This window comes from Calliphora vicina, chromosome 2, assembly GCF_958450345.1.
Source record: "Calliphora vicina chromosome 2, idCalVici1.1, whole genome shotgun sequence".
Taxonomy (NCBI): Eukaryota; Metazoa; Arthropoda; class Insecta; order Diptera; family Calliphoridae; genus Calliphora; species Calliphora vicina.
In genome coordinates, this window is record NC_088781.1 from 72,262,077 (window position 1) to 72,334,165 (window position 72,089).

Below are 72,089 nucleotides of genomic sequence, written 5' to 3' on the forward strand. Positions count from 1 at the left end.
TCCGTTGTAAATTTCCTCGCTCAGTTGCAAATTTCTCTGGAGATTTGACAAAACGGCTTCCAAGGCGAATTCATATAAGGTGTCCTCATTAGCCCAGCTCAAAGTAAATTAATAAAGTAGCGACAGTACTACAACATTTACAAAAACCACAAGCAATTTTGTTTTTGGTTTAAGGTCTGAGCTGTCAAAGTTGCCTGTTGTTGTTTTTGCTTTTGGGCTTGTTGTATTTTTCGCCACAACAACCACAAGTGAATTGACAGTTCAGACCAAAGTAAAAAAAATAGTCAGCTGTTCTACTGAGTCTACTTTATTAATTTACTTTGCCAGTACCCTCTTTTTTATTTTAATTCGCCACTGCTGGCACCTTGTTAAATACGTCTTGCTCCACACAGAGCTGAATTATACTTTGTGTCTGAATGACGAATGATAAAGTCAACTTGATATGTACCAGGGAACAATTAAAATCTGATATGTATAGTACAAGGCAAGGTGCATTTAATAAGGTGCCATCGGCAGCACAGCTGATTATAGAAATAGCACGCACAAATGTCAAACTACATATATATCAAATATTCGCCCGTACGTCCGTATGTCAAACTCTATATATAAAAAATAAGTGAATTCGCCTGTATTTATTTGAATTCGCTACTGCTGTCACCTTGTTAAATACGCCTTGGTCAATCTACATATAAAAAAATACCCGTGAAAATAACAAACTTTTTGAAAAACTTTTTTGTTTTCACTAATTTTGAAGAGAGTAAATAAAAAATACTCTCTGAGAATAATTTGAAGCAGAGAATTCAGTGGTTTCTGCCAAGGCGTATTTAACTAGGTGACAGCAGTGGCGAATTGAAATAAATACAGGCGAATTCACTTATTTTTTATATATAGAGTTTGACATACGGACGTACGGGCTAATATTTTTTATGTATGTAGTTTGACATTATCGCGAGCTATTTCTATAATCAGCTGTGCTCCCGATGACACCCTTTTAATTACATCTTGATACATATTGTGTGGGCATGAGAATTTTTGACAACTAGAAAACGCTTCCCGATTTTATTTAGGTATGCCTAAATAAAAGCAGCTATCAAAATGCTTGATGTCACTTTCGTGTTCGTGTAATGCTTTAACCTAGCGTAAGCTCACGTGGGTCCAAGCTAGGTCCCTTTGTGTTACCTGAAAGTAGAAAGTCAGAAAAAGAGGGACAGATAGAAATGAAAAAAAGAAGAGATTTTTAAAATTGCGTACCAATGAGTTGGCGGTTATTAGGTCACTCTAAAGATATCCCCATGTCTCGTGTTTTTAACCAATTACTACTCCTTATAAAGGCATTAATGCCATCTAGCTTCATATTTGAGAGCTCTGAAAGACTATTTATGGAACGATGTCCCAGAAACCTTAAGCGTAGATCTCCTAATGCCGGATAGTGATAAAGAAGACGAAAAATCCTCCTCGTTTTCATAACTTCTGCAGAAGTCGATGTAGGGCAAGCCAAGCCTCCTCGCGTGGTTGCCAAAAGTGCAGTGTCCAGTTATGACCGCCACAACACAACTCAATTCGGAGCGTGGCAAGCCAAGAAGATATGTTGTTCGTCCCCGATTCAGCGAGCTCATAGTAGAAGTTACTAATTTGTTGCTTGCATTTGGATAACGGAATCCCAAATAGGAAATCTGTGTCTCCGTTAGGTAACATGGCCCCTTTTTTCGCCAAATCATCAGCAACGCAGTTGCCCATAGTATCTCCGTGTCCTCGTACCCACTTGAGTTAGACTGTTGAATGTCTCGCCATCCTGTTTAAGGATGCCCTGCATTCCTGGACCAAATTATATGTTGTGTATACACCTGTTTTATTGGAGCCTGTCTGCCAGTATATATACGAATATCCTTGCCTGACATATTGTTATAACTGAGTCATATAGCCGCCCTTTTGATGGCGGATATTTCAGCCTGAATAATGCTACATACATATGGAAGTCTAAAAGATAACCTAGTGTTTTTTTTTTTTTTTTCAGTATCTTTTTTCTTTATTGAATCTTTCTTTTTAGAAATTTACAAATAAGTATTCAAATCTTAACCTAAACTAAAACTAAAGTTGTTATTGCCGCTGCAATATCCAACATGAGTGCTCGATGATTATCTGGCCAGATCCAGTGTTTCCAATCGCCTCAGTCGTCTATGACCCTCAAATGACAGCAACTCCCTGGCGAGGGGGTTTGGATGTTCCATTAGTTTTGAAATGTATTTTAGACTGGAGAGTTTGATCTCCTCGCGTATTATGGGGACATTGAGATCCCTATGGATATTACTATTGCGAATGTACCATGGGGCACCTGTTATTGTCCTTAACAGTGCTGACTGCTTTCTTTGCAATTTTTCAACGTTAGATGAGGAGGCTGTTCCCCATAGCTGAATGCCGTATAGCCATATCGGTTTTATAATTGTTTTGTACAAAAGCACTTTGTATTCCAAGTCTAGAGCAGACCGTGGGCCAATTAACCAGTACAGTTGGACTGACTTTAATTTTATTTGCGTAACCTTGGCTTCAATATGGTGGGACCATGTTAAACGGCGATCAAGATGGATACCGAGATATCGCACATGGCTCTGTTCTGGGATTTTGATATTATTTATCTGTATGGAAGGGCAACTTTCTCGTCTTAAAGTAAATGTAACGTGAATATATTTTGTTGAATTGACCTTAATTTTCCATTTGTCCAGCCATTTTTCCAAATCGCCGATGTGAGACTGGAGTTGTTCAGAAGCTATTACGGGGTTTTCATGTGTACTTAAAAAAGCGGTATCATCCGCAAATGTAGATGTGTGAGTCAGTGCGCTCGTGGGCATATCTGCAGTATATAAAATATATAGGAACGGCCCTAGAATACTTCCCTGTGGTACACCAGCGGATATTTTTCGACGTGTTGAGATCACATCCTTTGATCTGATTTGGAAAGATCTTTCTTGTATGTAATTTTTAAGCAGTTTATGTACGTTCGCAGGTAGTAATCTAGTAATTTTGTGTATTAGTCCATCGTGCCAGACTTTATCGAAGGCTTGAGATATGTCAATAAATAATGCGGAACAATACTGCTTGCTCTCGAAGGTTTTCCGAATAAGTGTAGTTATCCGATGTACCTGTTCGATAGTACTATGTTTCCTTCTGAAACCAAATTGATGGTCAGGAATAATGCAATTTTCGTCAAGGTGCACTATAAGTCTCTCAAGTAACAACTTTTCAAAAAGTTTTGAGAATATTGACAATAGGCTAATGGGACGGTATGATGTCACTTGAGTGACATCTTTTCCCGGTTTCGGTATCATAACTATATCAGATATTTTCCATGAGGATGGGAAATATCCAATACGTAGTATTGAGTTAAATATGAACAATATAATTCTCAGTGCTGAGTTGGGCAGATTACTTATCATCGTGGTAGTAATTTTATCTATACCAGGTGATTTTCCAGCCTTAAGACCTTTGACCGTCGTTCTCACGGCAGAGAACCGGAATTTTAGTGGGGCTGGCACCACATTATTTATGACATTATCTCTAATATATGAATTTGTATCATTTGGGGTAAATACATTCTCCAAGTGATTGGCAAATGCTTCGATTTTTTCTGAAGTATTTTTTGCCCATTCTCCGTTCTGAAGGCGTATGGGCGACTCATATACAATAGGGCATTGCATATTTTTCACAGCTTTCCAGAGACTATATTCTGTGTTCTTAGTAGGGTCTAAGTTTCTAAGATAATTTCTCAGGTTAGATTCTTTATTAATCTTTAAGGCGACGTGAAGTCTTCTTTGGCACTGATTAAGTTTAGCCTTTACGTTCGGAGATCGCGATTGTTGCCATTGACGTCTGAGGGTTCTCTTTTCTTTGATAAGAGAATCGATGTTTTTAGGACATTTTGAATGTCTGTAATTCCCCAGGGTGACTGGGGGCGTGGACACTTTAACGGCGTTTGTTAAAATGTCTGTAAATATATCGACAGCGGATTGTATCTCATACTCATTTTTCAATGAGATGTTTTGTGGCAAGTGTGAGCTAACATACATTTTATACTTTAACCAGTTCGTTTTCTTGTTAGGGAAACAAGAGTAAGAGTTTTCCAATTTACTTGGAACTGCTAATAACGTTAAAACTGTAGGCGAGTGGTCTGACGAGAGGTCCAGCGAAGGGATCACTGAAATAAATTCTCTTTTTATATTCTTGATTACAGCGAAGTCAATTAGATCGGGAATCTTATTGAGGTCTGTAGGCCAATAAGTAGGTTGGCCACTAGATATGGCATCTAGTCTGTTAGACGATATTGCTTCTAACAGTTGCCTCCCTCTAGGAGTAATAAGGCGAGAGCCCCAAAATGTATGTTTTGCATTGTAATCACCAGCTGCTATAAATCTTGGACCTAGAGTCCTAAAATATTCGAGAAACTGCTCTCGATTAATATTATACCTAGGAGGACAATATATTGATGATATTGTAACTCTACCATCAGGTATATTTATAGATGTGGCCTGGATGTGATCCGTTTTATATTCTGGCATTGGGAAATGCCTAATATCCTTTCTCACTAATATAGCTGTTCCACCACAAGCTCTACCACTTGGATGTTTTGTGTCATAAGTATAGTATCCGTTAATTCTGAAACAGTTCTTTATGGTAAAGTGTGTTTCAGAAACGAGTAGTACATCAATTTCCTGAAGGTGGAGAAATTGTTGTACATCATTCTTATGTTGGCTAAGGCCGTTAGCATTCCAAAAACAAATTCTTAGAGAATTCATTTTTTATTTAGCAGGATCTGCATGAGCATGATTTGATTCTGCATCAATTGTTGAAACATATTTTGCATGTTCGTCATGAAACTGTTCATGGTTTGAATTAGATTCTCAATAGAGCTTTGAGAGTTATTGTCGGGTACTGGTACACCCTCTTTTAATGCATGTGCATATGAAAATAATGGGGAATTATTTCCATTGCTTCTTTTCATTTGGGTAACTGAACCCTCATTTGTCGTATTGGCATACGATTTGTTTTGATAATTATCATTTATGATGCCCCTATATTGAGCACTAGAAGCACCTGTGTTTGTTTTCATTTGGGTAACTGAACCCTCATTTGTCGTATGGGCATACGATTTGTTTTGATTATTGTTTTTTATGATACTTCTATATTGAGCACTAGAAGCATCAGGAAGGCTTGGAAAGTTAGAAGCCGTATATTGAGCATATAAAGGTCTTCTTGCCTTCGTTGATTCCTGTATGCGTAGGAATACTGGGCATCCACGGTAGTTTGCGGTGTGATTTTGACCACAGTTACTACATTTTCTTATATTATCTGTTTTTGAGTGGGGGCATTCTTGACTTTTATGAATATCTCCACATCTTACACATACAGAAGGTAATTTGCAGAATTTTCGGGTGTGACCGAACTCTTGGCAATTAAGGCACTGAGGTGGACCTTTGCGCTTAATTGGTTCTTCTACAATTATTTTACGATTTAGAAGATATCTTAAACCGTATATTGGATGAGTGTCACCCTTTTTCTTTAATTGAGAAGAGTTGAAAGTGATTTCAACTCTAAAAATTGGTTGAGGAATTTTACTTTTATTTATTATATTGTGAATGGACTTCACTTCAAAGCCTTCAGACTCTAGCGCCTTTTTAATATCATCAGTTGGCTCAGAACTATCTATACCTTTGATGACTACTGTCAAACCTTTTGCACTTTTCAGTTGATATGTATAATAGTTTCTTTTCTCGGAATCGAAATTATCAACAATCATTCTGAAATTTTTTTCCGAATAAGTTTGTACCTTTGTCTCTTGAATATTTCCTTTACGTAGAGAGACCACGTGGAAATTCTCCTTACCTACAAGTTGGGACAATTTGTTCACCAAAACATTTGTAGTAGGTTCGCGCAAATAAAGAGGAGGTGGCTTATAGTCTTTTACAGGCTTTGCGGGTTTTTCTTTACTTTCATGATTGTCAAGAATTGCAAAACGATTTTGACTTACCGGATTTTTCTTCGCCTGTTTTGGATTTGGTTCCAATTTTGATGTCCTAGGACTGGACTTGCGTTTAGTTATAGTGATGTAACGGTCCATTCCTGTTAGGATTTTTCCCGTATTTTTCACTATACTATTTTTTGGTATGGCACCAGTATTTTTTAATGTAAAACTCGATTGATTTTGCTTATCATCACCGGTTTTTATAGAGTTAATATTTTCATTACTACTATTTGTGACATTGATCACAGTAGCATTACTTTTTTCAGCAACCATTTGAGTTGTTTGTTTTTCTATAATTTCTTTTATGTTGTCTTCTACACAATTGTTTTGTTTTGGCGCACTAGAGAGTGGAGATCTCTCGTTTGTTGTTGTTCTTACACTTAAATAATTTTTGTGATCTTTTGGATCATATGTATTATTATTGTTGTATGGAGAGCTCACAACAATGTATGCATTATTTCCATTGCTGCTGAGCCTCCTTTCACTTGTTGGAGAGTAAGAGAAACTCATACACAAACACACAAACACTACACTCTTTATTTAGGGTTTTATTTATGTTGTTGTTTTTTTTTTATTACTTTTGCTTTGTTTTTTTTCTGATTATTAATATTTGCATTAACAAACAGTTTTTTTTTAATTTTATTTTGGCTGTTTAAATCAATATTTCAATATATATTTATAAGTATTTAATAAGCGTCCATTCGCTGTTACTTATCTTTGTATATATATTTTTTTTTGTATTTATCTTCACAATTATTTTATTTATTTATTTGTGAGAGCGATGTAAAACACGTCTATCCACTGTAAACAGCAAAACGTAAAAAAAAACCTAGTGTCGAATTCCTGAATGTAGACACCTGCTCCAACTCGATCTCCCTCCATAGAATCGTCTGTAAAGGCTGAGAGACCCGTTGTGTCATGAAAAGGTCCGTCCATTGCTTCCGTATTATACGGAATTGAGAAACCGAAATTACTCGTCATGATGGGCCTAGAAATGCAGTAATCGATATTATCACACATGCAGCCACCTGCAGCTCACTGTCCAAGGCGAATGTATATACCAGGTTGTTTCGATTCTACAACATTTACAAAAATCACTTGCAATTTGTTTTTGTTTATATGGTTTAAGCTGTCAAAGTTTGCCTATTGTTTTTGTTACTTTTATGTTTGTTGTAGCATTCGCCGCAAGATACTTACATTTCGGCTGATTTGATTTCCATATTTATACATACGAAATTAAAAATGTCTATTTTTTTAAATTTAGTTTTTCTCACACCAATTTCAAATGTGGCTTGTTTTGACAGTTCTTGTGAGAAACTCTTCGCAAAATATTGTTACACAATCACTTTCTCACATCCTTCCAATAATTGCTGAAAAATTATTTAAATGACAGATAATTCTCCCAAACTCAAGATACAAAAACATTTGTGCAAGAAAAAACATATTTTGTTTCATTTTACACTGTTTTTGTTGCAATTCAATCGTTTCATGCGGAAAGTTTTTCGATTCGAGAAATACAGAAACGGGCTACTGGTATATTAATTCACCTTGAGTTGGACCAGTAGCACGTTTCTGTAGTTCTCGAATCGAAAAACTTTCCGCATGAAATGATTCAATTGCAACAGTTATAAGCGCCACACAATTTTGTTATTTATTTAAATGATGACAATCAATAAAACACAATTGTTATATTTTGGCATTTTACATTTGTCTAGCTTTTCACTGTGTTGTTTTTATTATAATTTATTTTTTCGTTGAAGTTTCTCTTTCATTTGACACTTAATTACTGAAAATATTCCAGTAAAAACAGAATCTGTGTTGTCTGTTTTCGCATTCAAATACAGAAACACTTTTTTCTCGCACTTTGAGAAACGATGGAATTTTTTTGTTTCACACTTCATGATAATAGTTAGTAGCATAGAATAATATATCCATAGAAGCGTTACTGAGAGGGAGAAAACCTAAGTCTGTTGTCAAAAACCTAAGTCGTGAGAATGTATTAGTACATAGTTTTGATATTGTATTGGTGCCTTTTTAATTTTCACCAGACACACAGAGTGGTATAAAAATGTTTAAATTTTAATTTATTTAAATTTTCTTCTATTTTCAATGCCAAAAATTGAAACTCTGTTCTATAAATTAAATTCCACCACAAATAAAATTAAGTGTCAAAAATTAATAAAAAATATTTTTTTTCGTTTGAGCAAAATTACGTGTTTCGGAAATAAAATGTGCTGTAAATTGTTAAAAAAATCATAAAATAGTGTATAGAAGTGTAATAAAGTGGTTCGGTCTGTATTTAGTCGGAAAATCAAAGGTAAAATTTCAAGTATTTTAATGTGTTAATTTCTCTCACAAGTATGTTGAATTCACATATCACAAGCAAGGCGTATTAACAAGCTGAGTGCATAAAATCAGCTGTTTCTTAATTCGCTGTGGATTTATGTACATAGTAATAACATAGTAATATTTTAATTCGCCTTGATTTTGACATTTACCGTACATTTTAACAAAAACAAATTGCCTGTTGTTTTTGCATTGTTGTATTTGTTGCCGGGACGCACTCACCTTGTTAATACGCCTTGATCACAAGTACGTGTGAAGAGAGGAATTATTGTTACTCTCAGCTTACTCTCAGTTGCGCCTCTAGTTATACCCTATGGTTAGTAGAATGCTGTAAGGCTAGGTTTACACCATGATTTTTACAACGTCGTTTTTTCTTAATTCCCATTTTAAGTTGCTTCCAAAATCATGTTACGTTTATACGATGAATTTTGGTTTCATGTCTTTTTTTGCAGCCAGGGTTGATTTTTATTGTTTAATCGGTTAATCTTCTTTATTAAACTTCAAAATCAGGAAAACAATCAGGTATGTTCTGTAATCCACATGATTTCAAATCACATACCGTTTTAAAATCACACGTGTGATTTTTGCCTGTTCTGTAAATCACACTGTTATTGTATTTTTCGGTGTGATTTTAAATTTTCGAAAGCACGAGAAAACAGCTGATTCGTTTATTTTAAATGTTTTGTTTTTCAAATAATTTTATACAAATATTAAAGTGAAAATAAAAAAAATGCCTGGAGCTTCTGTTTTATCTTTAATGGAAAAAAAGGCAGTTAAGAGATGAACATATTAAAAAGCGTTGTTTGCGAGTATTATCAGATCCAGTGGATATGAACGAAACATTGTAAGTTGATAATGATTAAGTACAAGGGTTGGTTATTGGAAATTTTATTATTAGATTCATATCATACTACCGACTGAACAAAGCTGCATTTCAAATGGTATTGGGAGAGCTAGCTCCACTATTGCCAAAGTGCTCTATTCCGGAGAGTATACAACTAGCATCTGTGCTGAGATTTTTAGCAGTTGGATCCTACCAAGGCGTTATAGCCAATGACGCAAACTTATCCATGGGACGCTCCACCTTCTGCAAAATCTTATGGAAAGTAATGCCTTTGTTAGAGGAAACATTGTGTTCAAAATGGATTAGCATTGTTTTAGATCACCAGATTTGCCAATTCCACCCACAGCTGCTCAATATACACTTTGTCGCCATGCACAAAGTTTTTTGCCAGATCAGGGTGACGCTCCATAAACGTCAGGAAAATTTCAACCTGTGTTTGGTTTTTGTGCTGTCCCCTAAAAACATATTTTTTTATATATATACTTTTAATTATTTTATATGTACTTACATTTTATAAAAAAATTTCAAAAACTATGGCGCAAGCTCAACCACTATGCTAAAAACAAAACAAAACAAAACAAAACAGCAAAGCTGCCACAGTACACAATTGTTTTTGGTTACCACTTGCTTCAACTTTGTTGCAGTTTTTTTCCAATTAGCCCAAAAATCTTAACTCATATTGATAACTTATAATATAATGTAACAAATATTATAAATTTTATGCTGAATTCTATAATTAATTTAAAGATATTGAACATATTTTAGACAACCATTAAAAAATTTTAGTCTGACAAGCTTCCATGTATTTTCGAAAATCATAAACAGCTGACAACTGAAAACAAACCTGAAATCACACAAGCAAAAAAACTTTTTACAACAGAATAGGTGTCTAGATTTTTATTAAATTTTAAGTGTTTTTTTTAATAAAACAAGTAATTCTATAAGAAAATTAATAAAGGACATATTGTTTAATATACTTAAGTAATTTATTTTAATATTTTCCATGTAGTAGCCGCAGAAATAACCAAGTGATTTGAAAACATTAGTGACTTTGCTGAACGTTTTAAAATCACAAAATTATGTGCACAGAACACCTTTTATGTGATTTCAAACCACTTTTATAAAATGTGATTTGCAGAACATACCTGAATAAAACGGAACAAGAAGAAAAGATAAAGAGAAATCTGAAAAAAGACACAAAAAACACAAATCGAGTCTATTTGTTTACCCCCCAATCTTCTCTACACCGCTCGACAACAACAAAAGCAACGTTGTAAAAATCATCATGTAAACGCAGTGTAAGAATGTTGTGTGGAAAAAAGCTTTATTTTATAAACATTTATTTATTTTTTACATATATTATCATACACTACAAAAAATGCAAGTGTACCAAATTGCAATAGTTTTAGCAAGGTGCATTTAATAAGGTGCCATCAGCAGCACAGCTGATTATAGGAATAGTACGCACAAATGTCAAACTACATATATAAAAAATATTCGCCCGTACGCCCGTATGTCAAACTCTATATATAAAAAATAAGTGAATTCGCCTGTATTTATTTCAATTCGCCACTGCTGTCACCTTGTTAAATACGCCTTGAGTTTTAGTATAATGTTGCAATTAAATATTTTTTTAACAATCTAAAAAGTAGACTTTTATCGACTATTCGACTTCTATCGACTATTTTCGACTTTTATCGACTATTCGAATTTTGAGATAACATAATCGATTGTTCGACTTTTTTCCGACCAAAAGTCGATTTGACTTTTCAACTTTTTCCAGGAAAAAGTCGATCGACTTATAAAACCCCAGTCCGAACTAATGTACACAAGGTGCATTTAATTAGGTGCCATCGGGAGCACAGCTAATTATAGTAATAGCACGCGATAATGTCAAACTAAATATATATTTATGTCAAACTCCATATAAAAAAATAGTGAATTCGCCTGTATGTATTTGCCACTGCTGTCACCTTGTTAAATACGCCTTGCAATGTTCATTAGTAAGTTGTCATCGGGAGCACAGCTGATTATAGAAATAGCACGCACAAATGTCAAACTACATATATAAAAAATATTCGCCCGTACGTCCGTATGTCAAATAGGGTTCTATAAGTCGATTGTTCGATTATTCGAACAATCGACTATTTCCTGAAAAAGTCGAAAAGTCGAAATCGACTTTTTGGTCGGAAAAAAGCCGAACAATCGATTCTGTTATCTCAAAAGTCGATAAAAGTGTAATAGTCGATAAAAGTCGAAAATAGTCTATAAAAGTCGAAAAAAGTCCAATAGTCGATAAAAGTCGACTTTTTAGATTGTTAAAAAAAATATTGCACTTGCATTTTTTGTAGTGTATGCTAATATAAGTAAATAATAAATAAATGTTTATAAAATAAAGATTTTTTCTACACAAAATTCTTACAACATTATTCTAACTATTATCGACTTGATAAATTTAATTTTTATTGCTAAATATTACAAAAGCCGCATCGAAAGTTCGAAAAGTCGACTTTTTATAAACTACCGAAAGTCGAAAGTTCGAAAAGTCGACTTTCTAAAAAACGGAAAAAGTCGAGAGGTCGAAAAGTCGACTTTTAGTTCAGCTATAGATCCCTAATGTCAAACTCTATATATAAAAAATAAGTGAATTCGCCTGTATTTATTTCAATTTGCCACTGCTGTCACCAAAGTAAATTAATAAAGTAGACTCAGTAGAACAGCTGACTATTTTTTTTACTTTGGTCTGAACTGTCAATTCACTTGTGGTTGTTGTGGCGAAAAATACAACAAGCCCAAAAGCAAAAACAACAGGCAACTTTGACAGCTCAGACCTTAAACCAAAAACAAAATTGCTTGTGGTTTTTGTAAATGTTGTATTTGTTGTAGTACTGTCGCTACTTTATTAATTTACTTTGGCTGTCACCTTGTTAAATACGCCTTGGTATAGTTTGACATTATCGCTAGCTATTTCTGTAATCCAGATGACACCAAGGCGTATTTAACAAGGTGACAGCAGTGGCGAATTGAAACAAATACAGGCGAATTCACTTATTTTTTATATATAGAGTTTGACATACGGACGTACGGGCTATTATTTTTTATATATGTAGTTTGACATTTGTGCGTGCTATTTCTATAATCAGCTGTGCTGCCGATGGCACCTTATTAAATGCACCTTGGATGACACCTTATTAAATGCACCTTGTCTACATCAACGCGTATTTAACTAGGTGTCAGCTTAACGCCAGCTGACTGTTTTTTGCTCTACTCATGTTTACCTTCTGAAATGTCAAAATTTTTTAAATTTGTTATAAGAGTAAAAAGATTATATTATATTTTAAAAAGGATGTCACCGCTTTATGTGCGTCAAATATTTTAAAGTGCCAAAAAAACAATTTCATTTTAAAAAGTTTGTTTTTGTGAATTTTTTTTTACAGTTTAGAAGGTAAAACGGAACAAATCAAGATCCGCGTAACAGTTTATATTTTCATAATTTTTTTTCTGTTAATATTCACATTTTCTGTATTGCCGGCCTTCGGCCGGGTGAAGGGACTTTTAACTCTGGAACACCGGCTTCGCTAAAATCACTTTTTCTGTATATCAAAATTTTATGAAGTACTGTCATATAAAATCAAAAAGGAATTTTTGGTTCACAATATCAATAAACTGTAACATATTATATATCATATTAAAGGTATTGTGAAGCACTATTCAATGATACCCATAACGATCAGTTTGTTTTCCAAATATATGAGAAATTTACTATTATATGTATTGACTTTAAATTCATATAACTCTTAAACTAAGAGAGAGCAGGGAAAAATATTAACGTTTTTGTGCTTCTAATTATGAGAGCTATCAACACCAAAGAAATTATAAAAATTCAAGCTGTTTCGCTGATCTTGATTTATACCAAGGCGTATTTAACAAGGTGACAGCAGAGGCGAATTGAAATAAATACAGGCGAATTCACTTATTTTTTATATATAGAGTTTGACATACGGACGTACGGGCGAATATTTTTTATATATGTAGTTTGACATTTGTGCGTGCTATTTCTATAATCAGCTGTGCTGCCGATGGCACCTTATTAAATGCACCTTGATTTATACCGACGACAGAAGAACAGCTGATTATTTTTTTTATTCAGTTGTTTAGACAAGTGAACTGTCAATTCACTTGTGTTTGTTGTGGCGAAAAATACAACAAACCCAAAAGCAAAAACAACCACAGGCAACTTTGACAGTTCACTTATCTTTTTACAAAAACAAAGTACCTGTTGTTTTTGTATATGTTGTATTTGTTGTAGTTCTGTCGTCACCTTCTATAAATTCGCCTTGGCTCAGACCTTAAACCAAAAACAAAATTGCTTGTGGTTTTTGTAAATGTTCTAGTACTGTCGCTACTTTATTAATTTACTTTGGTAGCACCCTAACTTGTATATGGTCAAAGTAAATTAATAAAGTAGACTCAGTAGAACAGCTGACTATTTTTTTTACTTTGGTCTGAACCAAGGCGTATTTAACAAGGTGACAGCAGTGGCGAATTGAAATAAATACAGGCGAATTCACTTATTTTTTATATATAGAGTTTGACATACGGGCGTACGGGCGAATATTTTTTATATATGTAGTTTGACATTTGTGCGTGCTATTTCTATAATCAGCTGTGCTGCCGATGGCACCTTATTAAATGCACCTTGGTCTGAACTGTCAATTCACTTGTGGTTGTTGTGGCGAAAAATACAACAAGCCCAAAAGCAAAAACAACAACAGGCAACTTTGACAGCTCAGACCTTAAACCAACAACAAAATTGCTTGTGGTTTTTGTAAATGTTGTATTTGTTGTAGTACTGTCGCTACTTTATTAATTTACTTTGTATATGGTTCTATAAATTGACATTTTGTTCAAAAAAGTCGAAGTCAATAAGTATATTCAATGAAATCCTTATTTTTATTTAAAATTGCAAATCGACAAATAAGTCAAAGTTTTTTTAAGAAGAGAAAGTAGGTACATGTAAATATGTAAATTGTGTAATATTAAAATTTAACAATTATTTTTAAGTGATTTTGGAAAATGCAATCCCGTATTGATAGGAAATGTTTCACAGGAGCGAGTTGTTCCAAGCAATATAAATGTGCCAGATTATTACCACCAACATATGAGTCCCGGCAGCACCTTCGGAGAACCGGAAATAAAAAATAGTTTACAAATTAAACAAATGCGAGAAAGTTGTAGATTAGCAGCCAATATACTTAAATCATGTCAGGATATAATTAAGGTATGTTTTTCAATATGCAACTGGCCTTATCTAACATTTTGCAAATTTTACAGCAGAAACAAAAAACTATTCATAATGAAAACTATAATAATTCGCTATAATTGCTTTTAAATATAAGAAAACACTGACAAACTTGTTTCTGTCCAACAATTTTTAAGAAACAAAATATCGCTAACAGAAGTTATATATACATTAGAGTGCTCCAAGATTGTATGGACGAAAAAAATTTTGTATGTACAGACCGCCCCCCCCCCCTCTAGAATGGTTTTATGTATTGTAGAAACTCGTTATGTAAAATATTAGGATGATAGGATAACGCTAACTGCTGCCGCAACGACGCACAGTGTTTTTTACGTGTCAAATAAATTAGGGAAAACGTACTCGCTGAGAATTTACCTAACATTGTTATTTACATTCATAAAAGTGTTATTATTTAGGCAACATGCTTTTTTATGAATTTCTATGTTAGGTAAATTCTCAGCGAGTTGTTACGTTTTGCCTAATTTATTTGACACGTAAAAAACATAAGGTAGACAGTAGGGTATTCAATTTATCGGGTTTCTGGTTTAATCGGTTAATCGAGCAAATAATTAATCGGGATATAGATTTAATCGGTTAATAATCGGTTAATTTTAAATTATTCGATTAACCGAATAATTTCTATTTAGATTTAAAACTATGGATTTTGTGTTCTTATTTAAGTATTTTATTAATAAAATGAACAAAAACATAGAAAACAAGTAAAAGAGCTATACTCGGCTGTGCCGAATCTTATTAATATAAAAAAATTAAAAAAACGACTTTGGAAAAAAAAATTTTGTTTACGTAAAAATATTTAAAATTTGTATTTTGAAGTAAAATTTGGTGTAGTGTATATAAGTCGTTTTTTTAATTTTTTCTAAAATTTTAGAAAAAAAATTTAGTTTTTAAATTTTTTGGTGAAAAAAAAATTCGGGTTAAAAAATATTTTTTACCGATTTTGACCCATTGTAGGTCCAACTTACTATGGTCTTATATCCGTCGTTGCAAAGGTCTTTGGGATATCTATCATTAGATATCCATATTGTCTATATTAATGACTTAGTAATCCAGATATATGTCAAAAATCGAGGTTGTCCTAATTTTTTTCTCATATCTCAGCCATTTGTGGACCGATTTTGCTGATTTTAAATAGGAAACTTCTTCAAAGCATGTCTGACAGAATTATTGAAGATTTGGATCCCGAAGATATCTGGGGTCTTCAGAAAATTAATTTCACCATTGGAGTCCTTTTTGATTTTTTTTAGATTTTAAATACTTTTACTAATTTCGATAAGTTCTGGTAAAAGACTCGTTTCAGTAGTGTTTCCAGTTTCGTCTATTATCATGTTCTCATCCGTCAAATACATGCAAATTAAATATGTCAGTTGTTATACTCACTAAACATGTTTCTTGGATGTTCGAAAAAATATGAAATTTTACTTTGACATTTGCACTTAAATTAAAACGGAAAAATAAATCAAAAAAAAATATGTTAAACTGCAAAAATAAGAAATTTCGGTTAATCGGTTAACCGACACAAATTAATCGGTTTATTTGTTATTTGAAAATCGGCATTTTTGAATTATTCGAACAGTTAACCGACAAAAATTAATCGGTTAACCGATTAACGGTTAATCGTTTTAATACCCTAGTAGACAGACATGTTATATATCAATGGATAGAGGATTTTGTCTACTTTTCAAAAATGTATGTATATAACTTTTGACAATTAAAAAATTCATGGAATACTTTTTTGAAAAACTTGACAAAAAATGCTTTTTATTGAATTTTGCATAGATACAAATTTTTCAAATTGAAATAAAATTTTTATTTATGAATATTTTTTAATGAAATTTCACAGTTATGTAGATTTTTCTATTTAAAATAAAAATAAAAACAAATTTTAAAATTTTAAAATTTGTAATCAAGTATACCGCAATTCCCAAAAAATCTTGAAAAATCCCAAAAATGGGATTTTTTCGTTTTTTGGATATAATATCCATAATAGGGGCGGGGTTATCGGAACCCTTTACAAGATAATTAAGAACTTATTGGGCCATCTAAAATGGGTTACTATATTCTGATATCGAGTATTCGATTTGAGAATTTTTGCCCTAAAGTTGAATTATACATAAAAATAGGCATTTTTTAAATGGACCTGATTCCGTCGGTATCAAAAATTATAAATATTTTTTTCATTTAAAATATTTTGCGTAAAGTTAGCTTTTCAAAAAGTACAAATTCATTATACATCCTCTTAGAAAATTCTTAGATAACTTAAAAAGAATAAAAAAATTGCGAAAAATCGCCTTTTTTAATTTTTTTATATTCAAATACATGTAACTTTGGACTCAGTCATGATTTTTAAACACTTCCTTCTTTATTTGATATATAGATATATTGTTAATCCTATAAAAGGAAAATGGATAAAATCGGAGAATATTTGGAACCGCGGTCACCAAAAAACTGGTGTAGGGTGGTTAAAAATGTTGAAAATTAAATTTTCAAATTCGAATATCTCCTAAGCTATAAGAGATAATTGATAGCTACGACGAAGTTTTATGTAGTGCTCGAGGAGATTCTGTATGTGTAATTTTTTTTAAATCGGAACACAAACGAAAAAATCGGATCATTTTAAAAATTGAACATACCCGAGGTGTCCTACTTTGGGAACCCCTGGTCCCGCTCCTGGTGGGGTCATGAGGTCCAAATTCTCGAATGCACTTCCTCTTTGCGCATGTGAAATTTCATTCAAATCGGCGTAATGGTTTAGAAGTTACAGATTTATTTCCCTCTTTTTTTATTCTCATACCACTGTGCGACGCTGAAGTTTTGCGGTGCGTTTTTGTAAAAATGTTGGCATTAAATAATTACTTTTGTAATTTAATTTAAAAGAATCGAAATGTACACGTAATTGTCGTTCTAATAAGATATAAAAGACAAATATTGGTTAAAAAATGTTAAAGTTATTAAAAAATCGCCAGACCATTAACGTGTCTCAGGCCACTAGCACAAGAAATGTAGAAACAAAATTAACATATTTTGATAAATATTATAATAAAAGTACATTTTTACTTAAAATAAATCTATATTTACTTGTATATGAGTTTTTGTCTTCGTAGTATACCGTTAAATTATTCGCAGGTATGACCAAAAAAATTTAATTTTTTTAAAGGCAGTTCAAAACTCCAATTTAAAATTTTTAAAAATTTTGTTAAACTAATTTCAAAATTTTTTGATCATCACATTGGGATTTATTGAGAACATAATAGGGGATAAAAATATAAAAAAAGTATGAAAATACCTCCTATAGTTTTTCCGTACCTGCGATTTAAATTTTGAGATTTTCGAGAAAAACTATTTTTTTGGCCATATTTTGACGAATGAGCCGAATTTCTTTACTGTTATGATTTTTAAGCAAAAGCTATTCAGAATATTATATTCCAGGTAATTTTAAATATAGTCTGAAAGTTTTTCTAAAATCGGAAAACGTTAACCCTTAAATCGTGAAGGTCAAAGGTCAAATTTTTCAATATTTGGAATTTCTCAAGGAAAAAGATAGCAAAATGTTATATATTTTTTGGCCGATTTTGATGAAACTTAAGAAAAATATAACACATACTCTAATATTTACAAAAACTGCAGAAAAATTAAAATTAACCCTTAATAGCACTTGGGGTTAAAATTAACCTGAACTTTTAAAATCACGAAAAACACAGTCCACAAACTTCGTCTGTCTGCCTTTCAATTTCTACATTGTAAAAGGGGACTAAAGAACGGCGCAAATTTTGTATTACTCAGTTCAAAACACCCGAATTTTGAGTTATGACGTTGTTGCAGCAAATAAGAGATACGTATACATATAACAAATTCCGAAAGAAATTTTCGTTTTACTTTTTTGGAGGAAGCATAATACGGATTTAATTTTACTTTCGATCGGAATGGAATTCCGTGACTGGCCTGATAATATGGTGCTGTTTATGAAAATAGTGAACCAAAAAGTCTTTTTAGAATTTATATGACAGTACTTCAGAAAATTTTGATATACAGAAAAAACGTTTTGGCATAAATCAAGAACATTGAAACAGCTTGAATTTTACAAAATTTTTTTGTGTTATAAGAGTTATAGGAATTTAAAATCAATACCTATAATTGTAAATTTCGCATATACACATCTGCTCAAAATAATAGATACACCTAATTGGAAAAAATTTAAATGGCGGTAACATTGAAAATTTCCTCGCAAGCGTTAAGAATACATCATATTATTAAAATTTCTATCTGGCAATTAATTGCTTTCATGTTGATTTTTAAAAACGAATTTATTTGAATTACAAAAAATTATTTGCTCATAAAAATAACATCAGTAATTTGTAATTTGTTTATATACAATTTTTTTTTTGTGCAATTTTTTGTTCCTATTTACGTGAAACAGTAAGTATAATTTAAATTTTAGCAACAATTTTATAAAAAATAGGACTCTTTTGAAGAAAATGGGACGAAATCATCATTGTACCGAAGATGAGAAAAAAATTGTTCAAATGATGAGAAATCAAGGAAAATCATTACGGGAAATAGCAAAGAGCATAGGAAGATCTTTACATTTTGTCCAAAATGCTTTATCTAAAAAACAAAAAAGTGAAACTCGCGGTAGACCAAAGAAAACCAGTCCAGAAACAGGCGGATCGTCCTTATGGTTAAAAAAGACCCTTTCATATCATCGAAAGCTATTTCTGCGGAGCTATGTAACGAAATCAGTCCACAAACAGTTCGTCGTCGTCTTTTACAAGCTAAATTGCCGGGAAGAATTGCCAGAAAAGTGCCACTAATGCGCCAAAAAAATATCAAGACAAGATTAGAATTTGCTAAAGAGCACTTACAATGATCCGGGTGTGAAGGCGAAAAAAAATGGAGAAATATTTTATGGAGCGACGAAACAAAAATAAATTTGTTTGGAAACGACTGCCAAAGAAATGTACGCCGACCAAAAGGAAAAGAATTCCACGTTAAATTTACAAAAAAGACGGTAAAACATGGCGGGGGAAACATAATGGTTTGGGGTTGCTTTTCATGGAATGGTGTTGGTCCGATATTCCGAATAGAAGATACCATGAATGCTAGTGGGTATAGAGACATATTGGAAAACGTAATGCTTCCATATGCATCGGAAAATATGCCATTAATATGGACATTCCAGCAGGACAACGACCCAAAACATAGTTCAAGATTAGTTAAAAACTGGTTCTTGGAGAATAACGTACCTGTTTTAAGCTGGCCCAGCCAATCCCCTGATTTAAACCCAATAGAAAACTTGTGGAGTGAATTAAAGATAAGGCTTTCGAAGGAAGTTTTCAAAAATAAAGACGATTTATGGGAGAAAACGCAAAAAATATGGTACGAGATTCCATTGGAGAAGTGTCAGAACTTGATATCCAGTATGCCCAGAAGAGTGGAGAAAGTTTTACAAAACAAAGGTGGATATACTGGATACTAGCTTTACTTTAATAATAAACTAATTTTTTTAAGATAAAATTTATTAGCTTTTGTTTAATAAGAATTTTTAAAAATGTATCTATTATTATGAGCACCAAATTTTTCGAAATTTAAGAAATTTAATTTACTTTATAATATTTATTATTAGTTATGAAATATTTTGTTTTTGTTTTTTACTCTCCTTTTAACTATAAATAAAAATCGACTGAATTTTTTTTATAATTTTACAATATACCATTATTTTTTTTCGTTTTTAAAAAATAAATTTTGGTGTATCTATTATTTTGAGCAGATGTGTATTTGGAAAATTGTCTGATCATTATGGGTATCATAGTGCTTCAAAATACCTTTAATATGATATGTACAGTAGCCCAATAAAGTCTACATACAGGAATTCAAATTAAATTTCTTTCATTGAAAGCTTTATTTGTAAGTTAAAAGTAGTGAAATATATTTGTTAAAAAAATAAATTCACACTAAAAAAAATTAAAACAACATCACTTAAGTCGGGTTAAGCAACATTTCCTATCACTTCCAAAATTTCACCGTTATTAAATTTTTTGATTCTGAGTCAAATAACGCCAAATCAGATGTTAGGGCAGTTCTCATAAAAAGAGATAGCAATATATTTTGTACTACAATATCAGTGATGTGTTAAAGCAAAACGCTATATACAACACGAATTTGGTAGACAAAGAAATGTGAACAAAACAAACAAATAAATTTGTAAGACAATTTTTTCGTAGTCTGTGGCACAAAATTTTTTAAAATGGATAATTATAAAAATGTTTGTATTGTTTACGTGTAAATTTAAATGAAACGAAATTCTTGGTTGTTTTTTACATTTGCAAAATAAAACTCCACATGTACAATGGCAATTAAAAGTGAAATATTACAAAAATAAATGATTGCATCAAACTAAATCGAAAAGAAATTGAATTATTGCGGCAGAAAATTAAGACTAAAACAAAATGAAAAGGGCAGTTACTAAAAATGAAACAAATATAGAACTATATTATTTTCTGTCTCGTGACGCCTCTGTATACTTTGTGGTTTATAGTCCCTTCGCCCCTTCGTACAGAAAATATAAATATTAACAGAAAAAAAAAATTATAAAAATATAAACTGTTACTGGGATTTGACTTGTTCCAACGATTTTAGTGAAGCTGGTGTTCGATACACCCCAGAGTTTTAAGTGAATTTTATTAGTGGACTGAATCTAAATTCGAAATTCCTTGGATTTTACAATGTGTGTGTTAAAGTTAAGCAGTGTAGAGAAACTTTCCATGATACTTGTGTAAGAGCTAAAAAGAGTATTGGAGCGAATATATTCTGGGAATGTTCGAAATTGTGTGCTAAATACATTTTAATTCGAAACGATTTCCTTTCGAATCGAATTAGGGAGTTAGCCCCTAATGTTTGTAAATATTTTGTGAGTTTCATATACGATTATATTTATTAATTTGAATAACTGAAGATGAATTTTTGTCTCAAAATACCTTTCGCAAGTTAACAGATCCATGTCGTATAAGTAGCCGAGAAAGACGTTTTCCTAGTAAACTGCTTAGTTATATACCAGGTTAAGATGCTAGTGATTCTGACAAGTAGTTGGCGATAAACCCAATACAATAGACAAAAATCAAGTCAGGCATTTTCTATCAAAGATGAAAATGGTTATTCAAATTATTAAACTCGACTGGTTGCTAAGGTTTTCAACAAAAACAGGGGTTTGATTTCTTCGAAACTTATGCTCCTGCAGCCAAATTAAGAATTAATATGGTGCTAAAGACGTCTTTCTACATTTATAAGGATTCCAGATTAAATAAATCATATATGACTTTAAACAACCACCAAGGTGTTGGACATATAACATATAACCGTATTTCATTTGCCTCTTTTTTTATTAAATCTTGACATACTTATCTATACTTTTTTTATCACGGCTGGGAAGCCCATTTGATAGTATTATAACATGAAATTTATTGAATATTTAAACCATAGAATAATATATCCATAGAAGCGTTACTGAGAGGGAAAAAACCTAAGTCTGTTGTCAAAAACCTAAGTCGTGAGAATGTATTAGTACATAGTTTTGATCAAAGAATAACAAGAAGAGAAAGCTCTCTCTTTTTCTACAACAACAACCTCTCTCTCTTCTCACATACAAGTAGTATGTGAATTCAACACACTTGAGAGAGAGATTTATCTTCAAAACTTTTTATTGAAAATTGCGATAAAATTGCAATTCTAACACATACTTTCACAAACACACACACATTTTTAATTTTTTTCTACACATTTAAACCATTAAATCAGTCATGCCCAAAGTAAATTAATAAAGTAGCGACAGTACTACAACAAATACAACATTTACAAAAACCACAAGCAATTTTGTTTTTGGTTTAAGGTCTGAGCTGTCAAAGTTGCCTGTTATTGTTTTTGCTTTTGGGCTTGTTGTATTTTTCGCCACAACAACCAGAAGTGAATTGACAGATTAGACCAAAGTAAAAAAAATAGTCAGCTGTTCTACTGAGTCTACTTTATTAATTTACTTTGGTCATGCCCAAGCCCTATACTCTTGGTACTCTTTTGTTTTTGTAATTGCTCTTAGCTATAGGCTGTGTGTTTTGTATACTCACTAGAGCACTCAGCACTAGCAATACAAAATACACAAACAACTTTGTCTTATTATAGCCTACACCACCATAGTGGGGAGCATGATAAAAATATCTATTTTTCTACTATGGTGGGGAGGGTATTATGCGGTTGTGCAGATGTTTGTAACGCCTAAAAATATTAGTCTAACACCCACCTTAAAGTATACCGATCGACTTAGAATCATTTTCTGAGTCGATTAAACGATTTCCGTCCGTCTGGTTGGCTGGCTGGCTGGCTGTCCATGTAAACCTTGTGCGCAGAGTACAGGTCGCAATTTTGAAGATATTTCGATCAAATTTGGTACATATTACTTTTTCGGCCCAAGCCTATTGAAACTGGCTGAAATCGGTCCATTATTTCACCTAGCCCCCATACAAATGTCCCCTTGAAATTGGACTTTATCGGTCATAAATGTTTAATTTATCTATGTATCTACACAAATTTCGCTCCAAATAAGTTTTATATATACAAAATTCATGTCACCAAATTTTGTTACGATTTTGTTCTTTCATAAAACAAATGAAAGAAACTGATAAAATACTGGTGCCTCCTGGAAGCTCGGTTAATGGTGGCACAGTTTGCGGTGAAAATGGTAATGGCTAATGCTCCAAATGTATTCACGTGGCATAAATTGTTATTTCCAAGATCAAAACACTAATTTTAAAAGATCTTATAAACTTTTTTTGAAGCTAAAAAGGTAAACAAAACAATTTAAGGCATAAAATAAATTTGTTTTGTAAACAATTTATGACAAGTTTGCCCCCAAGGCGAAGAAAAAAAAGTAAATCAGCTGTGCTGTTAACGCCACCTGTACAGTAAATTCGCCTTGCTATGATTCAAAGTAAATTAATAAAGTAGACTCAGTAGAACAGCTGACTATTTTTTTACTTTGGTCTGAACTGTCAATTCACTTGTGGTTGTTGTGGCGAACAATACAACAAGCCCAAAAGCAAAAACAACAACAGGCAACTTTGACAGCTCAGACCTTAAACCAAAAACAAAATTGCTTGTGGTTTTTGTAAATGTTGTATTTGTTGTAGTTCTGTCGCTACTTTATTAATTTACTTTGCTATGATTAAACCAGTGGTACGCAAAAAGAGGCATTTAATTTGTGTGCTCTTTTGGGTAAAAAATAAAATATCCACAACAACATCAAGAAACTGAATGAATTGTGTGTATTTTTACGCTCTATTACGCTCTTTTGTTCACATTCGGGTTGTTTGACGAAAATCAACCTCAACAATATGAACGCCTACCATGGATTTAAACCAGGGAAAGGCAACCTATACTATTGCATTTTACGATTGTATTAGTTATACACTCTATCCGCTCTCACCACGAATCGGTGTTACCAGTAAAGTTTCGTCTCTTTTCCCCAATTAAAAATGTAAAATCTCATATTGTTCATCATACATCTTTAAAAGTTGGGATATTTTTTTTTTCACTGGCAACGCTGATTCTTAAATTGTGCGATAAAAAATCGATACACAACATGCTTGTTTGAGTTCTCAAGCTAGACTGATTAAAAGTTGTTTATTTCTCTACAATGCGTGTGCACACGTACGTAAGAGAAGAGTAAATGAAAAACGCGGCGCCCATGTTTTGCCTTTCCCTGATTTAAACCAGTGATGTTCACGCCATACAACAATTGTTCAAAAAATTTACACACATTTGTTACGCTCTTTTAAAAACTCTTGTTCATTCATCGTTTAGCAAGCGATGTAAACACATGCGACGGACTATCGTAATTTTTTTTCAGAAATTTGTTAAGCATTGTTGTTGGTTGTTTTTGAACGAAGCTTAGCAAACACACGCGATTCAATTACAATTGAACACACAACAACAAAGTCAGAAATAAATAAAAAATTTTAGAGAATTTCGGCCGTATAATGTGTATTCGTTTATTTCCTTAAAATTTAAATTACATTAATTTAATAAATTTGTTATATCTGGCAAAAATTCTAACTCTAAACATTCTTTATTTTGTTCTTATTTTAAGTGTTTGACATTATGTTTGCTGGGTAGCTCTCTCACCAATACATCTTCATTTTTATACCCTTCACCATGAGTGGCAAGGGTATATATAAGTTTGTCATTCCGTTTGTAATTTCCACATTTTTCATTTGCGACCCCATAAAGTATATATATTCTGGATCGTTATAGATAGCGGAATCGATATAGCCATGTCCGTCTGTCCGTCTGTGTGTTGAAATCAACTTTTCGAAGCCCCCAAATAACATACATACATGATTCATATATCAATATCTCCGGAATTCTTCCGGCTCGGTTGCTATTTAAAATCGAGAAAATCGGTCCACAAATGGCTGAGATATAAGGAAAAAACCAGGACAACCTCGATTTTTTACGTATTTTTGACCTATATCTGGATTACTAAGTCATTAATATAGACAATATGGATATCTAATGATAGATATTTCAAAGACCTTTGCATCGACGTATATAAGACCATAGTAAGTTGGACCTGGGCTGAGATATAACCAAAAAAACAAAAAACAAAACACAATGTATTTTGTTATTGTTTTCCATGACGTCATGCAAATATATGTATAATAACAAACAAATCTTTATTTGTATGTATGTATGTGTTTTTTTGTCAATCTTCAGCAATGCGAATTTATATACCAGGTGGTGTCGATTCTACAACAAGTACAACATTTACAAAAACCACTTGCAATTTGTTTTTGTTTATGTGGTTTAAGCTGTCAAAGTTTGCCTGTTGTTTTTGTTACTTTTACGTTTGTTGTAGCATTCGCCGCAACAATCACAGGATAATTGACAGCTCAAACAGCATTAATCAGCTGTGCTATCAACACCACCTAGTATATAAATTCGCCTTGAGAGAGAGCTTTTTATAATGTGTTCTCAAAAGAGCAACTCTCTCACGCGTACACAGAACCAGTGTTGCTATATGTTTTTTGAAGAAAACTTTTTATTTCTAAGTACATACTAAAATTACAAAACCCAATTCGTACATATACATATGTAATCAAACTGAGATAATTTATGTGAATTTAGTGCTGGAGACACTTTCAATATATTCAAATCAATCTCCCCATTTAGTGAATGAATTTGGGGACTATCATTTTGAAATCATCGGTTCAACTTATTGATATCAATATTCCAAAAAAAAATATTTTTTTAAAAATAAAACTTTTTGCGTCTCAAAAACCTTGTTAAAAAGGGAAAACTTGACATATAGTAACACTGCACAGAACACATATTGTACAAAAACAACAACCACGTTGTTTGAGCACGTTGCTTTTGCGCTTAATTCATTTTTGTTGTTGTTTGTTGCTATTGTCAACAAATAATTGAGCAACGCAACCACTCCAAGCAAGGCGAATCTATAGAAGGTGACGACAGAACTACAACATGTACAAAAACAACAAGTACTTTGTTTTTGTTAAAAGATAGTCGAACTGTCAAAGTTGCCTGTTGTTGTTTTTGCTTTTGGGTTTGTTGTATTTTTCGCCACAACAATCACAAGTGAATTGACAGTTCACTTGTCTAAACAATTCGCCTTGACTCCCATATTGTTATTCTATTTTTTTAGCCGTTTTTAAACATGAAAGTAAATAACAAACATTTCAGAAAAAGCTTTTTGTTCGATTGTTGTGTTTAATTCTTTTAATACCCTTCATCGTAAGTGCCAAGGCTATAACATATGTATATTTAAGTTTGTCATTCCGTTTGCAATTTCTATAAAATTTTATGAAATTTCAACAGATTATGTAAACGATTCTATATTGGATTTGCTGTTACGGTTCCATATGTGTTCTCCTATTTTAAGATTTAATTTTAATCTTATATACAGGGATGGAAAATTATATTTTTGTTCCGTATTAAAATAGTATTAGAAAATTACTTTCTTCATCACCAGAGTACTTAAAATTTTAATATTACTGTAGCTTTATGTTGTAAACAGTCATCTGTTATCACAAAATTGTCTATAGAAAGTACTGTTGAATACGAGATTTTCTATAGAAAATGCTGTTATAATAGACAAGATTTTTAAAGAAAATGCTATTTTTCATACGATTTTCTATAGAAAAAATACTGTTATACACAACATGTCCAAAAAATATAGTTATAGACAAGATTTTCTATAGAAAATTATTTTATTTTCTATAGAAAAATGTTACACTCAAGATTTTCAACAGAAAATATAGTTATACTTAAGATTTTCTACAGCAAATATTGTTATACACAAGATTGTTTATAGAAAATATTGTTCTACGCAAGATTTTCTATAGAAAATATTGTTCTACGCAAGATTTTCTATAGAAAATATTGTTCTACACAAGATTTTCTATAGAAAATATTGTTCTACACAAGATTTTCTATAGAAAATATTGTTCTACACAAGATTTTCTATAGAAAATATTGTTCTACACAAGATTTTCTATAGAAAATATTGTTCTACACAAGATTTTCTGTAGAAAATATTGTTCTACAAGATTTTCTATAGAAAATATTGTTATACTAAAGATTTTCTATAGAAAATATTGTTATACTAAAGATTTTCTACAGAAATTATTCTTATACTCAAGATTTTCTACAGAAAATATTGTTCTACACAAGATTTTCTGTAGAAAATATTGTTCTACACAAGATTTTCTATAGAAAATATTGTTCTACACAAGATTTTCTATAGAAAATATTGTTCTACACAAGATTTTCTATAGAAAATATTGTTCTACACAAGATTTTCTATAGAAAATATTGTTCTACACAAGATTTTCTATAGAAAATATTGTTCTACACAAGATTTTCTGTAGAAAATATTGTTCTACACAAGATTTTCTATAGAAAATATTGTTATACTAAAGATTTTCTACAGAAATTATTCTTATACTCAAGATTTTCTACAGAAAATATTGTTCTACACAAGATTTTCTGTAGAAAATATTTTTCTACACAAGATTTTCTGTAGAAAATATTGTTCTACACAAGATTTTCTGTAGAAAATATTGTTCTACACAAGATTTTCTATAGAAAATATTGTTATAGACAAGATTTTCTATAGAAAATATTGTTATAGACAAGATTTTCTATAGAAAATATTGTTATAGACAAGATTTTCTATAGAAAATATTGTTATAGACAAGATTTTCTACAGAAAATATCGTCATACACAAGATTTTCTATAGAAAATATCGTCATACACAAGATTTTCTATAGAAAATATTGTTATACTAAAGATTTTCTATAGAAAATATTGTTATACTAAAGATTTTCTACAGGAATTATTGTTATACTCAAGATTTTCTACAGAAAATATTGTTCTACACAAGATTTTCTGTAGAAAATATTGTTCTACACAAGATTTTCTGTAGAAAATATTGTTCTACACAAGATTTTCTATAGAAAATATTGTTCTACACAAGATTTTCTGTAGAAAATATTGTTCTACACAAGATTTTCTGTAGAAAATATTGTTCTACACAAGATTTTCTGTAGAAAATATTGTTCTACACAAGATTTTCTGTAGAAAATATTGTTCTACACAAGATTTTCTGTAGAAAATATTGTTCTACACAAGATTTTCTGTAGAAAATATTGTTCTACACAAGATTTTCTGTAGAAAATATTGTTCTACACAAGATTTTCTGTAGAAAATATTGTTCTACACAAGATTCTCTATAGAAAATATTGTTATAGACAAGATTTTCTACAGAAAATATTGTTATAGACAAGATTTTCTACAGAAAATATTGTTATAGACAAGATTTTCTACAGAAAATATTGTTATAGACAAGATTTTCTACAGAAAATATTGTTATAGACAAGATTTTCTACAGAAAATATTGTTATAGACAAGATTTTCTACAGAAAATATTGTTATAGACAAGATTTTCTACAGAAAATATTGTTCTACACAAGATTTTCTGTAGAAAATATTGTTCTACACAAGATTTTCTATAGAAAATATTGTTCTACACAAGATTTTCTATAGAAAATATTGTTCTACACAAGATTTTCTGTAGAAAATATTGTTCTACTCAAGATTTTCTACAGAAAATGTTGTTCTACACAAGATTTTCTACAGAAAATATTGTTCTACACAAGATTTTCTATAGAAAATATTGTTCTACACAAGATTTTCTATAGAAAATATTGTTCTACACAAGATTTTCTATAGAAAATATTGTTCTACACAAGATTTTCTATAGAAAATATTGTTCTACACAAGATTTTCTATAGAAAATATTGTTCTACACAAGATTTTCTATAGAAAATATTGTTCTACACAAGATTTTCTATAGAAAATATTGTTCTACACAAGATTTTCTATAGAAAATATTGTTCTACACAAGATTTTCTATAGAAAATATTGTTCTACACAAGATTTTCTATAGAAAATATTGTTCTACACAAGATTTTCTGTAGAAAATATTGTTCTACACAAGATTTTCTGTAGAAAATATTGTTCTACACAAGATTTTCTGTAGAAAATATTGTTCTACACAAGATTTTCTGTAGAAAATATTGTTCTACACAAGATTTTCTGTAGAAAATATTGTTCTACACAAGATTTTCTGTAGAAAATATTGTTCTACACAAGATTTTCTGTAGAAAATATTGTTCTACACAAGATTTTCTATAGAAAATATTGTTATAGACAAGATTTTCTACAGAAAATATTGTTATAGACAAGATTTTCTACAGAAAATATTGTTCTACACAAGATTTTCTGTAGAAAATATTGTTCTACTCAAGATTTTCTACAGAAAATGTTGTTCTACAGAAGATTTTCTACAGAAAATGTTATTCTACACAAGATTTTCTACAGAAAATGTTATTCTACACAAGATTTTCTATAGAAAATATTGTTATAGACAAGATTTTCTACAGAAAATATTGTTCTACACAAGATTTTCTGTAGAAAATATTGTTCTACTCAAGATTTTCTACAGAAAATGTTGTTCTACACAAGATTTTCTACAGAAAATGTTGTTCTACACAAGATTTTGACCTATATCTGTATTATGGATATCTAATGATAGATATTTCAAAGATCTTTGCAACGACGTATATCAGACCATAGTAAGTTGGACCTACAATGGGTCAAAAATCGAAAAAATATTTTTTAACCCAAATTTTTTTTTTTCACTAAATTTAAAAAAAAAAAAAATAAACAACAATTTCGAAAAAAAAATTCCAAAAAATTGGAAAAATAAAATTGTATTTGTGTTTATCTAAAAATATTTAAAAATTTTATTTTAAAGTATAATTTGGTGAAGGGTATTTAAGATTCGGCACAGCCGAATATAGCTCTCTTACTTGTTATTTTGAACATCACTGATTTAAACCTTGTTATACCATTCACCTTCGTGAGAAGGGTATATATAAGTTTGTCATTCCGTTTGTAATTTCTACATTTTTCATTTCCGACCCTATAAAGTATATATATTCTGGATCCTTATAGATAGCGGAGTTGATTAAACCATGTCCGTCTGTCTGTTGAAATCAATTTTCTGAAGACCCCAGATATCTTCGGGATCCAATTCTTCAATAATACTTTCAGACATGCTTTCGAGAAGTTTGCTATTTAAAATCAGCAAAATCGGTCCACAAATGACTGAGATATGAGGAAAAAACAAGACAACCTCGATTTTTGACCTATATCTGGATTACTAAGACATTAATATAGACAATGATAGATATTTCAAAGACATTTGCAACGACGTATATAAGACCATAGACCATACAATGGGTCAAAATCGTAAAAAAAAATTTAAAAAAAAACTTAAAATTTAAAATATAATAAAATTAAAATAACAGTCGAAAAAAATTTTTTACCGAAAAATGAAAAAAACAACTGGAAAAAATAAATATTTAAAATTTTCTAATATATATAATGGTGAAGGGTATATAAGATTCGGCACAGCCGAAAATAGCAATCTTACTTGTTTTTATACTTAGGCAAAGAATAATAACAAGTGAAACGCTGTCAAAAAAACCTAAGTCGGTTGTCAAAAAAAACCTAACTATATGAATGTATTGGTAACATATTGTTTATAATATAAACTTTATATGTATTGGTGATTAAACCACTTTCACCACACTCCTCAAACACACAGGGTTGTAAAAAAGAGACCTTAAAAATTATAACAAAATTTTATTAAAATTAAATTTAAAAAATCGAACAATTCTCAAATTATTTATTTTATATTTGACCTGTAAAAGTTTTATAAATATATTTTTCATCTTGTTATTAAATAATTTGTGCAAAAATTAAACTTATTTGAATTTTGTATTAATTTTCAATACGAAATTTTACAAATGTGTTTTTTTCAAAATGGGAAAAAAAAAAATTTAAAAAAAAAATTAAAAATTAAAAAAAAAAAATTTTTAAATTTAAAATATAATAAAATTAAAATAACAGCCGAAAAATTTTTTTTCCCGAAAAATGAAAAAACAACTGGAAAAAAAATAAATATTTAAAATTTTCTAATATATATAATGGTGAAGGGTATATAAGATTCGGCACAGCCGAATATAGCAATCTTACTTGTTTTTATACTTAGGCAATGAATAATAACAAGAAGTGAAACGTTGTCAAAAAAAACCTAAGTCGGTTGTCAAAAAAAACCTAACTATATGAATGTATTGGTAACATATTGTTGATAATATAAACTTTATATGTATTGGTGATTAAACCACTTTCACCACACTCCTCAAACAGGGTTGTAAAAAAGAGACCTTAAATATTATAACAAAATTTTATTAAAATTAAATTTAAAAATCGAACAATTCTCAAATTATTTATTTTATATTTGACCTGTAAAAGTTTTATAAATAGATTTTTCATCTTTTTATTAAATAAATTGTGCAAAAATTAAACTTATTTGAATTTTGTATTAATTTTCAATACGAAATTTTACAAATGTGTTTTTTCAGTTTTAATTTCAACACCCAAAAATTGAATGTCAACAAAAATAAAAAATATATTTTTCATTTGTGCAAAATAAGCATGTTTCGGTTAATTTAATGGTTTAAATGTGTAGAAAAAAATTAAAAAATTGTATGTGATTGTGAAAGTGTGTGTTAGAAGTGCAATTTTATTGCAATTTTCAATAAAAAGTTTTGAAGATAAATCTCTCTCTCAAGTGTGTTGAATTCACATACTACTTGTATGTGAGAAGAGAGAGAAGTTGTTGTTAAAAATTGAGAGGCTTCCCTTCTTGTTATTCTTTGGCTACTACCATAGAATAATATATCCATAGAAGCGTTACTGAGAGGGAAAAAACCTAAGTTTGTTGTCAAAAACCTAAGTCGTGAGAATGTATTAGTACAAAGTTTTGAGATTGTGTTGGTGCCTACCATAGGGTACAACTAGAGGCACAACTGAGAGTAAGCTGAGAGCAGTGCTGCCAACTTTTTTTTGGAGAAATCGTCAATTTTTAAAAAAAAAATCGTCAAAATCGTCAAGTTAAAAAGAAAAATATCGTCAAGAAATCGTCAAGACAAAAATACGTTAAAAATACCAAAAACATTTTTTTCATTAACTTTTTAAATATTTTTATTGTATTTACATGTAAATAAAGTTATTATGGTATTATGTGACTTTAATCTGGTACATTTCTGTTTGACATTTTTTTAATAAGTCATTTTTAATTGCTATATTAAAACACTGAGAATTATTTAACTTAAGATAATCTTTTGAAAACAATATTCCTTATAATGTTGAAGAATCCAAAGCATTTCTGATTTTTGTTCTATTTAAATTTACAATATTAAAAATTCTTTCAACGTTGGCCGACGAATGTGGTAGTGCCATTAAACTCGAAAGAAATTATGTTAAAATTGGGAAGGCCATTGCATTATTGACTCTCTTTAAAATAGAAATATTTTTCCAATGTTTGGAGTTCGGGGAATTTCATATTACGTAATTCTCGAACTTACTTCATTATCAGGTTCTTTTCCATTTAATAAATTTGGAATAAGTTTGGCCAATTGGAAAATTGAATATTTTTTTTTGTTGAATGTAGTTTAATCCTTTTTGTTGAATGTAGTTTAATCCTTCTAAAAGTTTATCGCCAAAATCAAAACGTTTTAAAATTTGTGAAACCAATTCAATATAAAATTGGACGCTGTCTGCCTTTCAATTTGTACATTGCAAAAGGGGACTTACAATATTTTAATTTTAGGAAAAAAGGTTACCATATGTTTTTCTTTTAAAAAATCATCATTTTTGTTCGCGGGAAAAATTAAAAATCGTCAATTGTCATTTTAATAAATTTGACTTAAAAAATCGTCAAAGTTGGCAGCGCTGGCTGAGAGTAACAATTATTCCTCTCTTCACACGTACTTGTGATATGTGAATTCAACATACTTGTGAGAGAATTTAACACATCAAAATACTTGAAATTTTACCTTTGATTTTCCGACTAAATACAGACCGAACCACTTTATTACACTTCTATACACTATTTTATGATTTTTTTTAACAATTTACAGCACATTTTATTTCCGAAACTCGTTAATTTTGCTCAAACGAAAAAAATATTTTTTATTAATTTTTGACACTTAATTTTATTTGTGGTGGAATTTAATTTATTGAACAGAGTTTAAATTTTTGGTATTGAAAATAGAAGAAAATTTACATAAATTAAAATTTAAACATTTTTATACAACTCAGCGTGTCTGGTGAAAATTAAAAAGGCACCAACACAATCTCAAAACTTTGTACTAATACATTCTCACGACTTAGGTTTTTTACAACAAACTTAGGTTTTTTCCCTATCAGTAACGCTTCTATGGATATATTATTCTATGGATACTACCATAGCATGATAAAAATATAGAAGGTAGTTTCAATCAAATTTTTTTTTTCAAATAAGGTTTTTTGAAGTTTCCTTATTTTGCAAAAGCGTTGCCACATTCCTAAAAATGATTTTTATTTTTTTTTTTTTTTTATTTAATTATTATTTTCAACAACCTAGCTTATTGGCCATAATCGGTTATAAATTTCTACTTAATACTATTTTAGAGAAATTTTTTACAAAAAATGTGTAATTTATAATTAGTATTTAAATAAAAATGTATTAAGTATGTTGTGTTGGAAGTTAATGTATTAACTGAAATATTGCTTTTAAGGAAATGGTCGGAGCACGCCATTGGCTCTTTTAGCAAATCTTCTTCGCAAGTTTTACATACATCCAGCCTTTAAAAAAATTTACATTTGAATTTTTGCAAAAATATTTGGTATTTTCGAAGTTGGGGAAAATGCAACTCATGTTTGTTAAATCTTAAAATAATGTTCACAAATTAGCTTTGAAATATTTGAAAATGAAAATCTTACCTTTGATCCCAATTTGATAGTAAATATTTTTTATATTTTTTTTAATATTTTTCAAATTAATGAAAATTATGTATTAATTTTTTCACAAACTTCAAAGAATATATGGGAAAATTTTTAATTAATATGGTATTACTATTTTATCGAAAACGTCAAAATCCTTAAGCATGTCAGACGTAGAATTTTAAAAAATAAAGAGAGAATGAAACTACCATAGGGTACAACCATAGTAGAAAAATAGAAGGTAGTTTCATTCTCTCTTTATTTTTTAAAATTCTACGTCTGACATGCTTAAGGAATAGTAATACCATATTAATTAAAAATTTTCCCATATATTCTTTGAAGTTTGTGAAAAAATTAATACATAATTTTCATTAATTTGAAAAATTTTTACCCCAATTAATAATAGATGATGAAGAACAAATTGAGGCAAATAACTTTTGATCGTATTTTATACTTATGTATATTTATATGATTCTTTTTATAGATTACAGAATATCAATAAACTGAGCAGTTATTGGACAGTATTTATAAATTAAATGATATAGAATTTGACGGCTTGGAAAATTTTGCCGGTTACATTATTTCAAAAATGGGTCTTACCGTATTTGGATTGAGAACATCGGAAGGAATAGATGAAAATTATACATATACAAATTTATTGTCAGAGGGTGGATTATACAAACCAAACACTAGTTTTTTAAGCCTCTGGAACGTTTAAATTAAATTTTTTTTTTTTAAATTTAATGAAAATTCTTTGTCAGGTAGCCCAAATTATATGTTAAATTTTTTTAATTCAACTAATGTTAATTTGGATAAAAAAAATTTTAAAAGGTTTTATCTTGGGAGAACATATTTTGGAATTCGGTTTTTAAACCGCCATTTAAAGGATACAAAATATGTTCATAGTAATAAAAAAATGAAAAAAATTCTTACTTAATATACCTATAAAAATAGTCAACGTGTTTTAATAATAAGTAAGCGAATGTTAGGAATTGAATCATTAACTTCCAACACAACATACTTAATACATTTTTATTTAAATACTAAATTATAAATTACACATTTTTTGTAAAAAATTTCTCTAAAATAAAAATCATTTTTAGGAATGTGGCAACGCTTTTTATAATGCTCACAAAATAAGGAAACTTCAAAAAACCTTATTTGAAAAAAAAAAATTGATTGAAACTACCTTCTATATTTTTATCATGGGTACAACCATGGTAGAACCAACCAGGTACAATTATTAGGTAGAGTTTTCAATATTTACCCCTACAACGTCAAATAACACATTTACTCTCATCACTTTTTATTTTGTTTTCGGAATGTTTTGCACGTTATATTAAAACTAACACATACACATCTGCTCAAAATAATAGATACACCTAATTGGAAAAAATTTAAATGGCGGTAACATTGAAAATTTCCTCGCAAGCGTTAAGAATACATCATATTATTAAAATTTCTAAGTCAAAAATCTGGCAACTATTTGCTTTCATGTTGATTTTTAAAAACGAATTTATTTGAATTACAAAAAATTATTTGCTCATAAAAATAGATACACATCAGTAATTTGTAATTTGTTTATATACAATTTTTTTTTTGTGCAATTTTTTGTTCCTATTTACGTGAAACAGTAAGTATAATTTAAATTTTAGCAACAATTTTATAAAAAATAGGACTCTTTTGAAGAAAATGGGACGAAATCATCATTGTACCGAAGATGAGAAAAAAATTGTTCAAACGATGAGAAATCAAGGAAAATCATTACCGGAAATAGCAGAGCATAGGAAGATCTTTACATTTTGTCCAAAATGCTTTATCTAAAAAACAAAAAAGAGAAACTCGCGGTAGACCAAAGAAAACCAGTCCAGAAACAGATAGGCGGATCGTCCTTATGGTTAAAAAAGACCCTTTCATATCATCGAAAGCTATTTCTGCGGAGCTATGTAACGAAATCAGTCCACAAACAGTTCGTCGTCGTCTTTTACAAGCTAAATTGCCGGGAAGAATTGCCAGAAAAGTGCCACTAATGCGCCAAAAAAATATCAAGACAAGATTAGAATTTGCTAAAGAGCACTTACAATGGTCCGGGTGTGAAGGCGAAAAAAAATGGAGAAATATTTTATGGAGCGACGAAACAAAAATAAATTTGTTTGGAAACGACTGCCAAAGAAATGTACGCCGACCAAAAGGAAAAGAATTCCACGTTAAATTTACAAAAAAGACGGTAAAACATGGCGGGGGAAACATAATGGTTTGGGGTTGCTTTTCATGGAATGGTGTTGGTCCGATATTCCGAATAGAAGATACCATGAATGCTAGTGGGTATAGAGACATATTGGAAAACGTAATGCTTCCATATGCATCGGAAAATATGCCATTAATATGGACATTCCAGCAGGACAACGACCCAAAACATAGTTCAAGATTAGTTAAAAACTGGTTCTTGGAGAATAACGTACCTGTTTTAAGCTGGCCCAGCCAATCCCCTGATTTAAACCCAATAGAAAACTTGTGGAGTGAATTAAAGATAAGGCTTTCGAAGGAAGTTTTCAAAAATAAAGACGATTTATGGGAGAAAACGCAAAAAATATGGTACGAGATTCCATTGGAGAAGTGTCAGAACTTGATATCCAGTATGCCTAGAAGAGTGGAGAAAGTTTTACAAAACAAAGGTGGATATACTGGATACTAGCTTTACTTTAATAATAAACTAATTTTTTTAAGATAAAATTTATTAGCTTTTGTTTAATAAGAATTTTTAAAAATGTATCTATTATTATGAGCACCAAATTTTTCGAAATTTAAGAAATTTAATTTACTTTATAATATTTATTATTAATTATGAAATATTTTGTTTTTGTTTTTTACTCTCCTTTTAACTATAAATAAAAATCGACTGAATTTTTTTTATAATTTTACAATATACCATTATTTTTTTTCGTTTTTAAAAAATAAATTTTGGTGTATCTATTATTTTGAGCAGATGTGTATTTATTTGGAAAAAATTTAATTTGAATTGAATATTTCACAAAAAAAAGTAAATACACAAAAATTTTTTTAATTAATTTATTTTTGTCTTAGACTTTCGTTTTGTTTTTTTTCTAATTTTCTTTTGTTTGACGTTATAGGGAATGTATAATTGAGAACGTACTTTTTAATAATTGTACCTTGCTTGTTCTGCCATGGGTACAACTAAGGCGAATTTATACAAGGTGGTGGTAGTTCTACAAAAACAACAAATGGTCTTAACAAATGTCAAAAAACAGAAATTAAAAATTTAACAAATATGTATTAAATCTAAATATAGTGTATATAATTTAATAGTGAGGGCTTTACTTATTTATGCAAAATATAAATATTTTGTTAATTAGCTTAGAATATGTAGATATTGAAGTATAAAAACAAGCTTTGACAGATGTTAGAACCAAACAAGCGAAAAAAGAGTAATCAGCTGATTGACTGACTCCACCTTGTATAAATTCGCCTTGGGTACAACTAGAGGCGCAACTGAGAGTAAGCTGAGAGTAACAATAATTACTCTCTTCACACGTACTTGTGATATGTGAATTCAACATACTTGTGAGAGAAATTAACACATCAGAATACTTGTGATATGAGAATTCAACATACTTGTGAGAGAATTATACACATAAAAATACTTGAAATTTTAACTTCGATATTCCAATTAAATAGAGACCGAACCACTTTATTACACTTCTACACAATATTTCGCATTTTTTTTAATACATTTCAGGACACTTTTTTGCCGAAACACGTTAATTTTGCTCAAACGAAAAAAAATATTTTTTATTAATTTTTGACACTTAATTTTATTTGTGGTGGAATTTAATTTATAGAACAGTTTCAATTTTTGGCATTAGAAATAGAAGAAAATTCTCATGACTTAGGTTTTTGACAACAGACTTAGGTTTTCTCCCTCTCAGTAACGCTTCTATGGATATATTATTCTATGGCTACTACTTTCTTTATACAAATCTATGTCCAAATCACACTGATGATATTTTTGTTATAATATACGCGGTGACCTACTTATTGTCGGAACCATCTAGTGCCATGGTAGGCGTTCATATTGTTGAGGTTACGATGATTTTCGTCAAACAACCCGAATGTGAACAAAAGAGCGTAATAGAGCGTAAAAATACACACAATTCATTCAGTTTCTTGATGTTGTTGTGGATATTTTATTTTTTACCCAAAAGAGCACACAAATTAAATGCCTCTTTTTGCGTACCACTGATCTAATGTATTGAGAAACTAAAGCAAGATTTATCTATATCTTTTGAAATATAAGATTATGGAATCCTGAAATTTTTTCTTGGTATGAAAATCCAACATAGTGAAAAAAAATTTTAATATCTCAAGAAAAATAAATTTATCTCACAAAATTATATGAACTTTTAGTTTTAACACTCTTCCGTATTTGAACTAAATTAAGAAAAAAAGAATTCATACATTGTACCTATGTATTTCAAAGCCATCCGTACAAAAAACATAATTTATTAAAGTACTAGCTGTCCCGACAAACATTGTTCTGTCATAGCTCACACAAAGTTTGAAGACTCCCACTATAATAGTACTCCAGATATTCAATAATAAATGTTTATTTCGTATGGGAGGTACCACGGCCATTGTACCTAATAGGTCAATTGTGAATCTAAACCATCCAGGGACCCACTCAAACACACACACAAAATGTCATCGAAATCGGCCCAGCCGTTAAGGAGGAGTTCAGTTACCAACACACGTACAGAAGAATTATATATATAAAGATAACTCAAATAAAATTAATATTAAATAAATATGTATGTACATGTGTTTTATTTACACGTGTATCTGAATATTTTTATTCTTTTCAGGTTGGTGTCACTACCGACGAGATCGACAGATTTGTTCATGACAAAATTATTTCAGCAAAGGCATACCCGTCACCTCTTCGTTACGCCGGTTTTCCAAAATCGATATGCACATCTGTCAATAATGTTGCATGTCATGGCATACCTGATGATAGGCCGTTGCAAGATGGCGACATTATAAATGTTGATATAACAGTCTTCTTGAAGGGCTTTCACGGAGACTGCTCAAAGACTTTTATAGTGGGCAATGTGGATGAGCGAGGACACTACTTGGTTAAGAAAACTGAAGAGTGTCTTCTGAGCTGTATAAGATTATGTAAACCCAATGTGGAATTCAATAATATTGGAAACTTTGTACATACATTTTGTAAACAATCTGGTTTAAACACAATTCCCGCATTTATTGGTCATGGCATTGGAAGTTATTTTCATGGCCCCCCTGAAATATTACACTTCAGTATGTTATATCTACAAATTATTATTAAGATACTTTAGAATTTTTTTTTTTTAGAAAATAAATTGCCGGGAAAGATGCTTGCTGGTATGACATTCACTATAGAACCTATATTAACATTGGGAGGACCTGATATTGAAATTCAAGAAGATGGTTGGACAGCAATAAGTGTTGATGGAGCAAGAAGTGCTCAATTTGAACATACCATTCTTATCACGGAATCTAGTCATGAAATTTTAACACTACCCGATTAAAAGTTTAACATAATAAAAGATGTGAAAAAATTTAATTTGTTATTTTTGATATAATGTCAATATAGAAAATTAATTAGTTTTTTTTTAACTGCAAATAGCCTGGGCCGTAGTTTTTTGAACCGGTTTTTGAATTGGCAGAAACAATTTAAATTCTGGCGGTAATTCATCTTCAGAATAAAGACGATCGGAGAAATAAACTCGCCGAATGCGGCAATTTGCATGTATTTGTACTCTCAATGTTTCGACGTAATTGGTACCATACGCCCTTCTCGTAAAATCAGATAGATTGAATTGAATTTGATTCCACCCTTCATCTAATCGCATGGGCATTGTGCAAATAAATGGTTTAACACGTGTCGTTGACTGATAGTTGCTTGCTCTAAAACGTCTCCTGACGTTTTTATCATCCAATACCTATAATTGAAATATATGTCCAAGAAAATAAACGTTTAGATATGCAATTAATAAACTGCATCTGTACATTACCTGAACTTCAAATGTGAAATATTTTTTCATATTTTTTATAATCATTACCAAAAATGGCAATTTTATACCCAAAGTTTTTTTTGGATCCGCCGGGCATGTTATGAATGTCGTACTCACATTAGTTCCAACTATTTCGAGGACTAAGCTTTGTATGTCGTTGTCTGTGATACGCTTAATGTGGCCATTTCTTACTTTTTTGTCCCATATTTGCAGAGGTTTACTTCCAATGCTGTATAATATTGATAAAAATCCAGACTGGAAAGTGTTCTTAAACATAATATTTATCCAACACAATAATTTAAAAAAATTTAATATCCAAATGGCTTTTTGCGTTTACTTCAAAAAAATTAAAACAATTTCATATAAAAAAAATAGACTTTGTTTATGTCAATAATTACAATAACAATAAGCGTTACCAAGGAATTAATAAGGTATGTGCAACTCTACAACAACAAAAGCAAAAAAATATACCAGGGCACCACTGTTGCCAGATTTGCCGATTTATCGGCATTTTGGTGATTTTTGATTGTAAAAATGGTAAAGTGCGATTTGCCGATTTTAGTCCTCAAAATGACATTTTATGAAAAGTCTATATTTACATCAGGTTTTCATATATTTACAGCCGTATTTATAACCAAAATTTAGCATGGATTTAACATACAAGTTATTTATAATGTATTCCTTATCCACTCGCTAAACGCATGTTAACGAACGATCAAAGACTTGCTAAGTCTTTAATCAACAGCTGTTTTGTGTCAAAGTAAATTTGTATATAAACATATTATAAAAGTTTTGTGTGGGAAAAAAGTAAATTATTTATTATATTATTATTATTTATTAAATTATATTTATTTATACTTCTTGAAACATTTAAAAATTTGAGGGAAACAAGTTAAATATAAATGTCAAGAAATACATCAGAGTTGATTTTTTTTTCATTTTTTTTAAATAGTTGGCAATACATCACACTTTTCAGAGTTGATTTTCATATAAATTATTGACAGAAAAAAGTGCATTATAAATAAACTCTTTGCTAACTTTCTGCTAAGCTTAATCGGTCTGCTAGTTAGCAGATCGTTGTGTGCGATGTATACACAGTGGCTAATTTTTCGTTATAGATACGGCCGTTAATCATTTAATTAACAAATATAATAAATACAAACTGAACCATAATGGTTTTCGTAAGATAGAAGATATATAAAAATGTAATCGGAGTCTAATGAGCTTAAATTACTTGATTTTAATAATTTAGTGAATCAAAATGAAAAATGTTTGTTATATTTTGGAAAAAAAATTGTGAAATTTTTAATTTTTATTTTTAGCCGCGCCATTGCGGAACGAATAGTTGGCCTAGACAAATTAATAACAAAATTAAATCGTTTATACAAACAGTTACTTGAAGGATATAAACCTACTTGATTTTTTCGAAATTGACATATATGTAGTTGGTTCGAATATCGCATATGTCTTTGGAATGTCTTTGAAATCCATTTCATATGATATATGAATTGTTTATGTACATGACTTAGTATACATAGGTAAGTCAGGCTTTTTGTGGAAATATGAAAAATACAAACTGAATTATAAACTTATATATGCCTTTACCACTCACGGTGAAGATTATAAAAATATTTAATTTTTGTATGCAAATATTAAATAATTCCTATTATATAAATCTATTTTACAACATTAATTGTTTAAATATGTGAATTCTTTATTGGATTATTAGTTTTTTTTTTCTAAAAAACTGAAAAATTTCACAAAAGAGTAGCGGCCGTATCTATAACGAAAAATTAGCCACTGTGTATACATCGCACACAACGATCTGCTAACTAGCAGACCGATTAAGCTTAGCAGAAAGTTAGCAAAGAGTTTATTTATAATGCACTTTTTTTTGTCAATAATTTATATGAAAATCAACTCTGAAAAGTGTGATGTATTGCCAACTATTTAAAAAAAAATGAAAAAAAATCAACTCTGATGTATTTCTTGACATTTATATTTAACTTGTTTCCCTCAAATTTTGAATGTTTCAAGAAGTATAAATAAATATAATTTAATAAATAATAATAATATAATAAATAATTTACTTTTTTCCCACACAAAACTTTTATAATATGTTTATATACAAATTTACTTTGACACAAAACAGCTGTTGATTAAAGACTTAGCAAGTCTTTGATCGTTCGTTAACATGCGTTTAGCGAGTGGATAAGGAATACATTATAAATAACTTGTATGTTAAATCCATGCTAAATTTTGGTTATAAATACGGCTGTAGGTATTTTTATTTTTTCCGATTTTTTGACGATTTCAAATATATTTTGCCGATTTTTCAGTCCAATTTTGACGATTTTATACTAAAATTATCTGGCAACAGTGCAGGGCACACTAAGAAAGGTGACTGCAACAATACAAAAACAACAGGTACTTTGTTTTTGTTAAAAAGTAGGTAAACTGTCAAAGTTGCTTGTTGTTGTTTTTGGGTTTGTTGTATTTTTCGCCACAACAACCACAAGTGAATTGACAATTCAAACCAAGGCGTATTTAACAAGGTGACAGCAGTGGCGAATTGAAATAAATACAGGCGAATTCACTTATTTTTTATATATAGAGTTTTACATACGGGCGAATATTTTTTATATATGTAGTTTGACATTTGTGCGTGCTATTTCTATAATCAGCTGTGCTGCCGATGGCACCTTATTAAATGCACCTTGATTCAAACTGAATAAATAAAATAATCAGCTGTTTCATCGCAGTCACCTATCTAAGTGTGCCCAGAACTATACCAAAAAACCAAAATGAAAAATTAAACAAATAATTATTTAAACTTAATATAGTGTAGATAATTGAATAGTGAGGGCTTTACTTATTTATGTAAACAATAAATATTTTGTTAATAAGCTTAGAATATGTAGATATTTAAATATAAAAACAAGCTTTGACAGTTGTTAAAACCAAAAAGCGAAAAAAAATTATCAGCTGTTTGACTGACTCCAGGGTAGGCAAGGCGTATTTAACAAGGTGACAGCAGTGGCGAATTGAAATAAATACCTGTGAATTCACTTTTTTTTTATATATAGAGTTTGACATACGGGCTTAATATAGTGTAGTTTGACATTTGTGCGAGCTATTTCTATAATCTATAATCAGCTGTGCTGCCGATGGCACCTTATTAAATGCACCTTGAGGGTAGGGTTCTATAGCTGAAACAAAAAGAAGCTGATTATTTTTGTTATTCAGTTCGAATTGTCAATTCACTTGTGGTTGTTGTGGCGAAAAATACAACAAACCGAAAAGCAAAAACAACAACAGGCAACTTTGACAGTACACAAGGCGAATCTATAGAAGGTGACGACAGAACTACAACCAAGGTGCATTTAATAAGGTGCCATCGGCAGCACAGCTGATTATAGAAATAGTACACACAAATGTCAAACTACATATATAACAAATATTCGCCCGTACGTCTTGACTACAACAAATACAACATATACAAAAACAACAGGTACTTTGTTTTTGTAAAAAGATAAAGGTAGGATCACACGATTGCCGCAATGAACCAATTTAATACAATTTTTATTGTGCTGAATTGGGGCCCAATAAAGAAATTGTTCCAATCAAATTCTCTGCAGTCACATGATTGCTTCATTTTATATAAATTTGATTGTCGTAAATTGGCGCAAAGCGATTTAGTGGCAATAATTGTCGCATTTCAGTCACACGATTGTTCTAGTTTACGGCAACTCGGAGAAACAGCTGTTGTGCTAGATTTTAAATTTTGTTTTGTTTACATAAATGTAAAAACAATCTATTTTTGAAAAAATGATTTGTTAAATAAAAAAAGAAAATTGCGTCGGCCTTAATTATCATATAAAAAAATTAATAAAGAAATGTTAAAAGATGTATGTGGGTCAGAGAGTGGCTCACAAAAACAATATTTCATTTACAAAAATTAATATTGGCGCTAATTGTCTTCTTTGATTGCCGCACTAGAACACAATAAATATTGGTGTATTTTTAACATTTTTATTGGTGCATGTTGCCTATCAAGCATTCACATGATTGCCGCTCCAGGGTTGCATTTGATTGGGCCAAATAAGCACAATATTGTTGTGGTTTGACATATGAGCCAATAAGTTGTGAAATCACACGATTGACGTATAAAATAGACCAATAATTGGTGCATTGCGGCAATCGTGTGATCCTACCTTAAGTGAACTGTCAAAGTTGTCTGTGGTTGTTTTTGCTTTTGTTGTATTTTTCGCCACAACAAACACAAGTGAATTGACAGTACACTTGTCTAAACAACTGAATAAAAAAAATAATCAGTTGTTCTTCTGTCGTCACCTATAGATTCGCCTTGACAGTACACCTACTTTTTAACAAAAACAAAGTACCTGTTGTTTTTGTATTGTTGTAGTGATGCAGTCACCTTTGAAGTGTGTCCTGGACTCCACCTTGCATAAATTCGCCTTGAACTATACCAGGGCACACTTAGAAAGGTGACTGCGATAAAACAGCTGATTATTTTTTTTATTCAGTTTGAATTGTCAATTCTCTTGTGGTTGTTGTGACGAAAAATACAACAAATCCAAAAGCAAAAACAACAACAGGCAACTTTGACAGTTCACATACTTTTTAACAAAAACAAAGTACCTGTTGTTTTTGTATTGTTGTAGTGATGCAGTCACCTTTCTTAGTGTGCCCTGAACTATACTGAGTTTTAGACAACTGACTACTATACAAGGTGAATTCATATATCGGTGTGAACAAAACAAACTAGAAGTATATTTACAAACCGGAAACAGCTGATTATACGTATGTTGTTGATGTTGTACACAACAACTTTATTTGTTGTGTGCGTAATATAACACTCTGTATATTTGTTATTGTAAAAGTTTTTTGGTTTTTAACAAACCGCAGTGATGACAAAAATTCTGTATATTTGTTATTGTAAAAGTTTGATGGTTTGACATTTTTTAACAAAGCACAACATTCTGTATATTTGTTATTGTAAAAGTTTGTTGGTGTGTAACAAACCGCAGTGGTGAAAAAAATTATTAAAAGAAACTAAAAAATTAACAAACAATGACAAATAATATTTTTTCAATGCATTTACAAAAATTATGTCAAGAAATACGTACCATATAAACAATTTTTGGAAAAACAATCGTAGGGGGTGGTCCATTAAAACTTTGTTGAAGTCAAAACCACTTTTCATTAAAAAATTTAATTTAGGAAAAAAAATTGCCAAAATTATATAAGGCAATGGGCATCATATCTGGAGACACGAATGATAAGTGGACAGTCTTAGAAATCGAATGGCATATAAACAATTTTTGGAAAAACTTAAACGTATTGGGTAAGTCCATTAAAACTTTGATGTCATAATTTTTTTTCTAATTTAAAATATTTCATGAAAAATGGTTATGACATCAAAGTTTGAATGGGCCTACTCTCTACATTCAAGTTTTTCCAAACATTCTTTATATGCCATTCGATTCCTATGAGTGTCCAATTATCGTGCCCGTTCCCAGATATGATGCCCATTGCCTTATATAATTGTGGAAATATATTTTCTAATTTAAAATTTTTTTTATGAAAAATTTGTTCATGACATTAATGTTTGAATGGACCTACCCCCCAAATTCAAATTTTTCCAAACATTCTTTATACGCCATTAGATTCCTATCAGTATCCACTTATTGTTCCCGTTCCCAGATGTGATGTCCAACGTCTTGTATAATTGTGGCAATTTTTTTTATAATTTAAAATTTTTCATGAAAAATTTGTTCATGACATTAATGTTTGAATGGACCTACCCCCCACGTTCAAGTTTTTCCAAACATTCTTTATACGCCATTATATTTTTATGGTTGTCCACTGATCGTGCTTGTTCCCAGATGTGATGCTGAACGCCTTGTATAATTGTGGCAATTTTTTTTCTAATTTAAAATTTTTCATGAAAAATGGTTATGACATCAAAGTTTGAATGGGCCTACTCCCTACGTTCAAGTTTTTCCAAACATTCTTTCTATGCCATTCGATTCCTATGGGTGTCCACTTATCGTTCCCGTTCCCAGATATGATGCCCAACGCCTTGTATAATTGTGGCAATTTTTTTTCTAATTTAAAATTTTTTATGAAAAATGGTTATGACATCAAAGTTTGAATGGGTCTACTCCCTACGTTCAAGCTTTTCCAAAAATTCTTTCTATGCCATTCGACTCCTACAAGTGTCCACTTATCGTTCCCGTTCCCAGATGTGATGCCCAACGCCTTGTATAATTGCGGCAATTTTTTTTTTAATTTAAAATTTTTCATGAAAAATAGTTATGACATCAAAGTTTGAATGGCCCTACTCCCTACGTTCAAGTTTTTCCAAACATTCTTTATATGCCGTTCGATTCCTATGAGTATCCACTTATCGTTCCCGTTCCCAGATACGATGCACAAGGCCTTATATAATTGTGGCAATATTTTTTCCAATTTAAACAATTTTTTCATGGCATCAAAGTTTGAATGGGCCTACCCAATACGTTTAAGTTTTTCTAAATGAAGTTAGTATGCCATTCGATTGCTATGAGTGACCACTTATCATTTCTGTTTCCCGATATGATGCCCATCATCTTGTATAAATTTGGCATTTTTTATTTCTATATATACCAAAGTTATTGCAATTTTTTTAATGATTATTTTATTTTATGGTTATGTTGCGGTTTGTTCATATGTTGACATTTTAACAAAGTATTACAATAGCATATTTTACTTTTTATATTCACCACACCAAAACAAATAATATGGTGTGTACAACATCTACAGCAACAAAAACAATCAGCTGTTTCCGGTATAATATCTCTGGGTTATTTTGTTCACGGGCGTAATTCATACATGAAGTACGGTACTTTAAGTCGATTGTTCGAACCATCGACTTTTTCCTGAAAAATGTCGAAAAGTCGAAATCGACTTTTTGGTCGGAAAAAAGTCGAATAGTCGATAAAAGTCGAATAGTCGATAAAAGTCAACTTTTTAGATTGTTAAAAAATATTTAATTTCAACATTATAATAAAACTATTGCAATTTGGTACACTTGCATTTTTGTAGTGTATGCTAATATAAATAATAAATAAATGTTTATAAAATAAAGCTTTTTTCTACACAAAATTCTTCTAACTATTATCGACTTGATAAATTTTATTTTTATTGCTAAACATTACAAAAGGCGCATCAATAAATGTAGAAACTATGGCCCATAATCATAGTCAAAAATAAAGTACATTTTAAGAGAATTAAACTCGACTTTACTTAAGAGTGGACTTTAGGTCTATCATAGACAAGTTAAAGTATACTTCTGACGTGCTTTTGACGCTGAAGTCGACTCTAAATATAAAACTAGCTGAAGTTGTGTTTAACTCGTTTAACAACAGCGTCAGCTGTTCTTCGCCGAGTAAAAAAGTTCGTCACAAAGTAAAAAATTTTTAAGTTACAAGATATTGGTAGAGATTTTGCAATTATTGAACAGTTATCAATAAAATTAGTACCAAAATATCGTAATTATGATATTAATCTTATCTTTTCCATTTTTCCACAACAAACAACTTTTTTTCCTTAGATGTCCCGGTTACTTTTATTGTTTACGTTTTTTTGGTTTTTTTTAATTTTGTATGTCAGCTGTTCAGCGTTGCCACTTGTCTGTTTTTTGTTGTATATTGTATGAAAACATTTTCTACATTTTCGGTGGCACCCAGTTAAAGTCGGTTCAATTTAAAACATACTTTAATTTTGACTATGGTTGCAAATTAATAAAAAGCAGGTTTTTATTTTAAAGTTGTTTTTAAAAAGAACCGACTTTAGTGTTTGACTATGATTATGGGCATATGTATTTTATACAAGAAATGGTAAAAAGTTGAAAAAAGTAGAAAATAGTCGAAAATAATCGGAAAGTCGACTTTTTAAAAAACGAAAAAAGTCGAAAGTTCGAAAAGTCGACTTTTTAAATAACGAAAAAAGTCGAAAGTTCGAAAAGTCGACTTTTTAAAAAACGAAAAAAGAAAGGTCCAAGGCGTATTTAACAAGGTGACAGCAGTGGGGAATTGAAATAAATACAGGCGAATTCACTTATTTTTTATATATAGTGTTTGACATACAGGCGGATATTTTTTATATATGTAGTTTGACATTTGTGCGTACTATTTCTATAATCAGCTGTGCTGCCGATGGCACCTTATTAAATTCACCTTGGAAAGGTCGAAAAGTCGACTTGTTGTTTCAGCAATAGAACCCTAATATGAATTCGCCTTGTACCAAGGCGTATTTAACAAGGTGACAGCAGTGGCGAATTGAAATAAATACAGGCGAATTCACTTATTTTTTATATATAGTGTTTGACATACGGACGTACGGGCGAATATTTTTTATATAAGTAGTTTGACATTTGTGCGTGCTATTTCTATAATCAGCTGTGCTGCCGATGGCACCTTAATAAGTGCACCTTGCCTTGTACTATACATATCAGATTTTAATTGTTCCCTGGTACATATCAAGTTGACTTTATCATTCGTCATTCAGACACAAAGTATAATTCAGCTCTGTGTGGAGCAAGACGTATTTAACTAGGTGCCAGCAGTGGCGAATTAAAATAAAAAAGAGGGTACTGGCAAAGTAAATTAATAAAGTAGACACATTAGAACAGCTGACTATTTTTTTTACTTTGGTCTGAACTGTCAATTCACTTGTGGTTGTGGTTGGCCATTTAAATTCTATTTAAGTTTCATAAACAACCATATGTTTTTAAAAGCTGATTTTTGTTGTCTGTTTTGTTGTTTACAGCGTCTTGCTAAAACTACAATTCCGATGCGGGGCAATTGGATTTGATTGTTTAATAAACTTTTTTTTCTAAAGCTAGGTACTCTGTTCAAAATTTCGTGCGAAATGCTGTCAAACTACATATAAAATATTTGGAATGAAATATATGCGAAATAATTTCGCAAAAGTTGTACTCTGTTTTTATTGTGGAAAACATGTGAAATACATCTGGCAACCTTATTTTTCCACACGAAATAACATACGCAGCACTTCTTTCGCACGAAATTAAAAGCAACAGCGAGCTGTCAAACTGCATATAAAATTTTTCGCATGAAAAAAACCATGATTTATGAACAGAGTACTAGGCTTTATTTGGCAAAATGTATACATTTTTGTTTTGGTTGAACAATTTTTTGATATTTAGTAGTGCTACCATACTTTTATTTTATTTAAATAAGAAAAATTATATAGCACTGAAACCCTCAAACTGTATTTAAATACCACTTAAATTTAAGTAAAAATTAACTAAATACGTATTTAAATAAGAAGTCAAAAACTGGGTATTAGTTTACTAATAACTAATATTTATCACAGCGCCCTCCTTCGGTGGTATAACACTAAAAAGCCACCGAAGTAAAATAATTAATTAAAGGTTGTTGGCTTGACTAATGCGCCATCTCACCAGCAGAGGCGCTGCAACCTGCACTAATAACAAATATAACGTGCAATTGCAGAGTTGTCAATTAAAAGTTTTTCACCACCTTTTCTTCTACCCTTTCCAAAGAAAGTAACACATATATTGTTACGTGACCTCTAAGGGCACTAAAGGGAAACTTCGGCTAACTTTCGGTCTCTCATCGGGTGTATGTTCATCCCTCACCTCTAGCCCCAAGGACGTAGCACAAAAAAAAGTTTCTAAATAAGTCTCTACTTTACGATGTATATCTGGAGAGAGAGGAAGGTGTCGTCCTCTAGTCGCCCTATCCCTACCATAGTCAACAATCTTCCATATCTGGTTTCGTGACCCCTAATCAACGCCATTCACCACACTTACCACACTTTAAACACCCCTAAATAATTCTTTACCAAATCATTTTCCAAAAAACGTAAACAATAAAAGTAAACGGGACATCTAAGGAAAAAAAGTTGTTTGTTGTGGAAAAATGGAAAAGATAAGATTAATATCATAATTACGATATTTTGGTACTAATTTTATTGATAACTGTTCAATAATTGCAAAATCTCTACCAATATCTTGTAACTTAAAAATTTTTTACTTTGTGACGAACTGTTTTACTCGGCGAAGAACAGCTGACGCTGTTGTTAAACGAGTTAAAAACAACTTCAGGTAGTTTTATATTTAGAGTCGACTTCAGCGTCAGAAGCACGTCAGAAGTATACTTTAACTTGTCTATGATAGACCTAAAGTCCACTCTTAAGTAAAGTCGAGTTGAATTCTCTTAAAATGTACTTTATTTTTGACTATGATTATGGGCCATAAAATTTGACAAACCAAAACAAAAAAAATATATAAAAGAAACTAACATATTACTTAAAATCTATTACAAATAAAAATTTAACTAACTAAAGAACAACTAAATAGTTACATTTGAGCCATCAACATACGGCTCAATATATACCCCTGACCTTATTTCGCTTTTCAATTTCCCTTATCTATTCCTAAAGGAGCTCCCTGAAGAATATTACTGTTAGGCTTATTATCTGTTTTTAATCTTTATGCCTTCTTTAACCGTTCTTATATATGATTCATTAGAATTTAGTTAGTCCCTTTAACAATTACTACATAAATTTATAAATTTAATATTTTCTTATTACTAAATTATTTTACAATTATGAAAAACGATATCCTATTTTTTTTTTATGTAGTAAAATAATAATGGATAATATAATTATGGCATACGAAAAAGGTTCCTGCCTTTGCTTTCTTAGTGGATTTTTATAACATTGACATGTAGGTGGTGTTCCACACCTATATTTAATAAATCTTGTAGTTGCCACTAAATTTTACATACTGCACTGTGTTACCTCGTTTTGGATATTTGTCCGGTATTTTGGATTCCTCAAAATTTTCCAACATTCAATACCCTAACTTGGGGTCTTCATAGACGTATAATTGGTCCTTCCTTTGTAACCACAGCAGCAGCCTAAATCATTTTTTGTAATTTTTTTTTTTAAAAAATTATCAATATTTTTCTTCTTTGAATTAACTTACGCATGTATTTAAATAGCTGACAATTTCCTTTTATTAACTTCGATTCTTATTTGGTCTCGTATTTAAATTATTTAATAATTTTAGCAAGTTCATCTTTTAATAATAATTTCAACTTCTCTTCTTTGATTCTTTTTTTTATATTTTTGAATTTTTAACATCCACTTTAGCTTGCTTTCAATCTTTTCAACTATAAACTACCCACAAAATTTACGCTAAACAAAAGTAAGAGTATTTTATTGTTGGTAAAGAACTATATAAAAAAACATAAGGAACATAAAACAACATAAAGTCACACAATCAGACATTTGGCCATAGAATAATATATCCATAGAAGCGTTACTGAGAGGGAGAAAACTCTGTTGTCAAAAACCTAAGTCGTGAGAATGTAGTACATAGTTTTGCTCAAGGTCTATTAATAAGGTCTGTGCAACTAAGCAGCTGAAAATTTTTTGTCCCTTTGTGTTTACATACTGTGATTGTCAAAATTTTTTCCAAATTTGTTTATTTTTCTATCGTATCGTGACAAAATTGAAAAAATAAATTAAAAACGTAAAAAAATAATAAAAAGTGTCGTGAACAAATTGAAAACGGAAAAAATAAGTTGAAAACATAAAAAAAATAATAAAAAATGCGTTACTGCTCTTCAATAGTTCTTGAATTTCATATATCTAAAAAAATAAATGTATGTTGTTGAAAATAAAATTATATTTTGTATGTTTGTTTTGGTAATGTTTTTGACAAGTTCAGTATAGTTTTACACAAACAAAATGCCTGTTTTTCTTTTTGTTTTTGAATTGTTGTAGAGTTGCACAGACCTTATTAATAGACCTTGGTTTTGATATTGTATTGGTGCGTTTTTAATTTTCATCAGACACACAGAGCCAGTTTTTGACTTCGTATTTAAATATGAATTATATTTAAGTTCTATTTAAATACGAAAATGAGTTTCTCAGTGCTTTTTTAAATGATACTTAAATGGCCAACGTTGGCCATTTAAATTCTATTTAAGTTTCATAAACTACCATATGTTTTTGACAGCTGACTTTTGTTGTTTGGTTTTTTTTCACTCTATTGTAGTAAAAAAAAACAAACAACAGCGTCTTGCTAAAAAAAAGCGTCTTGCAAAAACTACAATTCCGATGCGGGGCAATTGGAGCTTCTTTTGTGCATTTTCCTACCAATAATTTTATTGTTTAATAAACTTTTATTTCTTATTGGGCAAAATGTATCAATTTTTGTTTTGGTTGAACAGCTGTTTTAAGCAAAACTATCGATAAATTTTTGATATTTAGTAGTGCTACCATACTTTTATCTTATTTAAATAAGACAAATTATGTAGCACTGAAAAACTCAAACTGTATTTAAATACAACTTAATTTTAAGTTAAAATTAACTAAATACGTATTTAAATAACAAGTCAAAAACTGGGTAACAGAGTTGTATAAAAATGTTTAAATTTTAATTTATTTAAATTTTCTTTTATTTTTAATGCCAAAAATTTAAACTCTGTGCTATAAATTAAATTCCACCACAAATAAAATTAAGTGTCAAAAATTAATAAAAAATATTGTTACGAAATTGTACTTGAATTCAAATATAACGATTTTAACGGCTGATTTAAAAGTAGCAGAATGCTTTCAAATAGCAGTGCTGTAATAGCAAACTGTAACATATCTGTGGGCATTATTAACATTGAATAAAAGCTTTCAGTTGACCATTGATTGTAAGTATGGCAACGCTGTTTGCTGCGACCGTATATTCGAATATTCAGTTAAAGAACATTGTAGAAAGTACACCACGTATGGCGTATGTATTATAAAGCTCTAGACAGTTAAGGCTCCATTAGTCTTTGTGTTCTAACGTTTCTGTTCTGTGCCGTTCTGAATGCTGTTATATTGTAGTTAGTTTTTCCGTAAAGCTAGGTACCTGTTCAAAATTTCGTGCGAAATGCTGTCAAACTACATATAAAATATTTGGAATGAAATATATGCGAAATAATTTCGCAAAAGCAGTACTCTGTTTTTATTGTGGAAAACATGTGAAATAAATCTGGCAACCTTATTTTTCCACACGAAATAACATACGCAGCAAGGCGTATTTAACAAGGTGACAGCAGTAGCGAATTCAAATAAATACAGGCGAATTCACTTATTTTTTATATATAGAGTTTGACATACGGGCGTACGGGCGAATATTTTTTATATATGTAGTTTGATATTTGTGTGTACTATTTCTATAATCAGCTGTGCTGCCGATGGCACCTTGATACGCAGCACTTCTTTCGCACGAAATTAATACCAACAGCTAGCTGTCAAACAGCATGTAAAATTTTTCGCATGAAAAAACCATAATTTTTCGCAAATATGAACAGAGTACCAAGGTTGCCAATTTAGCCATTTTCCGGCTAGATCTAGCGATTTTATTTTCATTTAGCCATAAAAAAATGGCTAGAATTAATCTAGCCGGAAGATCTAGCCATTTTATTTTGTCTTAGCCTTTTTTATTTTATACTTATCTTGAGCATTTTTGGAATTTTTTAAAAATAAAACAGTATTTTTTATCAAATGACAAAGAAACAGTCTTTTTAAACAAATTCATCTGTTGATGATTTGATGAGAATATTATTGGTTTTATGAAAACAGGCTTCGAAATTGTTTCCAAAGCAAACACGTGAGGCATATTCAAAAATCAATTTTACATTTCTTCAATGGATCCGATTTTGAATGTAAGTGCCCAAAAATATGTTTAATTTATCAAAAAGGAAAAAAAATATTGATATTACAATATTTATCCGCATTTTCTCAATCTCTGGTTATTTTTCATCGTGACGATATACTGACAGTTCTCATACAAAAATTCTATTTATTGAAAGTATATCGTTACGAAAAACGATAACCGGAGATTGAGAAAGTGGGGGTTAATCTGCTAAACCCCATTAATACGAAGTCGGTAAAAATTATTTTTCAAAACTGTCAGTATAACTATTAGTTAACACATAACCAGACTCCGTGGTAATGGGGGCAAGAAATGTAATATTTATGAATTTGTATATTTATATTATTTTTGGGTTTTAGCCATTTATAATTCAAAATCTAGCCATTTTCTGAGCTGAAGAGTTGGCAACCTTGCAGAGTACTAGGCTTAACCTTCGCTTTACCAATACCCACACGGGTGACCACATCGATTTTATTGGTTTAATATTTTTTTTAAATTTTGTTTCGATTTAAATGAAATTTGTACTCACTGAACAAATTCTAGAGTTCTGTAGAATTTAATAGAACCATTTTAAACTTTTTATAAGGTTTTTTCAATTTTTTAAAATTTCGTTCGTCGCATATATTTATAGAAGTGTAGTGTCACCCGGGTGGGTATTGGTAAACCATTTACATAAAAAACCTTTGGTAAAGCGAAGGTTAAGATCGTATCCGCTGTTTTTAAAATAATAACCAAAAAACCATCTTGGTGATTTTGTTACTATTTTTAGTGATTTTTGTATTTAGACCTTCAACATATTATTGTGAACATTTTTATAAATACATACATATATTTTTTGTTAATGATTTAATTTAAACTAATTTTTTTACATACATAGTACATACATTAAAAGAAATTTATTGGGGTATTCACACGGTCTACTATTTGGTCATATTGTCATAATGTCCTAATATATTATGATAGTTTAAACAAATTTTTGTTGTGTTTCAAACAAAAAAGTTCTAAACTAATAAGACTATTTAAACTATGTTTATTGTTTTGTCATAAAATAATACTTTTTTTTATTTAAAACACAACAACAACTATTATAATATATTAGGACATTATGACAATATGACTAATAGTAGACCGTGTGAATACCCCATATATTTATTTTATTAAATTTCAATGTTTTTTTGAAAATATTATATTTATTATTCTTTTGTTAATAATAAATATTTCCCTTTCAAAAATGTTGGCACCACTGCTTTCATATTGTTGGCATTTTTGTGTATATATGATATCAGCTGTTTTAGCTGTCACTTAACGTTGAAAACAAAATCCTGTTTTCAACAGATTCATCCGCAACACTAACGACATACACAACTTTCCCTATGCTAAAAACAAAACAGCTGATTCGGAACGGAACGTACAAACTAACTAGGCCTTTAAGCCTAGTACTCTGTTCATATTTGCGAAAAATTATGGTTTTTTCATGCGAAAAATTTTACATGCTGTTTGACAGCTAGCTGTTGGTTTTAATTTCGTGCGAAAGAAGTGCTGCGTATGTTATTTCGTGTGGAAAAATAAGGTTGCCAGATTTATTTCACATGTTTTCCACAATAAAAACAGAGTACTGCTTTTGCGAAATTATTTCGCATATATTTCATTCCAAATATTTTATATGGAGTTTGACAGCATTTCGCACGAAATTTTGAACAGAGTACCTAGCTTTAAAGAGCAATCTAGAGTGCAGATGGCAGTGTTATAAATAGTGGCAGAGGTTGCAGTCGTTAGTGAGTTTATCAGAGACGCTTTTCGAATAAACATCAACTGAGTGTTGTGTTTTTCAAGTGAATTCGTGTACATTATAAAGTGTGTCTGTATTTCTGCGAATTTATAAACGTGTATACAAAAATCATTGAGTGACTATTTAATTCTGCGGTTGTTGTACATTTTAAATAAATAAAGAGTTGTTACAATTTTCAAACTACTAAACGGCTTTTATTTACAATCAAAAGTATCCGGTTTATTTAAAGGAAATAAACAAACGTTTTGAAAGGTTAAAACGTAACAATTGGTGTCAGAAGTGGGGTTGCAAAATAATAAGCATGAAGTTTGAGGAACTAAAAGTTGAACAACTCAAGAAAGAATTGAGTAAGTTGGAGCTACCAATAGCAGGTAACAAAGCACAATTGCAGAAGAGGCTCATAGATGAATTCAAGCGGCGTAATATTGATATTGGAACTTACGAGTTTGAGTATAAAGAAGAATTGGAAGTTTCTACCCGTGCAACAACAAGCAGCATGGATTTAAGCACTATGTTTGCTGCTAGGATGGAAAATTTCAAAGAAACAAATGAGAAATTTGATGAAGTTCAAGAAACTTCTAAAGTAAACAACGAGAAACTTCTAGCGGACGTTCAAGAAACTTCTAGAGTCAACAACGAGATACTTCTTGCCGACAATGCGAAACTTCGTGCTGAGGTTAAAGCTGAAATCAAATAAACTATCAAACACTTAGCTGAAATATAAGCGAAACTTCAAGAATCCTCTCGAGCTACAGATGAGAAAATTCAGGAAATGTCTGAGGTTATTAACAGCAGAGTGGATGTCATTGACAAAAAGGTGTCCGAATTAGAGAGCGGCCTAGAAAAACAATCCCAAGATGTTGATAATAAATTTCTCGATCTGGAAATGAAAATTAATAATCTTTAATGCCAAGGCGGACCGGTGCGAATTATTTCAGAAACATCGAGTAGAATAAAGGCTCCTAGTTTTGATGGCAGCACACCATTTAATGTTTTCAAGTTCCAGTTTGATACAGTTGCCAAGAGAAATGTGTGTCGCTGGACTTTCGATGAAAGAAGTATGTAAAAGTTATGTTGCCAGATTGCTAGCTGTGCTGACATGATGGCGTTGGCTCCGGCTGGGTGGGATTCTTGCCAGCCAATCTGGTATCGAACAGCTACACAAAAAAAAATGCATGTCTGCCTTTTTTTAAAAACAACTAAAATTTATGTTGGGTCCCGAAAGTGAATGTCAAAACAAAAAAACCTCACAGGCTATTATACCCTTTGAACATTGCATCCATTTTCCTTACTCATGTTATCAGCTCCCTATGCACTTCAAAACGACTAGCTGGCGTTGTGCCAGTTTTTGGCTGCCCTCCCTCATAAAAATTCTATTAGAATATTGCCATGATGGCTTACGGCCGAATAATTTTGAATGCCATCCCTAATTTTCACTCACCGTCCCATAGCTCTAAAAGAAACTTCACTCCATTTTAAATTAAACAATAAAGTCTTAAAAATTCTTTTCAAAGAACATTATAAATTAGTTTATTGTATTAATTAGAGAGAATTTTATGGATATTTCTTAAATTAATAACAACTAAAAAACAATTATCATTTAATTATCAAAAAAAATTAATTAAAAGAATTATACAAAATTTTAACACTTGCCTTATTTAGGACAAACACCTTGAGATTTGGCCAAATAGCCAGCAACCCAAACAAATAAAATAACCCAATTCTTACGCTGCCTAAGCTGAGCTCAACCTATTCGCGCTTATATGCAGTAGGAAATCTCCTAATAAAAAAAGTAACTTTAAAATGGGTGTTTTACCTAAATTTACAAATCAAGGCCTGTTTAATTATAATCAAAACTTATGAATAAATAACGTAAACAATGACAATAATACAAATTAACGTAAACAATAAAAATAATAAATCAAATAGGAATTACTGTCAGTCTTTGTACGTGTTCTGTCTAAGTCAATTCTCGATACCTGCTACCCCGGAGAGATGTGGACGCCTGTTGTCGGAGAAGAGGAGGTTCCCACGTTGCGTGTGACGCGAAGGAGGTGGAGTGCTGGTAAAAATAATTTAAGTTTCTTGATATATCAAAAGTCTCCTTTTTACTTTGCACTTCAAGATGTTAATGTTGTGCTTTTTTTGGTAAATATATAATTTGTTAAGTTTCAGGTGGTAAGTATTATTTAGTATTTTAGGACTTTTAGCTTTTAGCTTTTATATTTATTTGCCTTTTCTTTTAAGTATTTAGGTTTAGTTATTTTATATAGATTTCTGGGTTTAAGTATTGTATCGAGATTTTTAGGTTTAAGTATTTTAAACACATTTATATGTTATAGTTTTAGTTTTTAAATCTTTTTAATATTATTATATTGATTTTTTTGTTTTATTTATTTACATATTCACAAGAGTAGGTTTAAAATTATGCTTAACTTCATCAACCTTTTTTTGTGTTTAGATATAAGACTTTTATTTTAAGAAATATTTATTTATTTATGTAGATTTTAAGTTTATCTATGTAGATTTTAAGTTTTATTTATGTTGATTTTAAGTAATATAGAAAGTGTTTATGCGTTAATAAACACATATATTCGCAATAAAACGCTAGTGTTTCCACTTGATTGTCCTTTTTTTTATTTTACAAAAAGTTTCTTCAATTTTTCACACACCACACTTATCCACCTGTCACCACGTTTTTTCTAGCTCTCCTCAACTTATCCTACTTGGTCTTCCACGAAACCTCTTGGCGCCACAAAACTTCACCGCCACCATAATTTTTTTTTTTCAGCAAAAGATTTTATTTGCTTCTGTAGAATTCTGGTTTGAGGGATGGGAGAAATAGCCCATCCCTCAAACCAGAATTCTACACACCTCAGCTGTTTAATAGAGTTGCCAAATTACCTTATATAACAGGGTGCACATGACAAATGTATGGAGTAATGAAGAAAAAGCTATCGAATTGATTTTGGCCTTAAAAGGAAATGCAGCGGTAGTTCTTGAAAGCGTGCCAGTGAGTAACAGAAATTATTATGATGACATAATGGAGGCGCTACAACGTAAGTACGTTGGCGAACATAAAAAAGAATTATACCGAATGGAATTGCGTGGTAGAGTGCAGAATGCCAATGAGACGCTACAAGATTTTGCGATGGAAATCGAGCGTTTGCTACAGCTTATTTATCCAGGGGAGAACCATCCGATTTTGGAGCATTTGAAGATAGAGGCATTTGTGAATGGTATTCGCGATCCAGAGATAAAATATGCGGTATGTGCCACACCAAAGTCATCATTCTTTGAAACCGTCTCATTCGCGCTGGTACAAGAAACAGCAAAGATAGTTTCAAAGTGAAAAATCGAGGTTGTCGCTGAAAATGATAGAAGTATGGTGAACGAATTAAAGGAATTAAAAAAGGCAATTTTAAAGGCTTTAATTAAGAGACAAACTAAAGCCAAAGTTAAATGTTATAACTGTGGAAAAATGGGTCACATTCAGCGAAACTGCAGAGCACCAAGAAAGCGAATCAGATATGTTTCACAATCAAGAAATAGCCAGCTGGCGAATCATCAAGTATTACAGGAGCCACCTTTAAAGAGAGCTAGCACTGAGGGACAGGATCTGACACCCACACCTGATGGCCATACCATCTCCATATCAGTACTGCAGCAGGAAAATAACAATCTTACTGCTAGTGGGTACATCAACGGTCGGAAGCACATCCTTACTATGGACACGGGAGCGTCGCAGTCTATCATCAGAACAGATTTAGTAAAGAAATCGATGGAACCAATTTGCAATGTAAGTCTACGTACCGCTACTAGAGAGCCTGCCGCTGTCCATGGTAAAGTTAATGTGAAACTAACTATTGGTAGTATTAGCGTAAATCATGTCTTTGTTGTTGCCGATATTGTGGATGAAGTAATCATTGGTGCAGAGTTCATGATTAATCACAGCATTACTTTGGATATGGGACAAAAAGTCATGAATTGGCGAAATGTTAAAATACCCCTTGACGTCGGATATGAGTGCAAGTCTCAAGTAAGAAAGTTAGTTTTTGTTGAGCACAAAAGGTTGCCATCGCAGTCAGAGGATTTGGCATGGGCCCGTGAGGAAATGGAGGATTATATAGACAATGGTTTGTTGGTGTTGGAACCAGCGGACGTGAGAAGTGGCCGTGTAACAATGGAGGCCCTCGTTGAACAGTGCAACTACAGAATGGTTCCTGTTGGAGTGCTTCGTCTGTCCTGCAGAGAAAATATCATCAGGCCGGGTTCCAAGATGGGTGATGGTGCTTCAGCAGAAAAAGAAATGCATGACCTCGTTCGGAGACGAATTAAAATGACAAATGACCAAATGAAAACCAGATATAGCTCACAACGTAATAAGGGTTTGTCATCCAAATTAAGAAATTGGACGACATGGTTTATAGAATACGGAAATGTGGAAGACCGATATCGGGAATTAAAGTTGAATATCTGAAACGACTAGCCGCCTATGGGAGAAGTGAATCTATGCCTGTTCGGGACTATGATTATGGGCCATTGTTGTTTTAAAATTAGGTTAATATTTTAATAAATTGTAGGTTTTAAAAATAATTTAAATAATTTTAGGGTTTTAGCAATATTTTAATAAATTTAGGTTTTTATCATATTTTAAATTATGTTAAAATTTTAATAAATTTTAGGTTTTAGAAAAATTTTAATAAATTTTTAGGTTTTTCAGAAATATTTGAATTCATTTAGGTTTTTATAATGATTTAAATTTTAGGTTTATAAATATTTTTAATAAATTTTAGGTTTTCGAAATAATTTAAATAAGTTTTAAGTTTTTCTCATGATGTTAGATTATGTTAATATTTGAATAAATTTTAAAGTTTTAGACATAATTTCAATAATTTTATGTTTTTAGCATGTTTTTAAATTAGGTAAACATTTTTAATAAATTTTAGGTTTTAGAAATAATCATGGTGTTTAAATTGTTAAAAAGAAGAGGTTAAGAAATTGGGCCTCAATGATTGTTCATATAAAATATTTTTAGGCCTTTTGTTAACTAATTTTAAGTGAAAATATTGTTGTTATTAACTATTATTAGAAAAAATGTAGAATTTTTGGCAACTACTACTATAGCAGGTCAGATGTCACATTGAAGATGAGTTGAAAACCACGTTGAACATTTGTTTGCTGATCAAGTTTTGGAAATTTTGTGTTTTACCGAAAGTGCTGTGTAATTCAATCTAATCACATAATTCCTCATTAGGAATTTATAAAATTTTAGATATTTTATTTTAAATATTGTTACGAAATTGTACTTGAATTCAAATATAACGATTTTAACGGCTGATTTAAAAGTAGCATAATGCTTTCAAGCAACAGTGCTGTAAAACTGTAACATATCTGTGGGCATTGTTAAATAAAAGCTTTCAGTTGATTTGATTGTAAGTTGGCAACGCTGTATTCGAGATCGAATAATCAGTTAAAGAACATTGTAGAAAGTACACCACAGATGGCGTATGATCTAGAATATTCGAACTTTGACAGTTAAAGAGCTTTCTAGATGGTAATGCAGTGTTATAAATAGTGGCAGAGGTTGCAGTCGTGAGTGAGTTTATCAGAGACGCTTTTCGAATAAACATCATCTGAGTGCCTTAAAGTGTGTTGTGTTTTTCAAGTAAATTCGTGTACATTATAAATTGTGTCTGTAATTCTGAGAATTTATAAACCTGTATAAAAAAAACATTGAGTGGCTATTTAATTCTGTGGTTGTTGTACATTTTAAATAAATAAAGAGTTGTTACAATTTTTAAACTACTAAACGGCTTTTATTTGCAATCAAAAGTATCCGGTTTATTTAAAGGAAACAAACCAGCGTTTTGAAAAGGTTAAAACGTAACAATTGGTGTCAGAAGTGGGATTGCAAATTAATAAGCATGAAGTTTGAGGAACTAAAAGTTGAACAACTCAAGAAAGAACTGAGTAAGTTGGAGTTACCAACAGCAGGTAATAAGGCGGAATTGCAGAAGAGGCTGATAGACGAATTCAAGCGGCGTGATATTGACATCGGTGCTTACGAATTCGAGTATAAGGAAGAAATGGAAGTTTCTACACGTTCAGCAACAAGCAGCATGGATTTAAGCACAATGTTTGCGGCTATGATGGAAAAGATGGAGGGAATGCAAATGAAACTTCAAGAAACTTCTAAAGTAAACAACGAGAACCTGGAAGCGAAAATGAACGAAAATTCGAAACAGCTTGCGGAGGTTAAAACTGAGTTTCTAGCTGAAGTCAAAGAAGAATTTGAAGAAACTTCTAGAGTCAACAATGAAAAATTATTAGCTGAAGTTCAAGTCAACAACGAGAAACTCCTAGCTGAAATGGAAGCGAAATTTCAAGAATCATCTAGAGTCACAGACGAGAAAATTCAGGAAAAGTCTGAAGCTTTTAACAGCAGAGTGGATGGTATTGACCAGAAGGTGTCAGATTTAGAAAATGGTGTTGATCAAAAACTGCATGACTTAGAAACAAAGGTTAATAATCTTCAATGCCAAGATGGATCGGTACGAATTATTCCAGAATCCTCTAGTAGAATAAAGGCCCCTAGTTTTGATGGCACCACACCATTTAATGTTTTCAAGTTCCAGTTTGATACTGTTGCCATTAGAAACATGTGGAACAATGAAGAAAAAGCTATAGAATTGATATTGGCCTTAAAAGGGAATGCAGCAGTAGTTCTTGAAAGCGTGCCAGCAAGCAACAGAAATTGTTATGATGACATAATGGAGGCGCTACAACGTAAGTACGGTGGCGAACATAAAAAAGAATTATACCGAATAGAATTGCGTGGTAGAGTGCAGAAACCCAATGAGACGCTACAAGATTTTGCGTTGGAAATCGAGCGTTTGCTACAGCTTACTTATCCAGGGGAGAATAACCCATTTTTGGACCATATCAAGATAGAGGCTTTCGTCAATGGCATTCGCGATCCTGAAATAAAACATGTGGTTTGTGCTACACCTAAACCATAATTTTCTGAAACAGTCTCATTTGCACTGGCGCAAGAAACGGCGAAAATAATTTCAAAGCCGCAAATATGCAAGGTGCGCAATATCGAGGTTGTTGCTGAAGACGAGATAAATATAGTCGATGAATTAAAAAAGGTCTTGGAGGCGTTTAATGATAAGCATAGCAAAGCCAGAGTAAAATGTTATAATTGCGGTAAATCTGGTCTGGTCAAACTGCAAAGCACCGAGAAAACGAACCAGATCTGTTTCGCCTCCAAGAAACAACCAGCCGTCAAATCATCAATCGTCACAAGAATCACCTTTAAACTAAAACGAGCTAGCACTATGGGGCAAGAGCTAGCTCCCACATCTGAGGGCCCCACAATCTCCATATCAGTAATGCAGCAGAAAAATAGAAATCTTACGGCTAGTGGATACATCAACGGTCAGAAGCACATTTTTACTATAGACACAGGAGCGTCGCAGTCCATAGTCAAGCCCGATTTAGTCAAAAACACAATTGAACCATTACGTGGGGTAAGTCTGCGCACAGCTACTGGGGAGCCAGCCACTGTCTATGGTAAAGTAAATGTGAAAGTAACCATTGCCAATGTTAGCGTCAATCATGTATTTATTGTTGCCGATATTGTGGACAAAGTAATCATTGGTGCTGATTTCATGATTACTCACGGCATTACTTTGGATATGGGACAAAATGGAGGGTTATGATTTGGCGAAATGTGGAAATACCCCTTGACGTCGGATATGAAAATAGGACTCAAGTAAGAAAGCTAGTTACCGTCGAGCATCAGAGACTACCACCACAGTCAGAAACTTTAGTATGGGCCTGTATGGAGGGAGATTGTGAGGACAACAGTTTGTGGGTGGTAGAACCAGCAGAAATAAAAAGTGATCTTATAACAGCAAAAGCCCTCGTTAAACCCTGCAACAACAAAATAGTTCCTGTAAGTGTGCTTAACCTGTCCAGCTCTGTAAAAATCGTTAAGCCAAATTCCGAAATAGGTCGATGAACTTCAGCAGAGGCAGTAATCAATTGCGAGAAAAACCCGGAACATGCCAATAAATCCACCAAGGAACACGAGCTACTAGCGGAATATGTGGGGAAATGGGTAGGAGGATTAGCGCCGCCCGATAGAAATAAGGCCAAACAGCTTCTGAAGAAGCATACCTCGGTCTTCGCCTTAAAAAGTCAAAGCCAAGGTAGAACGGCAATTGTAAAGCATCAAATAAATACTGGCGAAGCGAGGCCCATAAAGCAGGCGCCCAGAAGTATTCATCTAGCTAAACGAAGTGAGGTGAAGGAGTTGGTTAACGAAATGGAGCGGGATGGAGTAATCGAACCATCTTCAAGTCCTTGGAGCTCGCCTGTTGTGTTAGTTAAAAAGAAAGACGGCAGCACTAGGTTTTGCGTCGATTATAGAAAGCTGAACGACGTTACCAAAAAAGACAGCTACCCGCTACCAAGAATTGACGACACCCTGGACACATTAGCTGGAACAAAATGGTTCTCCACATTGGACTTGCAAAGTGGTTATTGGCAGGTAGAGATTGCAGAAAAAGACAAAGAGAAAACTGCGTTTAGTGCTAGTGATGGATTATGGCAGTTTAATGTGATGCCCTTTGGACTCTGCAATGCTCCAGCCACATTCGAGCGTTTAATGGAACATGTGTTGAAAGGACTTCACTGGAAGACATGCTTGGTGTACCTCGATGACATAATTGTCATGGGGAAGTCTTTCGATGAACACTTGAAAAACCTTGAAGAAGTCTTTAAACGAATAGCTGCGGCTGGACTAAAACTTAGCGTAAAGAAATGTGCATTGTTCCAGAAAGAAGTTAAGTATTTAGGGCATCGCGTAACAGCAGACGGCATATCAACAGATGAGGATAAAATACGAGCCGTAAAGGACTGGCCTCGTCCGAGAAATCTTCACGAATTGCGCAGTTTTCTAGGCCTTTGCACGTACTACCGACGATTTGTACCGAATTTTGCCAGTGTTGCCGCAAGCCTACATGAGCTAACGCAGAAGTCGCGAGCGTTCCTGTGGAGTGAATCTCAAGAACAGGCATTCCTTCAGTTAAAGGAATTGTTGTGTACAGCACCAATTTTGGCATATCCCATCCCAGGGGCGAAGTTTGTACTAGACAGCGATGCGAGTGGATACGGAATAGGCGGTGTGCTTTCGCAGGTGATCAACGGGACGGAAAAGGTCATAGGCTACTACAGCCGAATACTTTCCAAGCCTGAGAGAAATTACTGCGTAACGCGACGTAAACTCCTAGCAGTATTAGAGTGTGTGAAGCATTTCCACAAGTATTTGTATGGTCAGCACTTCCAACTGAGAACCGATCATTCTGCCCTCAGGTGGTTGTTGCAATTTAAACAACCTGAAGGGCAACTGGCTCGTTGGATTGAGCGGCTTCAGAGCTATGACTTTAGCATCGAGCACCGGAAGGGTTTGAAACACGGCAATGCGGACGCGCTCTCAAGACGTCCTTGCAACGTGGAATGCAAGCATTGCACAAAAGCCGAGAGAAAGGAATGTGTCATTGACGTTCGACTAATGCATATAGAGTCCAGTGCAGATTGGTCTGTATCGCAGAGAAATGACCCCATACTGTCAAAAATAATATCGGCAAAAGAAGAAGGCAGAAGGCCAGCCCGCAATGAAATATCGCCGAAAGTCCACTGATGAAATCATATTGGGCCCTATGGAATAGTCTACAATTGTTAAATGGCTGCTTATACCGCATATGGGAACGTGCTGACGGTAAAACAGTGACAAATCTAATTGTTGTTCCATCCTCTAAAATAAACGAAGTAATGAAAGAGTTTCATGACGGTACCAGTGGTGGTCATCTGGGTGTGACAAAAACCTTAGAGAAGCTAAAACAACGTTTTTATTGGGTGGGTTGTCAGCAAGCAGTAGCCGATTGGGTAGCCAATTGTCCACAATGCATAGCAGCGAAGGGCCCAGTAAGAAGAAGTCGTGGACAACTTCAGCAGTATAACTCAGGTGCGCCATTCGAGCGGATTGCGATGGATGTAGCAGGCCCTTTTCCTGTGAGTGATGCTGGAAACCGTTACGTTCTAGTGGTTATGGATTATTTCAGCAAATGGCCAGAGGTATATGCAATACCCAATCAGGAAGCTAAAACGGTTATAAGCGTATTTGTGAACAACTGGGTGTGTCGCTATGGTGTTCCACTGGAGTTGCACTCGGATCAGGGTAGAAATTTTGAATCCGCCGTATTCAAGGAAATGTGCGACTTATACGGAATAAGAAAAACCAGAACAACGCCACTGCATCCTCAATCTGATGGCATGGTCGAAAGATTCAATCGCACCCTGGAGGAATATTTAAGAAAAGTGGTCAGTGCACACCAGAAGGACTGGGATGAACACATATCAAAATTTCTATTGGCATACAGGTCAGCTATTCATGACTCGACCTCTCGAACACCTGCAAAAATTGTCTTCGGGACAGAACTCAAGTTGCCTGGTGATTTAGAATTCGGTATTAAGCCCTCATCAAATAATGAAAACACTTCCCAAGAGCAGATGACCTTAACGAACTTCACGAATTCGTACGCAGACGAATAAAAATGACCAGCGACAAAATGAAAGCCAGATACGATCGAGCAACGAATTCTGAGGGATTTAATGAAGGCCAACTTGTACAGCTGTATAACCCACAACGCAAGAAAGGACTGTCTCCCAAACTACAAACCCATTGGGATGGATCATACAAGGTGATTAAGAAATTAAACGATGTGGTGTACAGAATACAGAAAGAAAAGAGTCCGAGATCTAAAATGAAGGTCGTACATTTAGAACGACTAGCCGCCTATGGGAGAAGTGAATCTATGCCTATTCGGGACGAACAGTCTTAAGCGGGGGGCAGTGTTACGAAATTGTACTTGAATTCAAATATAACGATTTTAACGGCTGATTTAAAAGTAGCATAATGCTTTCAAATAACATTGCTGTAATAGCAAACTGTAACATATCTGTGGGCATTATTAGATAAAAGCTTTCAGTTGACCATTGATCGTAAGTTGGCAACGCTGTTTGAATTCGAATATTCAGTTAAAGAACATTGTAGAAAGTACACCACAGATGGCGTATGATCTAGAATATTCGAACTTTGACAGTTAAAGAGCAATCTAGAGTACAGATGGCAGTGTTATAAATAGTGGCAGAGGTTGCAGTCATAGAGAAACATAGAGCGGAAACTAGAAAAAAACTCAAACAAAAATTTTACTCAAAATAATCACACATACGAGTGTTGTTTTTGTTTTCACATGTTTTTTTTTACTAATACATTCTCAACACTTAGGTTTTTGACAACTAAGTTAGGTATTTGACAGGAGAGTTTCCGGTCTATGTCTACTCTCTATGGTTGCAGTCGTCAGTCAGTTTATCAGAGAGGCTATTTGAATAAACATCAACTGAGTGCCTTAAAGTGTGCTGTATTTTTCAAGTGAATTCGTATACATTATAAAGTGTCTGTATTTCTGAGAATTTATAAACGTGTATAAATAAAACATTGAGTGACTATATAATTCTGTTGTTGTACAATTTAAATAAATAAAGAGTTGTTACAATTTTCAAACTACTAAACGGCTTTTATTTGCAATCAAAAGTATCCGGTTTTTTTAAAGGAAATAAACCAGCGTTTTTGAAAAGGTTAAAACGTAACAATTGGTGTCAGAAGTGGGATTGCAAATTAATAAGCATGAAGTTTGAGGAACTAAAAGTTGAACAACTCAAGAAATAATTGAGTAAGTTGGAGCTACCAACAGCAGGTAATAAGGCAGAATTGCAGAAGAGGCTGATAGACTAATTCTAACGGCGTGATATTGACATCGGTGCTTACGAATTCGAGTATAAGGAAGAAATGGAAGTTTCTACACGTTCAACAACAAACAGCATGGATTTAAGCACTATCTTTGCTGCTATGATGGAAAAATTCAAAGAAACAAATGAGAAATTTGCTGAAGTTCAAGAAACTTCTAAAGTAAACAACGAGAACCTGGAAGCGAAATTGAACGAAAATTATAGAACCATCTTAGAAACTTCTAAAGTAAACAACGAGAAACTTCTTGCCGACAATGAGAAACATCTTGCCGACAATGAGAAACTTCGTGCTGAGGTTAAAGCTGAAGTCAAAGAAACTATCAAACACTTAGCTGAAATGGAAGCGAAACTTCAAGAATCCTCTAGAGCTACAGATGAAAATATTCAGGAAATGTCTGAGGTTATTAACAGCAGAGTGGATGTCGTTAACAAAAAGGTGTCCGAATTAGAGCGCGGCCTAGAAAAACAATCCCAAGATGTTGATAATAATTTTCTCGATCTGGAAATGAAAATTAATAATCTTCAATGCCAAGACGGACCGGTGTGAATTATTTCAGAAACATCGAGTAGAATAAAGGCTCCTAGTTTTGATGTCAGCACATCATTTAATGTTTTCAAGTTCCAGTTTGATACAGTTGCCAAGAGAAATGTATGGAGTAATGAAGAAAGAGCTATAGAATTGATTTTGGCCTTGAAAGGGAACGCAGCAATAGTTCTTGAAAGCGTACCAGTAAGTAACAGAAATAGCTATGATGATATAATGGATGCTCTACAACGTAAGTATGGTGGAGAACACATGAAGGAAATATACCGAATGGAATTGCGTGGTAGAGTACAAAAACCTAATGAGACGGTACAAGACTTTGCGGCAGAAATCGAACGTTTGATGCAGCTTACATATCCAGACGAAAACCATCCGTTATTGGACCATTTCAAGATTGAGGCATTTGTGAATGGGCTTCGTGACCCTGTGTTACGTGACCTCTAAGGGCACTAAAGGGAAAACTCGGCTAACTTTCGGTCTCTCATCGGGTGTTTGTTCATCCCTCACCTCTAGCCCCAAGGACGTAGCACTAAAAAAAATGTTTCCAAATAAGTCTACTTTACTATGTACATCTGGAGAGAGAGGAAGGTGTCGTCCTCCAGTCGCCCTATCCCTACCATAGTCATCAATATCCAATATCCGGTTTCGTGACCCCTAAATACCGCCATTCACACCACACTTTAAACACCCCTAAATAATTCTTTACCAAATCATTTTTCTTTATATAAATATTTTCAAATTGTTTTATTAAAAATTATTATCATATTTACTAAACTAAAACCTATGCTAATTTTTGTATTTCTACTCTCTATCAATTCGTTTGTTATTTCCGTTTCCTTTTTGTTTAGACTTTTCGGAAATTATAATTATTTATATATATTTTTTTTTTTTAATTAGTATAAATTTAGCTTCTCAATTTAATTCTTACAAAAGACACAAAAAAAAATATAGTAATCTTAATCTAACTTAAATACATAAAATTTGACAAACAAAAAAAAAACATATAAAAGAAACTAACATATAACTTAAAATCTATTACACAAAAATTCAACTAACTAACATTTATATTTGAGCTATCAACATACATCTCAATATATTCCCCTTACCAATTATTATCGCTTTTTGATTTCCCTTATATATTCCTAAAGGAGCTCCCTGAAGAATATTACTGTGAGGCTTATTCTCTATTTTCACTGCTTATGCCTTCTTTAACCGTTCTTATATATGGTTCATTCGAATTTAGTTAGTCCCTTTAACAATCACCACATAAATTTATAAATTAAATATTTTCTTATTACTAAATTATTCTAAATTATGACCTACGATATCTAACACTACCCTATTGTCTTTTTCTTTCCTGAAGTAAAATTATGGATATAATATGATTATGGCAAATGAAAAAGGTTCCTGCCTTTGATTTATTAGTGGATTTTTATATCATTGACATGTAGGTGGTGTTCCACACCTATATTTAATAAATTTTGTGGTTGCCACTTACTTTTGCATACTGCACTGTGTTACCTCGTTTTGATATTTGTCCAGTAATTTGGATTCCTCAAAATTGGCCAACATTCAATACCCTTACTTGGGGTCTTCACAAACATATAATTGGACCTTCCTTTGTAACCACAGCAGCAGCACTAAATAATTTTGATATTAAAAAAAAAATACCAATATTTTTCTTCTTTGGATTAACTTACGCAAGTATTTAAATTAAGTGGAAACAATTTTCTCTTATTTACTTCGATTCTTGTTTGGTTTCGTATTCAAATTATTTAATAATTTTAGCAATTCTTCTTTGATTATTTTTAAAGTTTATATTTTTGAATTTTATATTTTGAATTTTATATTTTTGAATTTTATATTTACATCCACTTTAGCTTGCCACTTTTCAACTGACATGCAAACATCTTTTCAACTAAAAACTACCCACAAAATTTTCGCTAAACAAAGGTAACAGCATTTTTATTGTTGGTAAAGAAATATATAAAAAAACATAAGGAATATCAAACAACATAAAGTAACACAATCGGGTCAACGTACCTTGGGCTTTAGCCTTGAAACATTTTTGCTATTACAATTTTGGAAGAGAAATTATTAGTCGATTATTCTCTTCCTTTTAGTTTTTAATCTGGTAACATTTCAATCATTGGCATAATTAATATTTTTATCGACCACCCTGTGTTACATACTCCCCACATCTAGTATGACATTTCTTTCATATAAACAAAATAAACAAACAAGCTAAATAACAACATTTGCACCGCAATTTGATTTTTAATTTATAATTTACAACCTTTAAACTAAACATAAGGAAAATTCGTGGCATAAAAACATTATTTCACCTAGAGACAAAAAAAAAACAGTGAGACAAATCAACCAGTGATACAAAACAATCAGTGAGACAAAACAATCAGTGAGACAAAACAATCAGAATTCCTTAAACTAGTTCCTGATATTGAAAACCCTCCCGCAACAAAACTCCGATACCGCTGGCAAATGGTCAGAGGAAGCGGTGTGCGGGTTATACATCGTCTGACATCCCAACGTGGGGAACTCCCACACCCTGCAGTCTCATGAGCCGGGCATCTATCTACTTTTCATAGGATATTATATCGAAGTTTTTGGTGCAGCTATGTTCCCTTTAAGGCATTCTAAATCTGTAATCTCATCTACTTATTGTTGAAACTGAAATTTAGGGAAGTTAAATGTATATTACCTTCCATTTAAGAGTTTACTTGGTGATTCTGTTTTCCCTTTCTAGATATCGAGATGTGTGGATATTGTTGGTTGATTTCAGCTGTATAATTAAGAAAATTCTATGTCTGTTTTGTACGATGTTCATAAACCTAAGGTATGTAAAAGTTGAATCTATTTGAAGTGTATAATTGCGTTAAATTTTGATATTAAAATAAAATGAGATATAACATAGTCTAAAATCAGGTACATAATAAAATTAAAACTATTAGGACAAGCACAACACACAAAACTGGAAATAGTCAAGTATCTTTTGCTTAATCCTAATATTGCACATTATTAACTGGTATCACAGATCGTAGACTTTATTATTGCACTTTAAATTTTTATATCTTTAACATGATATATGCCTATTGGCTTTCCATTTAATGATTCAAGCTGATACATATTATTTCCCACTGGTTTAAGAATCCTACATTTTATGAATTTTTTACTGAATTTAGCGTTAATGTTTCTTGCAAAATCACTCAATACTGTATTTCTTCTATAAACTTCTTGTCCGGGGACAAATTTAACAATTCTTGCCCTTTTGTTATATTTTTCTGCACTTTTCTCGTAGGCTTGATGCATGTTATTTTTAATTTGTTCCCGAATTAATTCCAACTTATCACCTCTATTTAAACTTTTTACTTCGTGATCAGTTAAAGACATTAATTTTCTTGCTAATTTGTAGTCTGAACCACTAGAAAACATGTGAAATCCAAATAATGCGAAAAATGGACTTACTCCCGTAGCTGAATGTACAGATGTTCTCAATGCACACTCAATTTCAGTTAAAAATAAATCCCAGTCTCTATGATCCTTTTCGAGATACGCTCTTATTGCTGCTAAGACAGATTGATTCACTCTCTCGGAGGCATTTGACTGCGGAGAGTAAACTGCAGTTTTTAGGTGTCGAATTTTGTATGCGTCTATCATATTTTGAAATGCTTTTGCCACAAATTGAACGCCATTATCGCTATGGATTATTTCTGGTACCCCGAACTTATGGAATATTTCGTGTACTAGAAATTGTATAACATTGTTGGTGGTAGCTTCTTTCATGGCCTTCAAAAAAGTAAATTTAGTGAAGTGGTCCACAACAATAAAAATATAACAATTTCCATTCTTAGATCTTGGATATTTCCCTAGGAAATCGATATATAATTTTTGAAACGGGCGTTCAGTTACCACCTCTTCCCCAATTCCTGGCATAAGTTTATGATTAGACGGTTTCGTTTCCTTACACACCTGACAGGTTTTTACGTAATGCTTAATTTGTGCGGTCATCTTAGGCCAATAAAAAAAACGTTTAATTCTTTCTA

General features: G+C 31.8%; 2 protein-coding genes across 2 annotated transcripts; one reads left to right on the forward strand and one right to left on the reverse strand.

Moving 5' to 3' along the window:
- The first annotated feature begins 14,066 nt into the window (after nucleotides 1–14,066).
- On the forward strand, nucleotides 14,067–39,605 carry LOC135951023 (methionine aminopeptidase 1D, mitochondrial). Its single transcript, XM_065500574.1, has 4 exons — nucleotides 14,067–14,209; nucleotides 14,268–14,484; nucleotides 38,866–39,319; nucleotides 39,374–39,605. The coding sequence occupies exons 1-4, from the start codon at nucleotides 14,142–14,144 to the stop codon at nucleotides 39,568–39,570; spliced, it is 936 nt and encodes a 311-aa protein (XP_065356646.1). The 5' UTR covers nucleotides 14,067–14,141; the 3' UTR covers nucleotides 39,571–39,605.
- Bug22 (cilia- and flagella-associated protein 20) lies at nucleotides 39,584–40,450 on the reverse strand. Its single transcript, XM_065500575.1, has 2 exons — nucleotides 40,057–40,450; nucleotides 39,584–39,984 (listed from the first exon to the last, which is right to left on the reverse strand). The coding sequence occupies exons 1-2, from the start codon at nucleotides 40,330–40,332 to the stop codon at nucleotides 39,655–39,657; spliced, it is 606 nt and encodes a 201-aa protein (XP_065356647.1). The 5' UTR covers nucleotides 40,333–40,450; the 3' UTR covers nucleotides 39,584–39,654.
- Nucleotides 40,451–72,089: the final 31,639 nt, after the last annotated feature.

Bases quoted from the DNA above. Each gene is read 5' to 3' on its own strand.
- LOC135951023 (XM_065500574.1), top strand. From the start codon at position 14,142: ATGAAATCCTTATTTTTATTTAAAATTGCAAATCGACAAATAAGTCAA. The intron at 14,210-14,267 runs GTAGGTACATGT...ATTATTTTTAAG, and splicing joins AGTTTTTTTAAGAAGAGAAA to TGATTTTGGAAAATGCAATC. The intron at 39,320-39,373 runs GTATGTTATATC...TTTTTTTTTTAG, and splicing joins CCCTGAAATATTACACTTCA to AAAATAAATTGCCGGGAAAG.
- Bug22 (XM_065500575.1), bottom strand. From the start codon at position 40,332: ATGTTTAAGAACACTTTCCAGTCTGGATTTTTATCAATATTATACAGC. The intron at 39,985-40,056 runs GTAATGTACAGA...TTTCAATTATAG, and splicing joins ATTTCACATTTGAAGTTCAG to GTATTGGATGATAAAAACGT.